This window comes from Pecten maximus, chromosome 17, assembly GCF_902652985.1.
Source record: "Pecten maximus chromosome 17, xPecMax1.1, whole genome shotgun sequence".
NCBI classification, from domain to species: Eukaryota; Metazoa; Mollusca; class Bivalvia; order Pectinida; family Pectinidae; genus Pecten; species Pecten maximus.
Window position 1 is genome coordinate 4,380,104 of NC_047031.1, and position 60,948 is coordinate 4,441,051.

The 60,948-nt window shown below is 38.0% G+C and overlaps 1 protein-coding gene across 2 annotated transcripts; it reads left to right on the forward strand.

Annotated features, from left to right (window-relative positions):
* Nucleotides 1-22,169: 22,169 nt before the first annotated feature.
* LOC117315367 (LHFPL tetraspan subfamily member 2 protein-like) lies at nucleotides 22,170-60,205 on the forward strand. 2 transcript variants are annotated; one of them, XM_033869522.1, is made up of 4 exons: nucleotides 22,170-22,302; nucleotides 43,466-44,353; nucleotides 55,189-55,302; nucleotides 59,009-60,205. In XM_033869522.1, the coding sequence occupies exons 2-4, from the start codon at nucleotides 43,915-43,917 to the stop codon at nucleotides 59,149-59,151; spliced, it is 696 nt and encodes a 231-aa protein (XP_033725413.1). In that variant the 5' UTR covers nucleotides 22,170-22,302; nucleotides 43,466-43,914; the 3' UTR covers nucleotides 59,152-60,205. The 2 variants fall into 2 exon arrangements, with proteins under 2 accessions (XP_033725413.1, XP_033725415.1); XM_033869524.1 differs by lacking the exon at nucleotides 22,170-22,302 and adding an exon at nucleotides 39,428-39,498.
* Nucleotides 60,206-60,948: the final 743 nt, after the last annotated feature.

Below are 60,948 nucleotides of genomic sequence, written 5' to 3' on the forward strand. Positions count from 1 at the left end.
ACCTTAACTCTAACACAAACCACAGGTATAATGTATAAGGTAGCATATAACCTTAACTCTAACACAAACCACAGGTATAATGTATAAGGTAGCATATAACCTTAACTCTAACACAAACCACAGGTATAATGTGTAAGGTAGCATATAACCTTAACTCTAACACAAATCACAGGTATAATGTATAAGGTAGCATATAACCTTAACTCTAACACAAACCACAGGTATAATGTATAAGGTAGCATGTAACCTTAACTCTAACACAAACCACAGGTAAAATGTGTAAGGTAACATGTAACCTTAACTCTAACACAAACCACAGGTATAATGCGTAAGGTAGCATATAACCTTAACTCCAACACAAATCACAGGTACAATGTGTAAGGTAGCATATAGCCTTAACTCTAACACAAACCATAGGTATAATGTGTAAGGTAGCATATAACCTTAACTCTAACACAAACCACAGGTATAATGTGTAAGGTAGCATGTAACCTTAACTCTAACACAAACCACAGGTATAATGTGTAAGGTAACATGTAACCTTAACTCTAACACAAACCACAGGTATAATGTGTAAGGTAGCATATAACCTTAACTCTAACACAAACCACAGGTATAATGTGTAAGGTAGCATATAACCTTAACTCTAACACAAACCACAGGTATAATGTGTAAGGTAGCATGTAACCTTAACTCTAACACAAACCACAGGTATAATGTGTAAGGTAACATGTAACCTTAACTCTAACACAAACCACAGGTATAATGTGTAAGGTAGCATATAACCTTAACTCTAACACAAACCACAGGTATAATGTGTAAGGTAGCATATAACCTTAACTCTAACACAAACCACAGGTACAATGTGTAAGGTAGCATGTAACCTTAACTCTTACACAAATCACAGGTACAATGTGTAAGGTAGCATATAACCTTAACTCCAACACAAATCACAGGTATAATGTGTAAGGTAGCATATAACCTTAACTCTAACACATATCACAGGTATAATGTGTAAGGTAGCATATACCCTTAACTCTAACACATATCACAGGTATAATGTGTAAGGTAGCATATAAACTCAAATCTAACACAAATCACAGGTATAATGTGTAAGGTAGCATGTAACCTTAACTCTAACACAAATTACAGGTATAATGTGTAAGGTAGCATATAAACTCAAATCTAACACAAATCACAGGTATAATGTGTAAGGTAGCATATAAACTCAAATCTAACACAAATCACAGGTATAATGTGTAAGGTAACATACAGCCTTAACTCTAACACAAACCACAGGTATAATGTGTAAGGTAGCATACAGTCTTAACTCTTACACAAACCACAGGTATAATGTGTAAGGTAGCATATAACCTTAACTTTAACACAAACCATAGGTATAATGTATAAGGTAGCATATAACCTTAACTCTAACACAAACCACAGGTATAATGTGTAAGGTAGCATATAACCTTAACTCTAACACAAACCACAGGTACAATGTGTAAGGTAGCATGTAACCTTAACTCTTACACAAATCACAGGTACAATGTGTAAGGTAGCATATAACCTTAACTCCAACACAAATCACAGGTATAATGTGTAAGGTAGCATATAACCTTAACTCTTAACATAAATTATGTGTATAATGATATGGTGGCATATATAGTCTTGAACCATGTATGGAAATACAGTCCCTTAAATATTTCTCCGTGAGAATAGAATTGTCTACATGATTTATAGTTAGTTAGATGTGAGTATGATAGGGAAAAGTGACTTGCTGCAGCTATCAAATCACTCGGTGCAAATCCGAGATTAAATGGATTTGGAAAGATTCAGATTTTAGCGATATTGGTGTCAACAAGAATGATACAGAATCCCGATGTCGTGAATTGCTGGTTATTTCCCCTGCCATAGGGACCCCTAACTTTAATCGCCTAACGGATCAGTAATTACTGGTAGTAGTTTACTATCGAGATTATACAGTGATGGGCTATATATTGATGTGACACCACGTAGAGGATTTTACGGACAATAAATGACACCGCCAATAATTATCTTATTTGTGGTCTCGTAATTGAATCATGAAAAAGCAGTCCATCAGATGATTAGATCGGCAAAACTGATTTCAATTTTATAGTGTAGTGTCGGCGATGACTTCATCGAGTCTATTACATTTTGCCGTAATTTACATTGGACTCTGTCCAAACCGGACACCTTTGGGACCACATAATAAAGCCAGTTTGTAGAGAGTTCCGGATTGTAGAGGTTCTGTTTTTATATCGTTATTGAATCCCACAAATGATTAAAATATAATATATATATTTTAAAGAAGATGTCATTGTGAATTATTTATGTAATTGTGATCCCTGCAGAATATACAACTATGCACTGAAACTAGAAAAGATATTAAGATTATTTGTATGACATCTTGACAAAGTGTTGAGTCAGACTTGATCATGCATATAGACGAACTATATTGTATGTGGACTATACTGCCTGAAATTCGGTAGCTAAATTGGTCAGGGGGTTCTCCTTAGGGGGTTCTCCTTAGGGGGTTCTCCTTGAATAGAAATCGTTATTTATTTCTTCTCTCGTTCACATTATTCAACATGTTGAACATTCGGCTGATGATGACAATCACAGGGACTTGGCACCAATCGCCAACCCACGGTTCATATATAATATATAACATATAACAATATTGAACGTGGACTGGAAATGTGTATCAAGTCCCTGAGACGTTAATTTATCTTTCGACATTTTACTCAAGACATTAAACGTTTTGATACAGATTTTTACGTTACAACAAAAAAAATCAAGGAAATATTCACTAGGTCTCCGTTTAGGTCTATGCCGATAGTGAAAGCTCTATTTCTTATTTCACACGGACTAAAATTTAATACATAATTGAAATTGTGATTGTCAAATTTATATAGCCGCTTGATACGACTCATTCCGTATTTTTGTCATTTCGGAATATTGATCTTCCGATCTTACGAAACAACACAGTTGTGCAATACAATCGCACAAATGTGCGCACGATACAAGCACAAATGAACGCAAGATACACGGACGATGTCCAGACGATGTTTACACGGTGTCCACACGATGTCCACACGATGTCCGCACGATATCCACACGATGTCCACACGATGTCCACACGATGTCCGCACGATGTCCACACGATATCCACACGATGTCCACACGATGTCCACCACACGATGTCCACACGATGTCCACCACACGATGTCCACACGATGCCCACGGTATTATGTATGCACGATATCGATGTCCGCACGCTGCTTTTGATCCGTTGTGGGATCCTACAAATGTAAAAAGTCCTCCCGATAAATATTGTCGATTTGGACGTTACAAAAATAAACATCATCATCACATCAGCTTTTTGTTCCATTCTTTATTTTTGATAATTTCAACAAAAAATTTTGGAGTTACAAAATAGATAAGTTTTATATTGAATATAGTGGCTAGCAAAGGGGCTTGATATTTCCTTGTGACCCGGAGTGAATATTTAACCTTTGACTATCGACCTTCATATTTAACAGAACCAAATATTCAACCAAAGAGTACGTACAATACCAAAGGGGCTTGATACGTCCTTATGACTTAGAAAAAAAAACTTCCCGCAAATTACAGAACCACGTGTACTTGACACGTTATTGTGACTCAGAATGAAATATTAAAACACAAAGAGCCTTCAGTACCACAGGGGCTTGACACGTTCTTGTGACTCAAAACAAAATATTTCCCCGCAAATTGCGTACAGTATCACAGGGACTTGACACTATTTATGACTTGAAATAAACTATTTATCCCCAGAGTGTCCATATTACCACGTGGGCATGACACGTGGATATTTCTCAGAATGAAATATCTAAAACCAAGGTCCGAACCCTATCTAAGAAACGTGTACTTGAGAAGTATAAGTAAGGGGTGTGAGTTGAATATTTCATTATCTTGAAGGAAATGTCATACCCCTGTGGCGTCCATTGGAGTTTGGAAATGTTCGTATATTAGAAACAAAAACACACATTGAGTAGACAATACGTGGTAGGTATATACAATATATAATAAGCAGATGACTTGTATACTGCCAGATCACAAGTGGGTTTGTTTTAACTAAAATTTCTGATGCGAATGTTATGTTCCGCTATGCCCATGAGCATTGCTAATACTTGAAATATAATCATTATTTTGAGTGCTTTCTGGAACAGAAATGCAAAGCGATTTTAAGCGTCTCTGTTTTACAACCTAGAAAATATTCCTGAAATGAAATACTTATGTACTTTCGAAACCAAAAAGAAATCAACATGCTTTCATATTTTGAATTGAGACGCTTTGGAATTTAGTGAACATGATTAAAAGAAATAATTTTAGCGGATTTGAACCGACGAATAGATTTATAAAGTTTATCTTTCCACAAACTATTTATATGTAACAGAGCGAACCAGTGTCATTGCAAAGTTTCAAATCCGACTGGTATATTTACCAAGCTCGGGCTGACTGTGGGAGCGAAAATCCTGTTTTCCTGTACGTCTTTGTAAACTTTATTTATTTTACAACAATTGCGAAACAAGTTAAATATTAACTTATATTAATCACGCTTGGTGGCCCGGATGGATGCGTGCGAGGGGTCTTACTGTGGGAGGAAACCGGAGTACCCGGGGAAAACCCACGTGGTCGGGCAGGTGACCCCATACCTTTTCACGTCCGATTGGGGAATCGAACCCCGGCCGCCTAGGTGAAAGGCAAGTGTGTTACCACTGTGCCACCCGATCACCCATGTGAAGAAATTGTAACTATATATCAGTTTAAACAATAATTTATTAATATTAAAGTACTTGTACACACCATCATAATACACATATGGTATTGGAAAACTAGCTAAAAGCTTCTACTATACACTAACTAATACCTTTCCTAGAATCATGCATACAAATAGGATTGGAGAGCCAAAAATATATATTATCGCTCGAAGTTGGGACATTTCGTCATTAAGAATTTATCGGATATGCCCTAAAGAACATACATTTACTTTTACTTAGCCTTAGCAATTACTAGGTAATGTATATTTCTATTGTTTTCCTCGGAGATGAATCAAAATACTCATCGAATCAATCGACGAAAGGGGAGGGGGGATCCAGTTATCTATATTACTAAACGTTTATAATTTGCCGATACATTTATTTCATTTGCTATGAAACCTGGTATAAAAGCTTTTTGCTGGATGTATTAAGATACATGTCTCCCGTGTCTCTAGGTTAATAAAATATAGAACTATACACATTGATTGGATTTGACATACATACAACTGCAGGAGTTATAAGCTAGGCCAAATGGATTAATATAAGCTTTAAGCTTGTTTCTAAATCCCTCACCAATGTATAATTTGTAATGTATATGTACACTTGTCTTGAATATAAATAAATATTGTTTAAACTAAGCTAGGCCAGATTCTCCATCATTTAGGTGAACTCGCCAGAGGAAAAAAGTTCCATTACCGAGTGGACGAAGGCCGATAAAAGTTGGACATTTAACTTTTTTTCATTACTTAGGGGATAGGATATACAGAACTGATTGTAATGAAAATTGACATTGACATAGTTTTCTTTGCTCCGCCTTTTGATTTGTAGCAAAGATAAAAAATAAAGGATGAATAAATAAAACTAATGCTGATTTTCATTTTAAAACTTTACCTTCAAGTGAAATTTTGTGTTTAGGTCATTTGAGGAAGTAATATCCACATCTATATCTTATCACTTCAACGGCAGTTATCTCCCCTTTATATCTTATCACTTTAAAGGAAGTTATCTCCCCTTTATATCTTATCACTTTAAAGGAAGTTATCTCCCCTTTATATCTGATCACTTTAAAGGAAGTTATCTCCCCTCTATATCTTATCACTTCAGAGGAAGTTATCTCCCCTTTAAATCTTATCACTTCAGAGGAAGTTATCTCCCCTCTTTATCTTATCACTTCAGAGGAAGTTATCTCCCCTCTTTATCTTATCACTTCAGAGGAAGTTATCTCCCCTCTTTATCTTACCGCTTCAAAGGAAGTTATCTCCCCTTTATATCTTATCACTTCAGAGGAAGTTATCTCCCCTTTATATCTGATCACTTTAAAGGAAGTTATCTCCCCTTTATATCTGATCACTTCAGAGGAAGTTATCTCCCCTCTTTATCTTACCGCTTCAAAGGAAGTTATCTCCCCTTTAAATCTTATCACTTTAAAGGAAGTTATCTCCCCTTTATATCTGATCACTTTAAAGGAAGTTATCTCCCCTTTATATCTTATCACTTTAAAGGAAGTTATCTCCCCTTTATATCTGATCACTTTAAAGGAAGTTATCTCCCCTTTATATCTGATCACTTTAAAGGAAGTTATCTCCCCTTTATATCTGATCACTTTAAAGGAAGTTATCTCCCCTTTATATCTGATCACTTTAAAGGAAGTTATCTCCCCTTTATATCTGATCACTTTAAAGGAAGTTATCTCCCCTTTATATCTGATCACTTTAAAGGAAGTTATCTCCCCTTTATATCTGATCACTTTAAAGGAAGTTATCTCCCCTTTATATCTGATCACTTTAAAGGAAGTTATCTCCCCTTTATATCTGATCACTTTAAAGGAAGTTATCTCCCCTTTATATCTTATCACTTTAAAGGAAGTTATCTCCCCTTTATATCTGATCACTTTAAAGGAAGTTATCTCCCCTTTATATCTGATCACTTTAAAGGAAGTTATCTCCCCTATACGTTTGATCACTTCCTCTGTCGGTTTCCTGGTGCCTCAGCCCAACATGCCACAACACCTCCTGGCTACATCTTCCAATATGTATCAGCGCTGACAAGTGAATGACTTCTGCAAGACTACGGTTTGTTTGTCACAATGGGGATAGTTCGTTATTGCTAAATCAAAAGTGGTTACTTCATATCAATCCAGACACATCAGTATTGTTTAACATCTCAGACCCTACAAAGTTCTTCGGCTGTCAGTCAGGCAGTCACAATGACGCTATGCAGCCGTGGTTCATATCACTGAAATCCAAAAATGATGCTGCACGATGCATTACACTAGGGGCTAGCTCTGCCACATTTCAATACAATAAATGGTTTATGAATTCAGTCCTCCAGGACCTTGGTGACTGCGATTTGATTGGCTGATCAGATTTCACAGATCAATTTCCGTGGCAATGATGAATATCTCGATGCCATCCAATCAAATGGTAAGCCTCTGACAATACACGATTCAAATTTCCATTCTGGTAACATATCCATGCATAATGGTTCTGGTTCTATAGCAAAACTGGACAGGTACATATTTATATAACAATGATTGTCCAATACATCCATAACCAATAATCTGTGACAACACACTGGCCACCTTACTTAGCTGGTACTGGAGGGAATTCCCCATTTGGCTCGCGATAGGACGTCCTGGCGATACTGGAGGGAATTCCCCTTTTTGCTCGCGGTAGAAAGTCCTAGCGATATTAGTGAGAATTCCCCTTTATGCTAGTGGTAGGTCGTCCTAGTTATACTGTAGGGAATTCCTCTTTAGGCTTATGTTAGGACGTCCTAGCGCTTCTGGTGGGAACTCCCCTTGAGTCTTGTGGTATGACATCCTAACGATACTGGTGAGAATTCCACTTTAGATTTGTGGAAGGACATCCTAGCAAGGCAGGGTATTTTTCTGTATGACGTAAATAATACTGTATGTTACTAAGTGGTGCATGACGTGTAGAATTTATTACTGTTATCATTATATACTTATCCTGTATGATGGGGTCAACAGTGTCTATATCAACATAGTGAATCTTATTGTTTGATAAATGTAATAACAGATATTATACCATTACGGTGTAATGTGTGTTATTACAATGGCTTGTATTGGCCATTTCAAGTGAAAACAAAAACAAAAACAAACAAACAAAAACAAAATCAAGATAAATAGATAAATAATCCAAACAAAACACAAAGAAACAAACAAAAGATAAAACTTCTCGTTCTGATATTTCGGATGATGTTCATTTCTTGCTGCGATAAATAAAATAACTCTTCCAAAAAAGAAAAAAATGAGAAAAAAAAACAAAAAAAAAAAAAAAAAAAACAAAAACAAAAAAAACAAAAACAAACAAACAAACAAAAAAACAAACATTCCCATGGTAACGACTGACTACAACGTTTTGGTTAATCAATACGGTAACCGTACCGACACAGAACTTCATGGCAGATAGGCCCGACAGTCAAATAATTAAAACCCGATATTAACAAATCTATTCGTCTTTCTCCATTTCGGTTTATAACAATTTACCAGTATAACTTGTGTTGCCATAGTGACCAGTAAACCGCCACGCGAGGCTTCGGTGTCATCGTGTTTTCTGGTAAATATGCTGGTTGGCGAGTTTGTGAATAAAATACTGTAATTCAAGCTGATGGTGTCATAATTTGAATTCAATTAAGATCTTTTATCGGACAGTTATTTCATTTGATTAAATATTGTGTATGCTTATTTGAATACGGGCACTGACCTACATCTCTGCAAATGAAGCAAATGAAGGATAAACCTTCTTTTTAAGGAAAATGAATATAAAATATGGGTGGTGTAATAATTGCTCCTTGATTTTCCATCCTTGGTGTACACCCTGACTTATTTTTTTATTTAAATATGTATAGAGGTCAAATTCCCTGCAGAGGTGAACGCATGAAATGATTAATTATGCTACATTTATTTTACATATAGTCACAACCACTTTATTAAGTAGAACTCACTAGAAAGGAGATAAAAATCATGCACACCATAAACCCTTAAATTAACCTACAATTATGAAAACTTGAAGTGCCACTAACTTTCTGGTTGTTTTGTACAAGAAGTCTTTATAACATAAATTATTATTTATGAAATATATCTTCAACATCTGGGGCGGAGATGTTTGATAAACAGACGTAGCTTATAAGTTGAAAATGAGGCGGGTTCCTCCGGTCACAGAGTGCTCCAAATATTTAATGGGTTCACCTGTTTTCTCCGTAATTATATTTTATTAAAAGGCCGTTAGTGTACATCTGGGTGAGGCTGTAGATGGGAGATATAATAAAAATATGATATGATTTCATTCCTGTGTACTCTACGATAAATTTTGAACCCAAATCTTAATAAATAGATGTAGACTCAAACAATGTGATTACATGCTGAATACATCTAGTATAGATAGGTGAACATATTTCATATATAAATAAATATATATATACACATGTACTGCTGATTAATTAATTTATTGTAAACCAGAAACAAATGTACGGCATCAGTAGTAAAGTGATCAGAAAGCTGGATGGACCAGACAACAGGGACCAGAGAATTAGTTAGTCTACATGCTACCACAGGGACCTGAGAATTAGTTACAGTCTACATGTTACCACAGGGACCTGAGAATTAGTTACAGTCTACATGTTACCACAGGGACCTGAGAATTAGTTACAGTCTACATGTTACCACAGGGACCAGATAATTAGTTACAGTCTACATGTTACCACAGGGACCGGAGAATTAGTTACGGTCTACATGTTAATGTTACCACAGGGACTTGATAATTAGTTACAGTCTGCATGTATTTAGACAATTTTAATCTAGCCCCCCCCCCAAAAAAAAAAACGTCCGAAAATGTTCTATACACACAATCGGAGGCGCATATAACTGTAGACTGTAACTAATTATTTAGTCCCTGTGGTAACATTAACTGTAGACTGTAACTAATTATTTAGTCCCTGTGGTAACATTAACTGTAGACTGTAACTAATTATTTAGTCCCTGTGGTAACATTAACTGTAGACTGTAACTAATTATTTAGTCCCTGTGGTAACATTAACTGTAGACTGTAACTAATTATTTCGTCCCTGTGGTAACATGTAGACTGTAACTAATTATTTAGTCCCTGTGGTAACATGTAGACTGTAACTAATTATTTCGTCCCTGTGGTAACTGTAGACTGTAACTAATTATTTCGTCCCTGTGGTAACATGTAGACTGTAACTAATTATTTAGTCCCTGTGGTAACATGTAGACTGTAACTAATTATTTCGTCCCTGTGGTAACTGTAGACTGTAACTAATTATTTCGTCCCTGTGGTAACATGTAGACTGTAACTAATTATTTAGTCCCTGTGGTAACATGTAGACTGTAACTAATTATTTAGTCCCTGTGGTAACATGTAGACTGTAACTAATTATTTAGTCCCTGTGGTAACTGTAGACTGTAACTAATTATTTAGTCCCTGTGGTAACATGTAGACTGTAACTAATTATTTAGTCCCTGTGGTAACATGTAGACTGTAACTAATTATTTCGTCCCTGTGGTAACTGTAGACTGTAACTAATTATTTCGTCCCTGTGGTAACATGTAGACTGTAACTAATTATTTAGTCCCTGTGGTAACATGTAGACTGTAACTAATTATTTAGTCCCTGTGGTAACATGTAGACTGTAACTAATTATTTAGTCCCTGTGGTAACATGTAGACTGTAACTAATTATTTCGTCCCTGTGGTAACATTAACTGTAGACTGTAACTAATTATTTAGTCCCTGTGGTAACATGTAGACTGTAACTAATTATTTAGTCCCTGTGGTAACTGTAGACTGTAACTAATTATTTCGTCCCTGTGGTAACATGTAGACTGTAACTAATTATTTCGTCCCTGTGGTAACATGTAGACTGTAACTAATTATTTAGTCCCTGTGGTAACTGTAGACTGTAACTAATTATTTCGTCCCTGTGGTAACATTAACTGTAGACTGTAACTAATTATTTCGTCCCTGTGGTAACATGTAGACTGTAACTAATTATTTAGTCCCTGTGGACCGGACAGGATGGTCAGATACATCTCCGATGTCCGTATATAGAATTCGAAGATCGAGGTTTGGTCGTTGCAAGTTTTTCCTCTCCTGTTACAAGAGCCTCACGAGAAAAATAGCATTTCCCCTGAATACCATTGCTCTTGAAATTTAATGACGGAAAGTTGGATTTCTCATAATCTTGTGTGTGACATATGAAATTTCTTTTTATCAATATTTCTTAGACAACATAGAATAAGAGGTTTATAAACTGCGTATGATTCCCTGCTAATCTACGTCACAATTGTAAGATTCAAAGAGTGGAGTGACTCATAGGCTTATGAATGACACAGGATTCCCTGCTATGTCAAAATCCTACAATAGCATGGATCGGGGTAACACATAGGCTTATGAATGACATAGAATTCCCTGCTTATCTATGTCAAAATTCTACGATAGCATGGAGTGGAGTGACTCATAGGCTTATGAATGACACAGGATTCCCTGCTATGTCAAAATCTTACAATAGCATGGATCGGGGTAACTCATAGGCTTATGAATGACATAGAATTCCCTGTTAATCTATGTCAAAATTCTACGATAGCAGGGAGTGGAGTGACTCATAGGCTTATGAATGACATCGAATTCCCTGCTAACCTATGTCAGAAATGTAATTATTGCGATTACTTGTACGAGAATTAGATGACGGCCAAACTTTCTGTTTCTGATATAGCAGTTCTGCAGAGACCTCATCACTAGCGAATTTAAAGTCTTTCTTTCAGTGGTCGCGAAAATATGTATTCGCGAGGATTTCTGAAAAGGTAAGTTCGCGAAATCTAAGTGATTTACAGCTTTCCAACGATAAACATCGCTCCCTTTAAGAAGGATGCATTGGTTAGACGGTTCCACGCTCAATTTGTTTATAAAGTATCATATTTCCAGTTTCTGTTTCTCTATCACCTTTTGACAATTTTATCTGTCAAGTTGATAAAAATTATCCACATTTTGACTTCGGAGTTTGCCTTTTATCACCATGTGCGTTCCGTCTGTGCTACGATAAATGTTTGTTGTATTTGTTCATCCAGAAGAATGTGTCCTCTACGGTAGATGTTCCTTATATATGATGGTATTAACTCATTACACGATTCTGTAATATGTATATCAATTAGTTTGGTTTTATTTGTTTAACGTCCTATCAACAGCTAAGGTTTTTTTAAGGACGGCCTCCCGTGCATGGGATATGCATACGTGTGGCGAGTGCGTATGTATGCTTTGGGAGGCTGCCCTGTGTTTGTCTCAAGTCTCTTTGTGATAGGCCGAAACTTTTGCCGATTTATAGTGCTACCGCACTGAAGCATATACTTCCGAAGACACCTAGCAGGACACCCCACCCGGTCACATTATACTGACAACGGGCGAACCAGTCGTCCCACTCCGTATGTGCTGGGCGCTAAGCAGGAGTAGCAACTACAAATTTTAAAGACTCGGCCAGGGGACGGAACCCAAAGCCTAACTCAGTGTATGTTAAGTAAAAAATATAAACATTAATTATTTTACAACAATTATGATTTTTTTTATCAACCTATATACATGTACTTACCAAACTTGTTTGACCCAAGACGGAAGCACGTGATGCACGTGTATTTTACTGCGGGGGGAATCGGAGCGCCCGTAATTACATGATAGGTGAACCCCCTTGGTGCCTGGTACATATTGGTGTACCATCCTATTTGACACATGTTGCCACGGTGACCACCAATTTACATGTTCATAAAAAAATGTTGACACTTGACAGCAAATGATTGACACTTCTCGCATCAATGACACGTGGTTAAACAGAAAAGTGTTTATAAGCATGCAACATTTTTTTTTATCCAAGAAGTAAAAATATATGTACCCCACATGTGTTTTCATGTCACTGATTTTTTATTCACTGCTCGAAAAGTGTTAAATTTCCAGTAAACATAAAATTAACCAGTGTTTTGGTCCAAAATGTGTTTTGTAATGAAACTAATACCACCCAAAAGTTTTATTTTTCCCGAGACGGTTATAAGAACAGGTTTTTCTAAAAATGTTTAAAACTAATAAAATTGCTTCTGGTCTTCAAAGATAACTCCCTCTGTCAAGTCAAGTATATAAAAACACAAAAAAAAACGAAAAAACTTAAAGCAAGACAAAATATGTCTGGAGTGACTTCTTCTGTCAACTTGTATTAGCTGTTAAATGTCAATAGATAGCCTGGTCATAGCGACCTCAACTCCTCACAGAAGAGTAGAGCCTCTCTAGAGTGACCTCCCCTTCTGTCAGCAGAACCTTTCTACTAGTCAATAACTTCACTTGTGACAGTACCATAGACTCTGTGGTAACATCCTTGTTCTTTTATTTCAGAAAAAAAAATAAAACTGTTTAGCTTGAACTCCTCCCACGGTAATATCTGTCTGGACTGACCACTCTCCTGTCGGCCAATACAGGTAGAACTTATCTTGGGTAATCTCCCCGTTCTGTCAATACAGAACGTGTCTAGATTAAACCTGTGTAGAGTGACCTCCCCTTCTGTCCATCCAGACCTTGTAAAGAAAACAAACGACCCATGCTATATCGCATCCCTATTATACTGTAAAACCTGTGTATAGTGACCTCGCCTTCTCTCCCAACAAACCTTGTCTAGAAAACAAAAGACCCATAGTATATAATCTGTAGCATCCCATTATACTGCAGAACCTGTGTATAATGAACTTCTCTTCTGTTCATACAGAATTCGTCTAGAAAGACGTATGGGTTAATGCACACCAATGAATACTGCATATTACTTAACATGTGTCATAGCGTGTGGCTGTATGAGAGAGAGTTGAACACTGACATCTCTATCTCCAGGAAGTCGTTATCCACGCCTCAAGTAGCAGAGGTCAAAGGTCAGGGAACATAACAAGTAGCTTCACTGACTTAGCTCATTCATAAAAATATATTAAGGATCCTTACACCGTATTATTTTGTAGTTGATAAACATCAACGGATCTCATTCATTTAAATTGAATTAGAACCATCTCGCCAATTTATTGAAATTAACGATACGTACATCTTCATGTTTATAGAAAAGGAATGTTATAACACAATGTTAGAATAGAGAATGTAAATTGTTCAAATTAAAAAGGTTTTCAGTATTTACTTATTAATTTTCTACCTCAAAAATACCTTTCCCGGTAGACCTTAAAAACGACACAATGTCATTTCGGTACTTTATTTTACAACTTTATTCGAACAATAAATATCTTTAAAAAAGATAAACGGCATAGTTTTAATGCTGGTGGCTATAATGTAAACCTGCTGGTGAAATAAATTAACGATATAATGCGTTTCAGCACGGATAACAAAATTATATCAGTTTGACTGCATTTGAATCGGGAATATAATTTTATTAGTGTGTCATTTTAAGATACATCCATGTATTCAGATTTAATTGCATTCAATCTTAGCTTTGTTTCGTTTTTAACTGTATATCTGCATTTTACATTTACCGCTACATTGACCAATCACATACTTCATCTTGACCAGTAACGCCACCTGTCGCGTCATATCCGGGACCAAAAGAATATTAGACGGCTATGCCGAAAAAAGTAAGCATTACACTTTATTTGGCCATTTTAGACAGGTGTTTCTTATATAGGGACAGTCTAACGGCCAATTTATGGCCAATAGATGTGGTCGGTTTTATACAGGTGTATGTTATACAGAGGCGACCTTTATAGATAGGTATTTGTTATATAGAGGTGACCGTTATATACAGGTATTTGTTATATATAGGTGACCGTTATAGACATGTATTTGTTATACATAGGTACCGTTATAGACAGGTATTTGTTATATAGAGGTGACCGTTATATACAGGTATTTGTTATACAGAGGTTACCGTTATAGACAGGTATTTGTTATACAGAGGTGACCGTTATATACAGGTATTTGTTATACAGATATATAGAGGTGACCGTTATAGACAGGATTAACTTATTATATTGTTAACAGATGAGAAATAACAATTCATTTTAATCCTGAGTTATATATACATTAATATGACGGCTTCTTTACAATTTATAATTATTAGAGACAAATCAGAACACGAAATAACGACATCAAAAATAAAATAGTCATATTCCAATATTTTTATATGATATATACGTGTAGATTTTCCTTGTAACTAACACTTAAAACAGACATCAATCCAAGTGATTTTATTATATAAAATAGCCATAGACCGATATTTATATAATAAATGTATATTTTCCTTTAATACAGACATCAATTCAAGTAATCTGATTACATGAAATAGCCATATTCCAACATTTGTATAATATGATTAATTTTTCTTTGTTTTCATGGTAAATACTCAAATGTAATTGGTCGAAAAATTCTTTTCAATTCTTCTATATTTACCATTGTGTGACACTGCCACTATATAACCCTACCAATTCAGTTGCGAGTTTACCAGCTTATGAACTGCCAACTGAAATTTTAATTTGAAAATTAAAAAAAAAAATTAAAAAAAAAATCGCACGACAAATAAGAAATCGCAGATGGTAAATATAAGCATTGAACGTCTTTCAGTTGGCATTCATATTGACTATGAATGCCAACTGAAAGCCGTTCAATGCTTAAATGAAAGAAATCCCGAGAATGGCGCAAAAAATGTGACGTCACAAACGACAATATTGACGTTGCGTATTGACTTCAGAAAAATAATCCCAAAAAATAAAATTTTGTTTGCAAACTTCTGTAAGAATCCGCTACGCGCATTTATACAGTTTGCAAACAAAATTTGTTTCATACCCCGATGAAACTTTAAAAAATGACATCAATGCTTTAAATAATGTACAGTATGTATATTTCCTTGTAGTAAGTACTTAATACCGACATAAATTTAAGTAAATGTTATTATGGAGTTATAAATACAATACAGATCTATATCTCGCACAAGTAAATGTTCCGTGTGCACCTCCACTGTTATAAAGACAAAATCACCAGATCTGGTACTTGATGTTCCTGTCGGATAACTTTGTGGTTAATGTGTTGGTTGATGCTTTGCTCCCAGCAAATTGTTTCAAGTTAACGGAAGGTCAGAGGTCATGATTAGATATTGTGGTTTTCACTGTAACATATGGCTATTTGGCTGAAGTGTGTTGAAGATGTTAGAGGAACGGTGTAGTGATTATTCTTGGCAGCCTTCCGAAGAATGTCAGTTATTTCCCAAGAATTGAAGACAAAACTGACAGCGGTATGTGTATACTATAATTGTTATTTTTATTGACAAATGAGGTATGATTGTCAGGTGTCATATTTGTATCCGCAGATAACGGCGCACAGGGGCCTGACTCGTCCCTAAACCTCCTGTTATTGTCGTGTTTCTTTATATCACATTATGACATGACGTAGTTATAATAAAAGAAACATTTAGAAATATATATTTTCAGATATTTAAACATAATAAAGGACATGAATATAGTGTTTTATTTAAAAGTAGGGATGACTCTTTAATTAAGAATTGAAAAATTCAAATAGAATTATTATGTGTTACTAGTAATTTGATTTGGTGATTTTTTAAAGCGATATTATTGCCTTTGCCAGATAAAAAGAAAAAAAACATATTGTTTTCATTAGATTAATTATAGCTGATTATTAAAATAACAGACAAGCACACAAGCATGGCTTCGTTCTCAGTTACTTTTAGATATTTTATTACTGATAAAATAAAACAACTGCCCCAGTGTTAAGTGGTTACAATCAGGCGTCTACTGTTTGTTTTCATCACATTATGTAATACTTGTGAAGATGTTACTTTGAAACAGACGAGTCTTCATCATCTGGGATGTTGTAAGCTTCACTTTCTACAGCCGCTGATGTGGATTATCAAGGTTTAAATGTTAGAATTATGAACGGTGCTCATAGCTGCCTAATCACGCCATAGTTGGTTTGGTTTTGGTTTCTTTTGTTTAACGTCCTATTAACAGCCAGGGTCATTTAAGGACGTGCCGGGTTTTGGAGGTGGAGGAAAGCCGGAGTATCCGGAGAAAAACCACCGGCCTACGGTCAGTACGGTCAGTACCTGACAACTTCCCACGTAGGTTTCGAACTCGCAACCCAGAGGTGGAGGGCTAATGATAACGTGTCGAGACACCTTAACTACTCGGCCTACTTCATAGTGTAGATTAAAAATGAAATAAATGAAAAAAAAAAGGAATTTAGATTGGCAATTTAAAAAAAAAAAACAAGCGAATTAAGATTAAAGGGAGGGTTTTAAATGTATTGTTTTCAATGAGAACCGGAAATCACGTATACATTTGTAGTTTCCACTGAAAACTAGTTAGTGTACAGGGAGGGTCGTGGAGGGGTTGTGGTTTCCAGTGAGGCCGCATGAGTTTATTACTACATATTGTAGGCAATGACCTTTTACCAGGTATGGGGTTATTTCTCGGCATGGGCTTATTACCATGGGATTATTGCTAAATAAGTATATACATGTATATGCTATTTCTTTACTGTGCACGGTGCTTTTTTCACAACGACTATGACCATGAATTCTACAGCAGACAACACTAAAAGATCACGCAAACAAACTAACAAACAAAATTGAGAAGAAAAAAAAAGAAAAAAAAGAAAACAGAACGGACTTGTGGTGTTGTGCATTTCTACTAAGATCCCCTAATGGTGATAGTAAAACGTATCTCGGGTGAAACAGAGGTTAGAGGTCCCCGGGAAATACGGCAGCAGATGGTTACTTCACGGCCATTTAAGTTTCTGATTAAGATAAGGCAGGTCCTGGTTTATCTGGCCCTACCATCAGTAGTTATAGTCATTTGTAGGCCCAGCCTCTGTAGCAATTACCATCATGTTTGCTTTATGTTAACTGACAGCTGATTGGCTAAACAGGTGTTATCTGACAGCTGATTGGTTGGTTTGTCATTTTGATTATATCTAACAGTAGATTGATCATTTCATTTCCTAATTGGCAATGGCTTATGATCCTTGATTTAAAAGAGTTATTAAAATCAGTGTGTTGTTTACGATACAAACAATTAACCGTCGAGCTTAATAGAAGCGACGTTTTTTTAAAGAGTTGGTCTTTATATACAGGTGAATGTTATATAGGGCTGGTCTTTATAGACCGGTGACTGTTATATAGGGTTGGTCTTTATAGACCGGTGACTGTTATATAGGGCTGGTCTTTATAGACCGGTGACTGTTATATAGGGCTGGTCTTGATAGACCGGTGACTGTTATATAGGGCTGGTCTTTATAGACCGGTGACTGTTATATAGGGCTGGTCTTGATAGACCGGTGACTGTTATATAGAGCTGATCTTTATAGACAGGCGATTGTTATATAGGGCTGGTCTTTATAGACCGGTGACTGTTATATAGGGCTGGTCTTTATAGACCGGTGACTGTTATATAGGGCTGGTCTTGATAGACCGGTGACTGTTATATAGGGCTGGTCTTGATAGACCGGTGACTGTTATATAGGGCTGGTCTTTATAGACCGGTGACTGTTATATAGGGCTGGTCTTTATAGACCGGTGACTGTTATATAGGGCTGGTCTTTATAGACCGGTGACTGTTATATAGGGCTGGTCTTTATAGACCGGTGACTGTTATATAGGGCTGGTCTTGATAGACCGGTGACTGTTATATAGGGCTGGTCTTTATAGACAGGTGAATGTTATATAGGGCTGGTCTTTATAGACAGGTGAATGTTATATAGAGTTGGTCTTTATAGCCAGGCGATTGTTATATAGAGCTGATCTTTATAGACAGGCGATTGTTATATAGAGCTGATCTTTATAGACAGGTGATTGTTATATAGAGCTGATCTTTATAGACAGGTGATTGTTATATAGAGGTGGTCTTTATAGAAAGGCGATTGTTATATAGACCTGATCTTTATAGACAGGCGAATGTTAAATAGAGTTGATCTTTATAGACAGGTTACTGTTATACAGAGTTTGGTCTTGATAGACAGGTTACTGTTATATAGAGTTGGTCTTTATAGACAAGTGACTCTTATATAGAGCTGGTCTTTATAGACAGGTGATTGTTATATAGAGCTGGTCTTTATAGACAGGTTTTGTTATAGAGTTTGCCTTAAAGACAGGTAATTGTTTTCAGATGGATGACGTTTTAGACAGGTGTTTGTTATATACAGGTGGCCTTCATAGACACGTATTCATTATAGAGGTGATTGTTAGACATACTTTTCAGGATAGGATTGCACTGTTACGTAGCATCTTGAAAACTGGTTTTTGGTAAGAGCTGACAATATTTACTGAATAGCACCAGGTCTCTGATAATTATATGGGAGGACTGATTTGGTTCACGTTGGTGATAGACTGTCTGCAGTCTACCCAGCTCACCACAGATGATGTGTCCATATCCGGTCCAGGGAGCTGTCCAGCCTGGTGGACACATCGGATGAAAAATACCACCGGCCCCCTGGTATCTGTATCGCAAGGACTGGGTCGGGACAGGGCAGGGTGTAGGTCAATACGTGGACGGTACAGTTTTCTCTGCGATATAAAAATAATGTCGGCTGGAAAGTTTAATGCGTCAATAAATAGAGAATCCAGCGAAAGGAAATCTAGTTTGAATGTGTCTGGAGAAAAACAATTGGTATTTTGGGAAGACGGGTGTGTGTCCAGTCTTTTGGTGGAAGCTACGTGATGATAATAATTTCAGGTTCTCCATTACACATAAATGTTGGTAGCCCGAGTTTTCTCTGGCCACATGGTGTCAGGGCCAGAGGAAACTCGGACTATTTGGAGAGGAGCGTTCAAATAAACATAAAATAAACATCTTTTGAGTGTTAAATGCAGGGTCATACTGCAACTATTTGGTACGAGAGATTGATTTTTCAGAATGGGTGATAGTTTAGTTTTACTGGGATATTTTAACACAGATTTTTTTGTAGAAGAATACTCGTCTATGATGGTTAATTAAAAAATGTACAAGTGTTTAAGGTTAGAATCCAGATCATAGGTCTGCGCGGTAGCAATGAAGAAAATGAGTGAACGAGTTATCATACTATTTAGATGTGTATAATTGGTGTAGGCAAAATATTTGTGCGTGTGTGAGTGTAAATGGAGGGAAGGAGGGTGGTTTGTGTTTGTCAATATTATTCATAGTGATTATAAGGTGTCACTGAGATGGACTGGTGCAAATGAAACTCCTTTTCTGAGAGTAATTTGGCAAAAAAAAAAAAAAAAAATCTTTAAAAAAAAATGGTATACTTTTAATGCTGGTGATTATAATGTAAAACTGCCGGTGAAATAAATAAACGAACTAATCTAAATCGTTTCAGCACGGATTATACAATTATATCAGTTTGAATAATTTTCGCCATTTGAATCAGGAATATACTTTTACTAATGTGTCATTTTTAAACTAAAGATACATCCACTTATTCAGCTTGCATTCAAGCTTAACTTAGTTTCGTTTTTAACTGCATATCTGCATTTCGCATTAACCGCTACATTGACCAATCACATACTTCATCTTGACCAGTTACGCCACCTGTCGCGTCATATGCGAGACCAAACTAATTTATTATCAAACACAGATGAAATATCTAAATACATAAACATACACAGTTTATGCGTCCTGAATCTAAGTCTTTGTTTTGGCAAGTTTTCTGTAGTTTTTGTAGCAGGTCGGTGTGTATTTTGTAGAGTGTTAAATATGGTCTCTAACACTCATCGGATGGAGTCTGGTTCTTTGACTCAGTAGAGACATATTTTTTCATCATGCTGGATTCCGACTGGCTTCGCTTCATATCGGGTCACTTGGTAGGATGGTACACCATCGTTTACGTTATCAGTGATAATTAGGAGATTTTTGTAACTCGCAACTCGAAGAAAAGAAACCCCCAATAATTGGTTGGTAACAGGGTCCACTTGTTCAAAAGGTTATAATCCCGAGTAATCACAGTTTAACTACAGCTTTAAACTAACGAATTAATTTCAACCACTTATTTTTTATTCTTACATTTTGATTTCAACCATATTTCAAATCTTACAAGTAAAGCCAGCCACAGTATATATACTTTCATGTTCCTCGTGGCATGCGATACTTTACACCTACGAGTAGCCCTCGTTATATGACCCAGGTTGGTGAGAGGACGTTTAACCCCTGAAAACAAAATCAACCTTTCTGGGATCATCGACATATCAGCTCCCCTTGTGTGACACTTGACAGATATCGACGTAAAATCTCCCCCACTGTGACTGATATAGACATCCCAATCGTAAGCTCCCATTGTGTGACTGCAGCCCCATCTGGGCCCAGTTGTTCAAGGGGTTATTAGCCTAATCAGAGTTTAACAACAATTTAAATATCCCGATAAAATAATTTTTGGTAAAAGTAACTTGACACAATTTTATGAAACTACAACACTGACAGTCTGTGTTTTCCTACCTGTCTATTTTAAGGAATATACATACACAGATTTTGAAGTAAAGGACAAATGATAATTTCACAAATCAAGTGATTAAGCTAATCACCTTTTGAACAACTGGGTCCTAATTGCAAAACATGTTACCAACATTGATGACTCAAAAACTTAGAACGTATATCAGTAAGGTTGATTTATGTTTCCTAAATTATATATATATATGCTTTAAACATTTTTTTCCAATATTCATAGTTTTAACACAGGGGGTGGGGGTAGGCGCGGACCTACATGTACGTCAAAAAAAATAATAAAAAGAAGAAAAAAAAAGTCAGATGAAAAAAATGCCTCTCCCAGGCCTGACCCATTAAACTAAGGATATGTAGTCGTGGGACGGGTCATACTCGAGAGAGGCTAACTTATAAATAGATACATATTTATGCTTGTAATAATTTGGAAAGGACTGACATAGCCTCTGCCATAATGTCCCTCCATTTGACGTGTAAAAGGTCGATATGATTGTGTTGTAACTGAAATGAGTCACCAGGTCCCAATTATATACAGTGAAACCTGTCTTATCCGACACCAGGTGGGAGTGATACTTTTGGTCGGATTAGACAGGGTGTCGCAAAAGTCAGGTATTCGTTGTTGACTATACTTGACATCACGGAAATACAGTACAATGTCGGATTTGATAGGATGTCGGAAAAAGTCAGGTGTCGGATTAGACAGGTTTCACCGTAGCAGAGCAAGTTGCTTTTGAATGTAAAATAGCAGCCTACCAGCTCCCACTGTGTGGCTTTGATGTATACAGACTCCATCATAGTACAAGCTCCACCACAGTGGCCCATCCCCAGTTAGTCACCAGCATCAATAGGCCTCTATGTATTTACTAACAGACCACAGTCAGTGAATGGCCTTTGATTTGAATCTGGTTTATTACTCTGTTGTTAGAAGCAGGACAAAATTATTGGAAAATTTGGATTTTCATCCAGACTGGGACAAGTTTTAACTGACATTGAAGAGGTAGGTGATGTCACAGATATTTTAATTACTCTTCATGTTGAAATCATTCTCCTGTAAATTAATATACATGTATATATATATGTGTGTGTGTTATGATACTGCAGTTTGCTATACAGGGCCTGGGTGGTTCAGTCAAATATATCTCTACACATGTGAAATATGTACTTTTACATGTAGCAGAGACTTAAAATTAGAACACCCATTATACATGCACTGTATGCGTACATGTATATATAATATGTATACTCTGTACAAGTAATGAAATACTCGATAATTCGTAGATATGAATCCAAGCACCTGTGGCCCTATCAAATATACACCTCCCAATATAGATTTTGACATTTCTTTTGACCTCTTTTAGTTTCCTCAGTTGCCTCCTTAGGTATTAACACAGGGGCATTGGTTTGGGGATTTTGAGTCCTAGATATTAACACAGGGGCATGGTTTTGGGATTTTGAGTAACATGTGACATCAGTTATCAACCACAACACTAAAAATTCAGTCTTCATATATACATTCGTAAACCTTATAAAGATCAGGGTTATGGATGCATAAAACCACAACTTTAATAACTTGTTTCAGAACGTATGTACATGAATACTGAATTGATAGTATTGTGGTTGTTTACTTTTGTTTTATATATATTATATATACAGTATGTTACTCAAAATTTCAAAACCCAAGTTTGGTTTGTTTTACGTCCTATTAACAGCCAGGGTCATTTAAGGACGTGCCAGGTTTCGGAAGTGGAGGAAAGCCGGAGTGCCCGGAGAAAAAACACCGGCCTACGGTCAGTACCTGGCAACTGCCCCACGTAGGTTTCGAACTCACAACCCAGAGGTGGAAGGCTAGCGTTAAAGTGTCGGGACACCTTAAAGACTCGGCCACTGCGGGCCCTGTGTTACTTAACACTGCACTTATAAACACTGTTACACTAATAGACCTTTACTTACTCACTTCAGTACCTAGTATATAGGTCTCTGTCGGTACCAAGGACTCACTCCAGTACCTAATCGTCCTGAAAAGGAGAACATGGTATTGAATGCCCTTCAGCTAATGAATTAGGTTGTCTTGAATTACATATATAGCATCACGGATGGGTCCGACACAGATTTTCTTGTCTGTGGTCCTATGGACATCTACATGTATTTTAATGATAGAGTTTATTTCATTTTGGGTATTCAACACCTTATTTGTATTTAATTTGAATGGTGCCTATATATCTAGTGTCTCTTTAGCCCGAGTTTCCTCTGACTCTGACACCATGTCTGGGCCGGAGTAAACATGGGCTAGTAAGTGTGTCTTATATAAATACATAAATAAATAAGTAATTTGTATGACTTCCTGGTGAATATTTGGACCAAGTAAATTTGTAACACTATCGGGGATCATAATTTGATTACTGAAATGAGTAAGGGAGTTTTGGTTCAGTTTATTTTGTTTAACGTCCTATAATTAACTGCCAGGGTCATAAATTAAGGACGTGCCAGGTTTGGAGGTGGAGAAAAGCTGAAGTACCGGGAGAAAAAACACCGGCCTACGGTCAGTACCTGGCAACTACCCCACGTAGGTTTCGAACTTGCAACCCAATGTGGAGGGCGAGTGTTAAAGTGTTGGGACACCTTAACCACTCGGCCACCGGGGCCCCTAAGTAAGAGAGACAAATCCTTCAAAATAAAACATTTTAAGTGACCCCTATCTGAGATAGGGGATGAGCAGATATGGCCAGACTATCTTATTTTCTCACAGGTGCAAGAAAGTTGGCATTAAAACAAACTCTGATTTAAACATTAAACAGATGTAGTTGTATTGCCCATTATTGCACCACTTTGGAATCCTGGGATAGATTTTCGTTGAACAACACATGTTCTGCACAATGTATATATGATATATCAATCGTCTGTGCTCAAACATATATATACCTTCCATCGTGATGATTTAAAGTTTAAAAGGCCCAAAAAATTATTTACTACCATGACACTTTCTTGCAGACTTTGAAGTCAAGAGTTCCACATGCTGGAAAACTTGTTGCCTTTTTACTCTTCTATAACATTTGGTACCCAACAGTATGTATACCCATAAGGTATTAAGGGTCCGTTGTCTCAGAGGTAGAACACTTCCTTGATGAGTCTATTAGAGCTAAGCTCCAATGTTTATATAGTTATCCAGTTCCCAGCATATTTTAGATAGTTGCCCTATCTACAGTTTAGAGGTTCTGGGTTCGAGTCTCTATCTGGTTGTTGTATTTTCCCTCTCCTATTTCACAAATGGAGTTATCATAATTAATCTAGGATTTGGGGAATAGTATACCCATATGAAATTTAGAGGATATTTAAATGAAGGGCAGCAGTGTCTTGAATTATTCTGTAAACTTTAACATTTTACAGCTATTCTCTGCTATAATTCTGACATATTTCATCAAAATTTGAGAGATTTCTTCTCTTTTGTGAGAATTTTCCCGTTTTATGGAATTTTTTCTTGATGGGGAATTTGTTTTTATTCAAAGAGGAAAACACCATCAATGGGAAATGCTATACCTAATTTCGGAAATAAAATCAGTCTAGATGACCCTCTGGTTATTATATATACGTTATAATTGTGCATATAAAAGTCTACCTTTAGTTTTAGTGGAAGTCGATGTGTTGGTCTCCGCCTTGGCTTATATTTCAGTCTATTAATGTTTACTCACCAAACCTAATTGAGAATCAGAAACAACAAAGCTTAATTGTTTTTTTTGTATTTTTTTGGAAAATTTCTCATTTTATTCTGGCACGCCTGTAATTTCTCCTTCTTTGAAACTGTTAGCTATGTAACAGGTCGTTAGAGATAAGGAAATTAAATCTGGAACCAAATAATTGTTATTGCTCTTGTTTATGTGGTTCACATGTGGTTATATGAAATCTAGACGATAAGAGACGTTGGGATATTAACTACAATTAGAAGATAGCTGTTGTGTACTGATTGTTGGTGTCAATTTCATCATTTACAGTACATTAAGCCCTTGTTGCTATAAAAACTATAAATCATTTTAATTTCCAGGAAATATTTGATATTTTTTTCCAGAAAACAAACATTATGAAAAAGTTTTATCATTTCATGAATATTTGTTAGAATAAACAATTGATGCATATTGATAAACACTTATTGTCTTATGAATATTCATAGCTTCATGGTAGTGAGATAAATCCTTGAATGATCACATCACATACAATTGTAGCTTTTTCTCACTGGTTTGGGAATGGGTCTTTTTGTCTCTTTTTGGGAAGAAAATTGGTGAATTGGGAAAGATTTTTTCAGGAGTAAACTGTAAATTTTGGGAATTTGGCTTTAATATGAAATAATTTCAATTGGGAATGGGACCATGCAATTAATGGCCCCAAATTAAAGAGCCATCAGAAAAAGCCCTGTATCAGAAAAACCATTACTGCTGACTCAGAGGGTGGGGCGATTACAGGACAGGGTGTATCGCTGTAGATAATGATGAGCTTATTACAGAAATATTCTGCTGTACTGCTGTCGATAATGAGTGGTCTTATTACAGGAATTCTACTGTACTGCTGTAGATAATAGGCAGGCTTATTACAGGAATATTCTGCTGTACTGCTGTCGATAATGAGTGGTCTTATTACAGGAATTCTACTGTACTGCTGTAGATAATAGGCAGGCTTATTACAGGAATTCTGCTGTACTGGTGTAGGTATTGAGTGGGCTTATTACTAAACATGGTAACATGTATATGGTGTTACAATTCTTAGGTCGGGGAAATGTTTGACCCTTGGAGATAACTTTACTCTTCTTGTTGCCAATATTTATTGAATAACAGACACGCAGGAATTTTATTTATATTTTTGTACCAACTGGAGATCACCTGTCCATATATATATATATATATAGTGACATGGACACCTGTCCATGTTGACATGGACAACTAGGTATATAATATCCCCAGGTCTTCACCAGGTGTTGATTATAACAAACAGCTGGTAAGATTGAGAAACTGTTTACATAATCAAAGATAGGTATCCAATAATTGTTTATTACATAGAATAACACTGGTATCAGAATATTTATGTGATGAGCATATTGTTTATTTTGTACAAAACACTGAGTTTTGCAGGAATTTTTTTTCCAAATCTGTATCAAGGGCACTCAGACATTTTTGACGGTTATTGAATTTTGAATCTTTAAATTTCTAAAATTGTAAATTGATATTCTGTTATAGAGACAGGGGTGGGGCTATATAGTCCATACCAAACTGTAATGTACCAATCTTGATACAACTTTTAACATACAAGTTCCCAGTCTGTGGTAGAAGTATCTACTGATATGGCTGGGACCATCTGTTGCTGAGAATCACTGTAGGGGGTCAAAAGTGTTTGGCCTTCTGAAAGAGTTTAGTGTGTTGATTTGGCTCCCTCCCCCACCCCTTCCCAGCCCCCACCTAACCTCCTTTCAAATATCAGCCAGATGGGCTCATCAGCTCCCTCAGATGCCCTGCTGGGCTTTGGAGCCAGAGAGATTAGCATGCTGGAAATATTAGTAAAGGGTCCAATAAAATGGCAGAAATTATAATCATGTGTATGTAGGAAGATGGATAGATTTTGCCATCATGATCAGCCCTTAAGTTTTTTTATTGCTCAGCTAAATTATAATCCTGGATGATCTCCCTTTAATTTGAAACTCTGCATATATCCTAAAGAGTTGACCATAATCAAAAAGCTTGATTTATTTATGATTTTATTATTCAAGAGACATGGGGAAGCTACTTAGAAGATAGGCTTGATAAAAACTTCATATGAGATATAAATAAAATTTGATATACATTTTAACAAACAATCACGAAAACTTACATTTTGACACAGTCTAATGTCCAAATGTGGAGGACGGAAGCCATTTTGTTACGTCATTTTCATGTTCATGACGTCACATCATTATGACATCACAATTGAAATATGACTGAAAAACACCAAAACAAAAAAGCTCTGCAGTATCAGTATTGGTTCCAACTCCAATATTTAATTCAGAACTACTCCAGATACTACCTACATATGATAAATAGTATACAAATATTTCTGATAAAGTATGCAAATATTTCTAATAAAGTATACAAATATTTATGATATAAAGTTAACAAATATTTCTGATTATAGTATACAAATACATTTGTACATTGTATATCTGATACAAATATTTCTGATATCCCTGATATAGTATACATATATTTCTGATATAGTATACAAATATTTCTGATAAACTATACAAATATTTCTGATAAAGTATACAAATATTTCTGATAAAGTATACAAATATCTTTGATGTACGTAGTATGCACTAGACCTTTGAAATCTTAATCCAACATGGATACCAATGTGGGAGAGTGTCAAATTTCCTAGTTCAGCCTTTCAGCATATGATGCTCTGATAAAATTTCCTGTCCATCATGTTCAGTGGCCATCACCAATTACCCAGCATGCATCAGCAGAGTGGATGCAGAATTAATAGTTATAGCTAGGGAAGAATTTTAATGAGAATACCATAAATATTCTGTGATGGAGCAATCACCAGGAGATTGATAAATCTCTGTATCTGTTAGTTAGAAATAATTTAATTATAATGAGCTTAAGGCTTCAACATATATACCGTATTTATTCTAATAAACGCCCCGGGGGCGTGAAATTTTTCCAAGGGGGGGATCAAAATTTCAGAGTCGGTAAGTTGTGAGATCTGTTGTATGTACCCATTTCACACCATGGAACATATAGTGGTACTGTGTATATAGTTACTGAAACTTTGTTTTGTGGTTTGTGTTAGTGTTATGTTGGATATATCATTTAAATAATTACCTCTGGACACACGTGGATGGATATTTAACTGTGCCACGGTAAGTTCTTTTTCTGGAATTGAGGAAATTTTCTTTCCAAAAAAAAGGGGGGGGGGTTATTAGGGTGGGGGCGTTTATTAGAATAAATACGGTATCAATGGTAATTGGGCTCTGAGGGTAACCCAAATTTTGAATAAAATGACTTGCCATTCCCCACACTCTCCCCCTTCCCCTCTACACACACACAAACAATACAAACAGGCTTGGGTAGGTAAAACATACAAAAAAAAGCAAAATTCAATTAGGAAATGTTCTTAGAAAATTTTAATCATTTTCAATAGTTTAATTTCATTTATCATCAATATAAGAATTGAATAGATGATTGGATCTGATTTATTCAGGAATACATATAATAGGTAATACCATGCAGTGCAGTCCTCCAAGGAGTGATCCTGGAGTACAAACTCTCAGTTGGGGAGGGCCTCTTGACAATTTTATACCACGTGTATGCACTTTAGTGAACACTGGTGGGCATGCTTATATATTTTGACAGATACATTTATGTAAATGCAATACATATATAAGATATCTATTACCTAATGTTTGTAATTAACTTTAAAAGTTAAAAGTTACACATGAAAAAAAATCAACATTTAGCCAACGTACAATCCAACCCCATTATCACTAACTTATGTTGACCCAGGCCTGTTTTACTTGTTAACATTCAATTCCGCAGAAACAGAAATACTCCTGATCAGGATACTTTTAGTTCATCATATAGTCCCATTGACTTCAGTTTGATTGTATAGTCTTTCAGAACATTTCATTTTACCCGTATTTCATTTGAATTTAACAGTTTATACTTTATTCATTGAAAGAAATATATTTTCACACAGTGTCAAGGGTTAAACGAATATTTAATGAGTTTAATTTTTTTTCTTCATCAGATATATTTCAAACATGCTTATGATATTTGTATATCTAGATTCTACATCAGATATGTATATAACCTACATTTAAAACTTCCAAGCATCTGTCCCTTGGTAAAATAATTCTTCAAAGTGTGCTGTAGACCCAGATTATTATCTGTGTACCTTGGACTCTTGTAATAAATGAGCCATATCTATGGAAACAGAATCCTATAGTAAAGCTGGAAGGCTGTTTAACAGTACGTGCCAGCTTTTAGAGGTCAAAAGTCAGTATGATACTTTGCCAAAACACATTCCAATTTCCATGGATATTGGCTCATATAGAAGTTCTACATGTATCAGATTCTTTTTCTGTGTATTTTATGAAGTTATTTTTATTTTTTTTTTATTTTTTTTTTAATTTGTGAACGGTCATAAAAACTATAATAAAAAAGTTTGTTGGAATTACAACTTTCAGCTATATAGCTGGTAATTAAATGCCCTGGCCCATCTGGATGAGTTTATATTGCAGTTCAGAAATCCTGAAAATTCTTGAAGTAAAACTTTCTTAAGACCAACAGACTTATAAAATGATAACATTTCTTCTTATATAAATTAAAATCCCAAATCTCACACAAAATAACGGACATCTTAAAAGTTTTGACTATAGCAAAGTTTTCTGGCTGTTCCTTAAACATTTGTTTATAAGTTTGTTTTAAAATACAATATAGGCCCAATATGCTCTCGTCTTTGGTCCAACTCTGATATGTAAATTTTGTATTATACAATATATTTATAAAGTTAATGATAGATTGAAAGGAAAGTCTGTGTATCTCACCAGATTGCATTGATAGTGATGATTAAATACAATCTAACAAGCATTAAATTGATGTATTTGTATTTACATACCCTGGTGTGTAAAATCTGTCTCTTCAATAAATATGTACATTTGAAAGAATAATCTTGTTAAATCAAATTCCTATCTGTGATTGATTTGCAATAAATTTTTACACACAGCTAGCTGAAAGCCTTACAGTGACATTGATCAACAGTGACAATATGACATCATAGCGTACTGTGTTTGATTCATATGTAGCATATAGCCAAGCATATACATGAATTTGATCAAAAGGACAAGTCATGTAATCTTGAATGCATCTACCTGCTCATATATATAGGTGTAGCCAGATTTACATTGAGGTGATGGGCGACTTATGGTGCCAAATGTAAATATTTTAACCAATAAACAAATCAAATGATATGAAAACAACATGCATCTTAAAGGAACACAAATCTGTAAGATGGCTTCTCCCTCCCTATAATCATATCTGCAATGGAAAGTAATTTGTAGTGGTGTACCTGATGGAGAAATCAAAGGCCAAAAATATGCCAGTAAAATATGTCTGTATGTAATGGGAGATAATAACCTTGTATAAGGGGGATAACTCTACCTTGTATAAGGCCTCAGACCACAATTAATTTCCCTCTTTGTTCTACCAAAGAAAAATCGAAATTAAAATATTTCAGAAGTTTGCAAAAAATCTGGCTTTCACATCGCGTGTAGAACTATTCAAGCTGAACATACAGTGAGCTGGAAAGTACCTCATGACCGGCATTTAACAAAGTTATTTTTATTTAAGTGTAACCACCCTACTATATTGTAGGAAAATCCGGAAAATCACAAAATATTACTACTCAAGCCTTATAACTCCCCGTGTCCTGCCTCACAAACAAACATGGAAATGGTGTCAAAATAAAATTCTGCCACTAGATTACATATTGCACTAGAAATCTATGCTAAAATTATGTCCATATCTGTAGCAGCTAAGTCAGGAAAAAATATTTAGCAACAGTCCTGAAATTTCAATATGTACTACATTCGTGTACAACGACCCGGAAGTATTATTGTGGTCTGAGGCCTGTATATATGTCAAATGTTGAAAAATAAAATTTTCATTACGTACACAGTATTGTATGTTATTGATTAAGTTTAAAATCAAATTTGAAGTTATTCTGTTCAAAAATAAAAATTCTATGGTCATTTTACTACCCCTACCCCTGGCCAGGGGCCAATTTTCACTAACTGAGCAGGGTCACCATGCAAACATTCCTGTTTTGCACACAATGTTGATGGAATAGTTGCAATGAATTTATGACAATAACACACATTCAGCAGACTAACTTGTGTCATATTTTTATTATGCTCTTGAAAAAAATAAAGATGTTATAACATGTTAATTAAGAAAAACTTGAAAATTCAAGATTTAAAAAAGATTTTTGTATATATTAGTGAATAACTTTTTTATTAGATGTCTCAGCCTGTCTAACTTTTTGCATTCTGAAAGACCAGTTTTTAAAGATAATATTTACATAGACACACTTGGGGGTCACTTAGTAGTAATCAGGTAATTAGTGGTCAAGTGGTCAAGGGTCCCATGGGGGTACACTGTTCTGGAAGTTTACCTCAGAGTATTAAAGAGAGCATAACTTGTACTGGCACCAAGTAACGTGACTGAATTTTCATGTTAAGTAATTCTGGGAAGTTACACAACATCTCACCGTTTAAATTTTTGGCATAAATTCAAGTTTTCAATGATTTTTTTGAAAATTAAAATGGGATTTTACAATTTTTTAAGGAAAAATTTCATTTAAATGCTTAAAAAGTGAAGTTAAATTCATTTTTCTAAAATTATTACTTCAATTATATAAAGTGATACTAAAGCTGTACTCAAATATGCAAAGACAATTAATATATTTGCACAAGTATGGAAATTACAGTGAGTTTAATGTGCATAGGTATGCCTCATACTTGACTAATTTTCAGACCCAAATCTGGAGTGGCGTGACGGACAAGCTTTGAACCTATTTAAACTCATAAATACTTTTAAACAAAGGTCACAATTGAACAAATTCCCTTTGTGACAGAGAAAATGTTTAATTATCAATTAAAGTTTCACAAGTCTGATGTAAAATTTCACTGTATATCTACATTATGTGTCCTTCTGAGAGACCATGTCCTTGGACAGGGCAAAATCCTATCATCTGTTTTTGCATGAATACCAAATTTTCAATGATCTGTGTTTAAAATGCCAAAAAACATATTTAAACCATTCGCTTACATAGAACGAAGGAAATAATAAAGGAAAAACCTGTTCTGAGAAAAATGTGTTGAAATATTGTGAATTAGAATGTATACACTATATCACATTGAGTGAAATTCAAATATTTGGGAGGGGGGAACAATATTGTGTTGTTTTCTTTCAAATTTTGAATTAAAATTAATTTAAACCACTACAGTACATCACAAGATACATACATTACACTTTATGCCCAGCTTATAACAGCAGCACCTGCTTTGTTGCATGTAGAAAAGATTTTTGGCAGAAAATGTGAAATTTTAAAAGATTTTGTGATTAATTCAAATAATAATCATGATTTTTTAATCACAATTTTACAAAATAATCTACATTTGCTATGTGGCCAGTCATTTAACATGTCAGCACACTATGTACTATTGGAAAATATAGCCCCTGACTTTGTACAGTACATGTAAATAGTGAAATGAGCAAAACTGCGGTTAACAGTATTACGGTTTTTACCCTAAAAGTTATACCAAAATATAGCGCAAAACCGTTTATCTTCATAAACAGTGCTAGTACACATCTGAAACTTTAAAGTCACCTCAAAGCGTATACTAGAAATGTGTAGCAAACACAAATACCAACATGTTTTCTCGACAAACATGTCCAGTGTGATCAGAGACAAGGATCCGCAATAGAAACGATCATCGAAACAAGGTGTATTGGGGGTATAGTTACTAAAATGAAGCTGTCATTAATTAAAAACTCACAGAAAGTACGTGAAATGTCATCTGCATATAGGTAAAATACACACAACTGCACAGGAAATGTTAAAAGTTCGCGATGTTTCTAATTTAAGGTCCACGCGCGAATGTTTACATCGGAAAGGTGCGTTCTATGCAGGCCTCAGACCACAATTAATTTCCCTCTTTGTTCTACCAAAGAAAAATCGAAATTAAAATATTTCAGAAGTTTGCAAAAAATCTGGCTTTCACATCGCGTGTAGAACTATTCAAGCTGAACATACAGTTAGCTGGAAAGTACCTCATGACCGGCATTTAACAAAGTTATTTTTATTTAAGTGTAACCACCCTACTATATTGTAGGAAAATCCGGAAAATCACAAAATATTACTACTCAAGCCTTATAACTCCCCGTGTCCTGCCTCACAAACAAACATGGAAATGGTGTCAAAATAAAATTCTGCCACTAGATTACATATTGCACTAGAAATCTATGCTAAAATTATGTCCATATCTGTAGCAGCTAAGTCAGGAAAAAATATTTAGCAACAGTCCTGAAATTTCAATATGTACTACATTCGTGTACAACGACCCGGAAGTATTATTGTGGTCTGAGGCCATAAGGGGGATAACTCTACCTTGTATAAGGGGGGATAACTCTACCTTGTATAAGGGGGATAACTCTACCTTGTATAAGGGGGATAACTCTACCTTGTATAAGGGGGGATAACTCTACCTTGTATAAGGGGGAATAACTCTATCTTGTATAAGGGGGGATAACTATATATTTAGTGATAGGGGAAAGGATTCTATTAAATACAGCTTTGTAAGGCTCAGTGGTTTTAGCTGTGATTGACAGGAACCTCTGGGCAGGAATTAGGGGAGATTTGTGGTGAAATTATGTCCAGATGTCGAATAATTTCAGCAGATGTCGATTATAAAATGATGTGCAACACAACAGACATATCCCATTAAATTTCCTACGAGTTTAATTGATTTACAGCAGATGTTGTTTAGTCTACACTGTTCTAATTGGTTGAAAAAAAAATTCATTCAAATTGATGATAGTTTGTTATTCATGCCACTGAGGCGGTAGACTGGCCACAGAGTTTGTTATTCATGCCACTGAGGTTGTAGACTGGCCCCATAGTTTGTTATTCATGCCACTGAGGCAGTAGACTGGCCCCATAGTTGGTTATTCATGCCACTGAGGCGGTAGACTGGCCCCATAGTTGGTTATTCATGCCACTGAGGCGGTAGACTGGCCCCAGAGTTGGTTATTCATGCCACTGAGGTGGTAGACTGGCCCCATAGTTGGTTATTCATGCCACTGAGGCAGTAGACTGGCCCCATAGTTTGTTATTCATGCCACTGAGGTGGTAGACTGGCCCCATAGTTTGTTATTCATGCCACTGAGGTGGTAGACTGGCCCCATAGTTGGTTATTCATGCCACTGAGGCAGTAGACTGGCCCCATAGTTGGTTATTCATGCCACTGAGGTGGTAGACTGGCCCCATAGTTGGTTATTCATGCCACTGAGGTGGTAGACTGGCCCCATAGTTTGTTATTCATGCCACTGAGGTGGTAGACTGGCCCCATAGTTGGTTATTCATGCCACTGAGGTGGTAGACTGGCCCCATAGTTGGTTATTCATGCCACTGAGGCGGTAGACTGGCCCCATAGTTGGTTATTCATGCCACTGAGGTGGTAGACTGGCCATATAGTTTGTTATTCATGCCACTGAGGTGGTAGACTGGCCCCATAGTTGGTTATTCATGCCACTGAGGCGGTAGACTGGCCATATAGTTTGTTATTCATGCCACTGAGGTGGTAGACTGGCCCCATAGTTGGTTATTCATGCCACTGAGGTGGTAGACTGGCCCCATAGTTGGTTATTCATGCCACTGAGGTGGTAGACTGGCCCCATAGTTGGTTATTCATGCCACTGAGGCGGTAGACTGGCCCCATAGTTTGTTATTCATGCCACTGAGGCAGTAGACTGGCCCCAGAGTTTGTTATTCATGCCACTGAGGTGGTAGACTGGCCATATAGTTTGTTATTCATGCCACTGAGGTGGTAGACTGGCCCCATAGTTTGTTATTCATGCCACTGAGGTGGTAGACTGGCCATATAGTTTGTTATTCATGCCACTGAGGCAGTAGACTGGCCCCATAGTTTGTTATTCATGCCACTGAGGCGGTAGACTGGCCATATAGTTTGTTATTCATGCCACTGAGGTGGTAGACTGGCCCCATAGTTTGTTATTCATGCCACTGAGGTGGTAGACTGGCCCCATAGTTTGTTATTCATGCCACTGAGGCGGTAGACTGGCCCCATAGTTTGTTATTCATGCCACTGAGGTTGTAGACTGGCCCCATAGTTTGTTATTCATGCCACTGAGGTGGTAGACTGGCCCCAGAGTTTGTTATTCATGCCACTGAGGCAGTAGACTGGCCCCAGAGTTTGTTATTCATGCCACTGAGGCGGTAGACTGGCCACAGATTTTGTTATTCATGCCACTGAGGCGGTAGACTGGCCCCAGAGTTTGTTATTCATGCCACTGAGGCGGTAGACTGGCCCCAGAGTTTGTTATTCATGCCACTGAGGCGGTAGACTGGCCCCAGAGTTTGTTATTCATGCCACTGAGGCGGTAGACTGGCCCCAGATTTTGTTATTCATGCCACTGAGGCGGTAGACTGGCCCCAGAGTTGGTTATTCATGCCACTGAGGCGGTAGACTGGTCCCAGAGTTTGTTATTCATGCCACTGAGGTGGTAGACTGGCCACAGAGTTTGTTATTCATGCCACTGAGGCGGTAGACTGGCCCCAGAGTTTGTTATTCATGCCACTGAGGCGGTAGACTGGCCCCAGAGTTGGTTATTCATGCCACTGAGGCGGTAGACTGGCCCCAGAGTTTGTTATTCATGCCACTGAGGCGGTAGACTGGCCCCAGAGTTGGTTATTCATGCCACTGAGGCGGTAGACTGGTCCCAGAGTTTGTTATTCATGCCACTGAGGCGGTAGACTGGCCCCAGAGTTTGTTATTCATGCCACTGAGGCGGTAGACTGGCCCCAGAGTTTCTATATAGAATCCTGATCTATCTGAATACGATTCTAGAAGTTCTGAATCTTAAAGGGATACATGATCTAGCATTAAAATTGGTCTGGGCAATTCTGGGAAATGACCTCAGACCTTTGATAATTAAATGACGTTTGAACTCATGGTATTGAAGAATGTTTGCCCTATATGGTTATATATGACTTTTTTGAAGTAAATGATCTCTGTCTTCCAGGTGTAAGATAACTTTTGACCCATGGTTGTATGACCCCTGATCATGACCTTGGAGAAAGACATGACCACTGACCTCAAGTTGCAAAGATACTTTTGACCCCATGTTTAGATGACATTTGACCCTTCAATGTGCATGCAGAATATAACATAAACATATAAGAGACTAAGAGTTAACCGTCTGACATGTATGGTGTAACTATGTAAGAGACTAAGAGTTAACCGTCTGACATGTATGGTGTAACTATGTAAGAGACTAAGAGTTAACCGTCTGACATGTATGGTGTAACTATGTAAGAGACTAAGAGTTAACCGTCTGACATGTATGGTGTAACTATGTAAGAGACTAAGAGTTAACTGTCTGACATGTAGGTGTAAACCGGCCTTTTGTTCACAGGCATGTTGGTGATCATTAGAGCGTAAGTGATTTGAAAAGGTGTGTGCAGAAGGAAAAATTAAATTTTCTTGTGAAAACAGGATTTTCATGCATCAGTGATATATACAGTTTGCATATATATATATATACATTATATTTTCATACATATAGATATGTATATCTATATTCTACTACAGTAGATACATATACATATTACATATATACTCATTTGCAGACTGCAGACAAACATGAAGATATCACAAACCTGACGGCTATAACACAAATTGTTTACATTTACATGCTGGTATGGCTATAACCCCACAGGTGTTTTTCTAACACAAAGGTGTGTGTTGTGTCCATTTACAGTTCTGAGGCTCTAGATCAGGGGTTTGTAACTCAACGTGGTCCATTGAGGCTCTAGATCTATGGTTTGTCACTCTAGGTGTCCCATTGAGGCTCTAGATCTATGGTTTGTCACTCTAGGTGTTCCATTGAGGCTCTAGATCTGGGGTTTGTAGCTCAAGGTGGTCCATTGAGGCTCTAGATCTATGGTTTGTCACTCTAGGTGATCCATTGAGGCTCTAGATCTATGGTTTGTCACTCTAGGTGTTCCATTGAGGCTCTAGATCTATGGTTTGTCACTCTAGGTGTTCCATTGAGGCTCTAGATCTATGGTTTGTCACTCTAGGTGTTCCATTGAGGATCTAGATCTATGGTTTCTGTCACTCTAGGTGTTCCATTGAGGCTCTAGATCTATGGTTTGTCACTCTAGGTGTTCCATTGAGGCTCTAGATCTATGGTTTGTCACTCTAGGTGTTCCATTGAGGCTCTAGATCTATGGTTTGTAACTCAAGGTGATCCATTGAGGCTCTAGATCTATGGTTTGTCAGTCTAGGTGTTCCATTGAGGCTCTAGATCTATGGTTTGTCAGTCTAGGTGATCCATTGAGGCTCTAGATCTATGGTTTGTCACTCTAGGTGTTCCATTGAGGCTCTAGATCTATGGTTTGTCACTCTAGGTGATCCATTGAGGCTCTAGATCTATGGTTTGTCACTCTAGGTGTTCCATTGAGGCTCTAGATCTATGGTTTGTCACTCTAGGTGTTCCATTGAGGCTCTAGATCTATGGTTTCTGTCACTCTAGGTGTTCCATTGAGGCTCTAGATCTATGGTTTCTGTCACTCTAGGTGTTCCATTGAGGCTCTAGATCTATGGTTTGTCACTCTAGGTGATCCATTGAGGCTCTAGATCTATGGTTTGTCACTCTAGGTGTTCCATTAAGGATCTAGATCTATGGTTTCTGTCACTCTAGGTGTTCCATTGAGGCTCTAGATCTATGGTTTGTCACTCTAGGTGTTCCATTGAGGCTCTAGATCTATGGTTTGTCACTCTAGGTGTTCCATTGAGGCTCTAGATTTATGGTTTGTCACTCTAGGTGTTCCATTGAGGCTCTAGATCTACTATGGTTTGTCACTCAGGGTGGTCCATTGAGGTTCTGGATTATCACCCACATGTACTATTGAGTCTGATTTGTGACACTAGGTGAGTGACAGGGGGTAGGGGAGGTGTTCACCCACATGTACTATTGAGTCTGATTTGTGACACTAGGTGAGTGACAGGGGGTAGGGGAGGTGTTCATTGAGACTCGGTTTGTCAATCAGGCTGGGGGGGGGGGATGGGGGGGGGGGGGATGGCACTCTGTCTCTGATGCTTTAAAGCTGAAAAATAATTCAATAATAATTCTTATTTTTATTTTTTTAAAAACTCTATGGATTCAATTAACACCACAGTTGTACTAATGTCAAAGTTTATAACTTTAGCAGTTAGGAAAATTACCAAATTTTAGAATTTTTCATTTTTTTCATAATTTTATTGTTTCCAAAACCAGGTTGGCCTGGCTTTTAGGTTCTGTTTAAGGGAGTGTGTGAATGATTAATTGACCTGTGAGACAGGTAAAAGTGTCAATGTTACCTGTGTGTAGGTTTTTCCCATCTGTTGACATATATATAAGCTCATGCTCAGGTGAGAGTAAATGTAGAGAATATTAACTTAACTAGTTCTGCCAAGAAAGATGTAATGAACAATTTCAGATAGCATACAAGTTACACTTTATATATTGTACAGATTTATATGAGACCGGTTTTGATAGACTATTTTACTTTGATATCAGTCATAAGTTTCAACCTAGATCAAAACAATTATTAATAGGCAGGGGTTGTATTGTTTGAGGAAATGTTTGAACTAGCTAGTAATAAGGAGATTTCGATCACTCTCTACTTTCACACTGGTGCACAAAATCTAGCTTACAATTAAGTTGATGAACTAGTAATGATGTAAATGCTTATTTCATCGATATATTAGCGTCCCTTAAAAATTCTCAAATGACCAAGATTAGTATTTATTTCTGTGACTTGAATCAAGAGTTTCTTCCCCCTCTTGAGCCTCTCCAAAGTATACAGACACCAGCTAACAAGAGGATATATACATCTCAATGTTCTGATCAAGATTTATTAAGATTTTTGTCCATCACAGCATCATCAGCTTCTGTCTCCTCTTGAGCCTCAGTCCTAGACACTAGCTGACAAGGTGAAGGATTGACATCTCTACTTTCTGCCCCTACAAAACTCCCAAATGATCAAGATGAATAGTTTCTATCCCTCCAAAACTCCTAAATGACCAAGAAGATGTATTTATTTCTGAAGGTCTTATTCAAGAGTTTCTGCCTCCTCTTGAGCCTCTCCCTGCCACCAGCTGACAAGGTGAGGGTTAATTGACATCTCAGTGTTTTGTCTATCCCTACAAAACTCCCAAATGATCCAGATTAAGTGTTTTACCTGCGAGCTATATATGAGCTATTTGAACAAAGTGGGTTGTGTCTGAATCCTGCTACACACACGACTGCTAGTTTTCATCAACAATAGAGCAAGCAGACTGAGCTGGTGTGTATATGCTCCGTGAAATCAACAGGTGTGAAATTTACAGGTAATCAACAGGTGTGAAATTTACAGGTAATATCAAGGTATATACAGTGTTGGAAACATTATACATATTACTCTGTGAATACAGATTTCGATAAAATTACAGATTATGTAGATTTAATGGTGAAAATGTGAGAAATCTCACTGATTAACATTGATTAAATATAATTAATTGAACGACCTATGACTTGACCTTCAGGACGATGTACCTGTATACATGTATATATTGTATACATATATAATTTTGACAAAAATAATTGTTTACACTCAATGATATATGGGGACTTCACTGGTCAACCTGAGCCTCTATAATGCACTGCTGTAATAGGAAATTTAAAGGGGCAATACAAATTACTCTTCATGGGTTGCGCCCAAAACTAAATTATCTCTCCATCTTAAGGCAAACTTATACTTTTACACTGCTGTAGTCTGTAGTCTAGAGCAAAAATTAAGTTCACTAGTGTGTAGAGTTAAGTTTCTATAGCAAAATATCTAGATATACAGTGTAAATCGGGGATATATAGCCAAATGGAGATTGTGTTACGTAATTCTGATTTCAAACCGAACAGTGTACATTTGTATTTGTGCGATCATTTGTCAAGTCCTGAAAGTTTTTCTGTTGAAGATTACAAACCAAACGTCTGGTGTATGTATTACATTAATATGATGATCATGAGCAGTTACATATGACATATATCATTTAATTACTTTACATACAGATAAAAATATACGTCTGTTGGCGAGAGGTCATTTGAAGGGTAGATATGTAAATAAAAATTATGTGGCTAAGACTAGATTTGTTCACTAATGAGCCTATATCTGAATATCATTATGTAATTCAAGATTGTAATTAGTAATGTTTATATATAGGTTATTTATCCATTTATAAACCCTATCTGCTCTTTATGTAGGGTAATTATAATAAAAAGGTTGGGGAACGCTTATTGGAGAATCATTTATTTATTACATTTTTACCAGTGAAATATCAAAAATTATTCATTCTATAAAAGTGATACTTTTCACTAGTGAAAAATATCACTTTTGCTGATTTGACCAATCAAATTAATGATTAGAAAATACGAAAATAATTGACCAATCAGAAAGCCCGACATATATGTCAGCACCTAGACAAGGGGAACTACTTTGTTGTTTACAAATTATCGCTGTAGGCCTAGTTGGCATACGGGGTAGGTTTTTCGCTGATAAAAAATGTAATAAACAGAATATCTAACAGTGTCTTCAGTAATACCAAATATATTTCACTCGTGTGGCTAATATTTTGATATTTTTCACTCGTGCTACGCACTCGTGAAAAATATCATAATATTAGCCCCACTCGTGAAATATATTTGGTATTACTGAAGACACTGTTAGATATCCTCTATATATTCTAAAATGATGTTTGTGTAAAAATGAAGAATGGGGCTTATTTGTAGCAGCAGGAATGGAATAAAGTGATGCTTGTGCAAAAATGTTAGACCGGACGGAAGCACCATGCCAGCTGGCAGGTGACCCCATACCTTTTCACGTTTAATCCGGGAATCAAACCCCGGCCGTCCTTGGTGAAAGGCCAGTGTGTTACCACTGTGCCACCTGACCACTCGGGCCATCATTGGCTTATTTGTAGCAGGGATGGAGTAAAATTAAATTATGTTTGTGTGAAAATGAAGAATGGGGCTTATTTGAAGCGGGGATGGAGTAAAATGATTTTTGTGCAAAAATGAAGAATGGGGCTTATTTGTAGCAGGGATGGAGTAAAATTAAATGATGTTTGTGTGAAAATTAAGAATGAGACTTAATGTACTACATCCCTGTTTGTACAGACACTGGGCCGTTATTGTATATATGTACTTGTATCTTGATTTATAATTGCACTTTGCTAAGATTTTTGCCATTATCAACTCAAATAGTTTGAACTCGCACTTATTTTCTGAAGCATTAATTAATTATTTCATATAATTCGAACAGGTTGATCAATACCTATCTTCTTTTGTTTGAACTGACCGCAGGTTTACATCTTATGCATACAAATATTTTAAGAACATATTTTTCTCTTAAATGAGACTGCATGGAGAAATTTGCCTGGTACTGACTATATATAGCTCTTAAGGCTGGTGGTTTTTCTCCGGGTACTCCGGCTTTCTTCCACCTCCAAAACCAGACGGGAGTGGCATGTCCTTAAATGACCCTGGCTGTTAATACCAAACAGTACGTTAAAAAAAAATTAAACCAAAATCCAAAATAAATGAAATAATTTTGCTGGCTGATATATTAATTGTTATACATTGAACAATGTCCGAGTTATCATGCGATTCACCTCGAGCGTGTTTATTCAACAAATATACAAATGAACCAAATTCACAATAAATCAATGATTTATTTATTCACAATAAATCAATGATTTATTTATTCACAATAAATCAATGATTTATGTTTTAATCAAATCACTATAATTCATTGAATAAAACAATTGATAATTAGATGCAATTTAAAATCTGGAGGAGTTGAAATTGAAACAGGGATGTTCAGTCTTGTGATATATCATTGGAAGTTTACAAATCATGATTGGAGCTGTGTTTGTCGCCGAATAGACTTGATTCCCTTCTGTACTATGCCTCATTCAACTCCACATCAATAGACCATCATTATCAATTACAGAACAAATTACTCGGCCAATTTATTGTAGAGCTCCAGCCCTCTGAATGGAGGTGGTTACACCTCTGTATGTAACAGCCCAATTCCTCCTTTATCGGGATAATTGAGCTGAAATACGGTAAAGTACCATGATCATTGATTCCCTAAAAAGATTGATAATACAATTGATGTAAAAACAAATTTCTTCAGTTTTAAAGTTTTACAAGTACCACAATATTTTAACAGTCTTAGATAGCATTAAGGTTATTTGTAATTGCTACTTTTCACAAAATGCAATTTATTTGGGATAGAGTTATCTCCCCTAAAATACATTTCCCTCTTTGTTTAGTTATTCTGCGTGATAAGGGAGGGGGGGGGGGGGGGGGGGGGGGAGGGGGTATTTTAATATCAATGCATGATCAGATGACCCTTTAAAGCAAGCAATTTCAGAAGTCAAATAAGTATTTCTCAGAAATATGTGAAGAGTCACAGCGTGTCAAAAAGACACGTCCCTTTAACCCAAGTGACGGATGAAATTTTAGAGTCAAAAACAATACTGTACTCTCATTAGGGTCTTGTAGACGCCCTGTAATGTGTTTACAGGTATGATTTTAAGTTGAAATGTAGTTACTGATACTTTTTTTTCAGACACCTTTCTGTTCTAATTGTTCTACTGTACTTAATTGAATTTGTAATTTGAGGTATTACTTAAAAAAAATAATAATTAAATTATTTTGTTTTACTATGATATGCATGAATGTATATATATTTCAAGCAATTTTTCTTATTATTTTTCTTCTTTTTTTCTCTCGTCTTTACTTTAGGTGGGAGGGCTCTGTTTTTTTTTTTGTTTTTTTCACTTCTCCTTTCAGTTCTTTTAAAAACAGACACTATAGATATATATATATATAATTACAACGTGCATGAAACTTCTATTAGGCTTTAATAAATGTATGAATAATTATCATTCCTTATATATGCGAGAATATGTATGTAAGTACATATATGTTGTGAAGATGTTACAAAGTGCACTGTTTATCATGTACATGTATCATATATTGTATTGAATTAAAAAGATAAGTTACAACAAAAAATTAAAAAATTTCAAACAGTTCCATGATTTTAATAAATAAAAAAATTGATATAGTATTAAAATAATCCTGTCTTTATTGATATTCAATCTTTGATTGGTGTTGAAGTTGAAAACAATCTTTTATCAAAAATATCAAATTTCATGGCATATTTACCGTAAACTTTGCTAGCATTTTCCTTCATGCACTCAAATGTCTTTTCCAAACTTTCTTTTGTTTAGATATCTTTTGTTTTATGTTTTTCAGAGTTCGCTATTGAACATGTTTTGGATTGGATAGCAGAATGACTCATCAGGGCTGATGGCTTTCATGTACCAGGTTGGCAGAATAGAAAGTCTGGATAATGGAACACATCCTAAAATGAATGGACTGAATTGATCTTCATGGTTGTTGAAAGCATTTAAATGTCACAAGCTATTCAAATCATTATGTTTGGAGTGTGTTCAGAGTTTAGATTAGAAATCTAGTATCTACCAAGGAATAAGACGCCTCGTTGCTTTATATACAGAAGATGCTGTTAGAAGATTTTTGCGTCACGATTTTCTGGGATTAAATTCTACGAAGTGATTTCACGTTTGAATCTGGACATCTAAATCATATACAGCACATGTGGACACAATTATAGATTTTTTTTTTGTCGTAGTAATTTTTTTTTTTATATTTATATAAATTATTGTGATTACGAAAACATAAAGATGTGTTACGTGATCATCACATGCCGTTCGATGGGATGGACTTTACTGTCCATCGCCGTTGCGTTAATCATCGTCACATCAGTTGTCTCCCCTTACTGGCTGATCGGAATACCAACAAGTTACGGACTTGAATCACAAAATGAGAGCGCTCAACGGACTAGAGAAGAATTCATTCCAACGGTTGGAATATTTAATCGGTGTCGAAAGTTACAGAGAGGATTAAGTCTAATGAAGCGTGAAAATTGTGCGACATTCGTGACAGGATACACGGATCCGGATGACGATTTCCCACATGCTTGGAAGGCAGCTCTAGTGTTCTTCGCCTTGGCAGGATTACTGCTAAGTTTTTCCATGATCCTGGCTGTGTTGAGTTTGTTTGTGAGATCATTCTTCGGAAAAAGTATATTCACCATAGCCGGCCTTGTACAGAGTATAGCAGGTATGAAAAAAAAAATTGATTGTCTTAACTCCGTAATGGATAAATTCTTTATTCATTTTGTTTAAATTTCAATGAAATGATTAAATTCCACTTAACTTTAAAGTATTAATGCATTAATTATTCTTTGTATTGATTTAGATAGATATATCAGTTTTTGGTCTGATTTATATATCTAGCAATAATTTGAAGGCTCTGTTCGATGTTAAACTCATCAATGCACTGCTGGCAGCTATATATGTTTTGTTTTCTTTGAAAAACTTATTCTTTGGAGACAAAGAACTCACATTCAAGGGACAGATGAGTCTGTCACCATTGTTGTGTTGATTATACTAAGACAGATAGTAGGTACATGTAGATGTACATTTAGAAACTAGTAAGGATCCTGTCCATACGTACCCGGGCTATAACTCCTTCTCTCTTCCTCTCTCTCCCCCAGCTCTCTCTCTCTCTCTGTCTCGCTCTTTAACCTTCAAATTCTCTCTCCCTCTTCCTCTCTCTTTCTCCTTCCCTCTCATTCCCCTCTCGCTTTCTCCTCTCTCCCTCTATCTTCCCTGTCTCTTTCTCTTTCCCCTTTCCTCTCTTTCTCTATCTTTTTCTTTCTCCCTCACTCTCCGCTCTCTCTCTCTCCCTCTTCTCTTTTTTTGTTCTTTCTCCTCTTTTCCTCTCTCTTTCTCCTTCCCTCTCTCTCCCCTGTTCTCTTTCTTACTCTTTCTTTCTCCTTCTCTCTTTCTCCCTTGTTGTCCTCTCTCCGTCCCTCTCTCTTTTCCATCTCTCTCTTTCTCTTAATTTGTCCTAGTTCTCTGTCTCCATGCCTCTCTCTCTCTCTCCCCCTCCCTCCCTCTCTCCCTCTCTTCCTCCCTCCCTCTTTCTCTCCCTCATTATCTCTCGAGATCTCTCTCTAAGTGGACATCCTATCACTATAGACTTAATCACTGAGTCTGAGTCAGTTTTGGGAAATTTCTAGATCTTTTAATTTGCTCTTAATCATTATGAAATTATGGTGAACTCCACTGAAATATAAGAAGCAACTAGCAAAAAATGCTAGATGGAAAAATAAAATCTATGGCAAATAATCAGTTCCATTTAACCTGTTTATACTTGTCTGAAGAGAAGATCATTTCCTTTTGTATCTCAGATTTCTGGACACAATTCAAAATACGTCATACTTATAGCTTTGAGACCACTGTAACATGTACTGAAGATGAATTGGCACATGGTTCCCAGGATCTTAACCACTGGTCCTGATATAATGAATGATAGGATTGTTGTTACAGTGCAGACAAGTAGACAGACAGTTTCATTGATCTCAGGGGTTACTAGGTGTTGTGTTCCAGTGTGATGCCCAGATATAGATACGGTTTATATAGATGATGGCTGTCTATTTAGCTCTTGTACAAATTATAACAAATTACAGCTTTCTTGCTTAATATTGTTCATACATGATTTTAATTAAGATTAAAGATGTATATTGAGCTATCTATGAGCATATATAGGTATCTTGACTGTCAAACAGGTGTATATAGGGGTCTGGACTGTAACAGACATGTATAGGGGTCTGGACTCTCTAACAGGTGTATATAGGGGTCTGGACTCTCTAACAGACATGTATAGGGGTCTGGACTGTCTAACAGACATGTATAGGGGTCTGGACTGTCTAACAGACATGTATAGGGGTCTGGACTGTCTAACAGACATGTATAGGGGTATGGACTCTCTAACAGACATGTATAGGCGTCTGGACTCTCTAACAGACATGTATAGGCGTCTGGACTCTCTAACAGACATGTATAGGGGTCTGGACTCTCTAACAGACATGTATAGGGGTCTGGACTGTCTAACAGACATGTATAGGGGTCTGGACTGTCTAACAGGTGTATATAGGGGTCTGGACTGTCTAACAGACATGTATAGGGGTTTGGACTGTCTAACAGACATGTATAGGGGTCTGGACTCTCTAACAGACATGTATAGGGGTCTGGACTGTCTAACAGACATGTATAGGGGTCTGGACTGTCTAACAGACATGTATAGGGGTCTGGACTGTCTGACAGACATGTATAGGGGTCTCGACTGTCAAACAGCCATGTATAGGGGTCTGGACTGTCTAACAGACATGTATAGGGGTATAGACTGTCTAACAGACATGTATAGGGGTCTGGACTGTCTGACAGACATGTATAGCGGTCTGGACTGTCTAACAGGTGTATATAGGGGTCTGGACTGTCTAACAGACATGTATAGGGGTCTGGACTGTCTAACAGACATGTATAGGGGTCTGGACTGTCTAACAGACATGTATAGGGGTATGGACTGTCTAACAGACATGTATAGGGGTCTGGACTGTCTAACAGACATGTATAGGGGTCTGGACTGTCTAACAGTCGTATATAGGGGTCTGGACTGTCTGACAGACATGTATAGGGGTCTGGACTGTCTAACAGACATGTATAGGGATCTGGACTCTCTAACAGACATGTATAGGGGTCTGGACTGTCTAACAGTCGTATATAGTGGTCTGGACTGTCTAACAGGTGTATATAGGGGTCTGGACTGTCTAACAGACATGTATAGGGGTCTGGACTGTCTAACAGACATGTATAGGGGTCTGGACTGTCTAACAGGTGTATATAGGGGTCTGGACTGTCTAACAGGCATGTATAGAGGTCTGGACTCTCTAACAGACATGTATAGGGGTCTGGACTGTCTAACAGACATGTATAGGGGTCTGGACTCTCTAACAGACATGTATAGGGGTCTGGACTGTCTAACAGACATGTATAGGGGTCTGGACTGTCTAACAGACACGTATAGGGGTCTGGACTCTCTAACAGACATGTATAGGGGTCTCGACTGTCTAACAGACATGTATAGGGGTCTCGACTGTCTAACAGACATGTATAGGGGTCTGGACTCTCTAACAGGCATGTATAGGGGTCTGGACTGTCTAACAGGTGTATATAGGGGTCTGGACTGTAACAGGTGTATATAGAGGTCTGGACTGTCTAACAGACATGTATAGGGGTCTGGACTGTCTAACAGACATGTATAGGGGTCTGGACTGTCTAACAGACATGTATAGGGGTCTGGACTCTCTAACAGGTGTATATAGGGGTCTGGACTGTCTAACAGGCATGTATAGGGGTCTGGACTCTCTAACAGACATCTATAGGGGTCTCGACTGTCTAACAGACATGTATAGGGGTCTGGACTCTCTAACAGACATGTATAGGGGTCTGGACTCTCTAACAGACATGTATAGGGGTCTGGACTGTCTAACAGACATGTATAGGGGTCTGGACTGTATAACAGGCGTATATAGGGATCTGGACTGTAACAGGCTTATATAGGGGTCTGGACTGTCTAACAGGTGTATATAGGGGTCTGGACTGTCTGACAGGCATGTATAGGGGTATGGACTGTCTAACAGACATGTATAGAGGTCTGGACTCTCTAACAGGCGTATATAGGGGTCTGGACTCTCTAACAGACATGTATAGGGGTCTGGACTCTCTAACAGACATGTATAGGGGTCTGGACTGTCTAACAGACATGTATAGGGGTCTGGACTGTATAACAGGCGTATATAGGGATCTGGACTGTAACAGGCTTATATAGGGGTCTGGACTGTCTAACAGGTGTATATAGGGGTCTGGACTGTCTGACAGGCATGTATAGGGGTATGGACTGTCTAACAGACATGTATAGAGGTCTGGACTCTCTAACAGGCGTATATAGGGGTCTGGACTCTCTAACAGACATGTATAGGGGTCTGGACTGTCTAACAGACATGTATAGGGGTCTGGACTCTCTAACAGACATGTATAGGGGTCTGGACTGTCTAACAGACATGTATAGGGGTCTGGACTCTCTAACAGACATGTATAGGGGTCTGACTCTCTAACAGACATGTATAGGGGTCTGGACTGTCTAACAGACATGTATAGGGGTATGGACTGTCTAACAGACATGTATAGGGGTCTGGACTGTCTAACAGGCGTATATAGGGGTCTGGACTGTCTAACAGACATGTATAGGGGTCTGGACTGTCTAACAGACATGTATAGGGGTCTGGACTGTCTAACAGACATGTATAGGGGTCTGGACTGTCTAACAGACATGTATAGGGGTCTGGACTGTCTAACAGACATGTATAGGGGTCTGGACTGTAACAGGCTTATATATGGGTCTGGACTGTCTAACAGGCGTATATAGGGGTCTGGACTGTCTAACAGACATGTATAGGGGTCTGGACTGTCTAACAGACATGTATAGGGGTCAGGACTGTCTGACAGACATGTATAGGGGTCTGGACTGTCTAACAGACATGTATAGGGGTCTGGACTGTCTAACAGACATGTATAGGGGTCTGGACTGTCTAACAGACATGTATAGGGGTCTGGACTGTCTAACAGACATGTATAGGGGTCTGGACTGTCTAACAGACATGTATAGGGGTCTGGACTCTCTAAAAGACATGTATAGGGGTCTGACTCTCTAACAGACATGTATAGGGGTCTGGACTGTCTAACAGACATGTATAGGGGTATGGACTGTCTAACAGACATGTATAGGGGTCTGGACTCTCTAACAGGCGTATATAGGGGTCTGGACTGTCTAAAAGACAAGTATAGGGGTCTGGACTCTCTAACAGACATGTATAGGGGTCTGGACTGTCTAACAGACATGTATAGGGGTCTGGACTGTAACAGGCTTATATATGGGTCTGGACTGTCTAACAGGTGTATATAGGGGTCTGGACTGTCTGACAGGCATGTATAGGGGTCTGGACTGTCTAACAGGCATGTATAGGGGTCTGGACTGTCTAACAGGTGTATATAGGGGTCTGGACTCTCTAACAGGCGTATATAGGGGTCTGGACTGTCTAACAGACATGTAAAGGGGTCTGGACTGTCTAACAGGTGTATATAGGGGTCTGGACTCTCTAACAGACATGTATAGGGGTCTGGACTGTCTAACAGGCATGTATAGGGGTATGGACTGTCAAACAGACATGTATAGGGGTCTGGACTGTCTAACAGCCATGTATAGGGGTCTGGACTGTCTGACAGACATGTATAGGGGTCTGGACTGTCTAACAGGCGTATATAGAGGTCTGGACTGTCTAACAGACATGTATAGGGGTCTGGACTGTCTAACAGACATGTATAGGGGTCTGGACTGTCTAACAGACATGTATAGGGGTCTGGACTGTCTAACAGACATGTATAGGGGTCTGGACTGTAACAGGCTTATATAGGGGTCTGGACTGTCTAACAGGTGTATATAGGGGTCTGGACTCTCTAACAGACATGTATAGGGGTCTGGACTGTCTAACAGACATGTATAGGGGTCTGGACTGTCTAACAGACATGTATAGGGGTCTGGACTGTCTAACAGACATGTATAGGGGTATGGACTCTCTAACAGACATGTATAGGGGTCTGGACTCTCTAACAGACATGTATAGGCGTCTGGACTCTCTAACAGACATGTATAGGGGTCTGGACTGTCTAACAGACATGTATAGGGGTCTGGACTGTCTAACAGGTGTATATAGGGGTCTGGACTGTCTAACAGACATGTATAGGGGTCTGGACTGTCTAACAGACATGTATAGGGGTCTGGACTCTCTAACAGACATGTATAGGGGTCTGGACTGTCTAACTGACATGTATAGGGGTCTGGACTGTCTAACAGACATGTATAGGGGTCTGGACTGTCAAACAGCCATGTATAGGGGTCTGGACTGTCTAACAGACATGTATAGGGGTATGGACTGTCTAACAGACATGTATAGGGGTCTGGACTGTCTGACAGACATGTATAGCGGTCTGGACTGTCTAACAGGTGTATATAGGGGTCTGGACTGTCTAACAGACATGTATAGGGGTCTGGACTCTCTAACAGACATGTATAGGGGTCTGGACTGTCTAACAGACATGTATAGGGGTCTGGACTGTCTAACAGAGATGTATATGGGTATGGACTGTCTAACAGACATGTATAGGGGTCTGGACTGTCTAACAGACATGTATAGGGGTCTGGACTGTCTGACAGACATGTATAGCGGTCTGGACTGTCTAACAGGTGTATATAGGGGTCTGGACTGTCTAACAGACATGTATAGGGGTCTGGACTCTCTAACAGACATGTATAGGGGTCTGGACTGTCTAACAGACATGCATAGGGGTCTGGACTGTCTAACAGAGATGTATAGGGGTATGGACTGTCTAACAGACATGTATAGGGGTCTGGACTGTCTAACAGACATGTATAGGGGTCTGGACTGTCTAACAGTCGTATATAGGGGTCTGGACTGTCTGACAGACATGTATAGGGGTCTGGACTGTCTAACAGACATGTATAGGGATCTGGACTCTCTAACAGACATGTATAGGGGTCTGGACAGTCTAACAGTCGTATATAGGGGTCTGGACTGTCTAACAGGTGTATATAGGGGTCTGGACTGTCTAACAGACATGTATAAGGGTCTGGACTGTCTAACAGACATGTATAGGGGTCTGGACTGTCTAACAGGTGTATATAGGGGTCTGGACTGTCTAACAGGCATGTATAGAGGTCTGGACTCTCTAACAGACATGTATAGGGGTCTGGACTCTCTAACAGACATGTATAGGGGTCTGGACTGTCTAACAGACATGTATAGGGGTCTGGACTGTCTAACAGACATGTATAGGGGTCTGGACTCTCTAACAGACATGTATATGGGTCTCGACTCTCTAACAGACATGTATAGGGGTCTGGACTGTCTAACAGACATGTATAGGGGTCTGGACTCTCTAACAGGCATGTATAGGGGTCTGGACTCTCTAACAGGTGTATATAGGGGTCTGGACTGTAACAGGTGTATATAGGGGTCTGGACTGTCTAACAGACATGTATAGGGGTCTGGACTGTCTAACAGACATGTATAGGGGTCTCGACTGTCTAACAGACATGTATAGGGGTCTGGACTCTCTAACAGGTGTATATAGGGGTCTGGACTGTCTAACAGGCATGTATAGGGGTCTGGACTCTCTAACAGACATGTATAGGGGTCTCGACTGTCTAACAGACATGTATAGGGGTCTGGACTCTCTAACAGACATGTATAGGGGTCTGGACTCTCTAACAGACATGTATAGGGGTCTGGACTGTCTAACAGACATGTATAGGGGTCTAGACTGTCTAACAGACATGTATAGGGGTCTGGACTGTAACAGGCTTATATAGGGGTCTGGACTGTCTAACAGGTGTATATAGGGGTCTGGACTGTCTGACAGGCATGTATAGGGGTATGGACTGTCTAACAGACATGTATAGGGGTCTGGACTCTCTAACAGGCGTATATAGGGGTCTGGACTTTCTAACAGACATGTATAGGGGTCTGGACTCTCTAACAGACATGTATAGGGGTCTGGACTCTCTAACAGACATGTATAGGGGTCTGGACTGTCTAACAGACACGTATAGGGGTCTGGACTCTCTAACAGACATGTATAGGGGTCTGACTCTCTAACAGACATGTATAGGGGTCTGGACTGTCTAACAGACATGTATAGGTGTATGGACTGTCTAACAGACATGTATAGGGGTCTGGACTCTCTAACAGGCGTATATAGGGGTCTGGACTGTCTAACAGACAAGTATAGGGGTCTGGACTCTCTAACAGACATGTATAGGGGTCTGGACTCTCTAACATACATGTATAGGGGTCTGGACTGTCTAACAGGCATGTATAGGGGTCTGGACTGTCTAACAGGTGTATATAGGGGTCTGGACTCTCTAACAGGCGTATATAGGGGTCTGGACTGTCTAACAGACATGTAAAGGGGTCTGGACTGTCTAACAGGTGTATATAGGGGTCTGGACTGTCTAACAGACATGTATAGAGGTCTGGACTGTCTAACAGGCATGTATAGGGGTATGGACTGTCAAACAGACATGTATAGGGGTCTGGACTGTCTAACAGCCATGTATAGGGGTCTGGACTGTCTGACAGACATGTATAGGGGTCTGGACTGTCTAACAGGCGTATATAGAGGTCTGGACTGTCTAACAGACATGTATAGGGGTCTGGACTGTCTAACAGACATGTATAGGGGTCTGGACTGTCTAACAGACATGTATAGGGGTCTGGACTGTCTAACAGACATGTATAGGGGTCTGGACTGTAACAGGCTTATATAGGGGTCTGGACTCTCTAACAGGCGTATATAGGGGTCTGGACTGTCTAACAGACATGTAAAGGGGTCTGGACTGTCTAACAGGTGTATATAGGGGTCTGGACTCTCTAACAGACATGTATAGGGGTCTGGACTGTCTAACAGACATGTATAGGGGTATGGACTGTCAAACAGACATGTATAGGGGTATGGACTGTCTAACAGCCATGTATAGGGTTCTGGACTCTCTAACAGACATGTATAGGGGTCTGGACTGTCTAACAGGCATGTATAGGGGTCTGGACTGTCTAACAGGTGTATATAGGGGTCTGGACTCTCTAACAGGCGTATATAGGGGTCTGGACTGTCTAACAGACATGTAAAGGGGTCTGGACTGTCTAACAGGTGTATATAGGGGTCTGGACTGTCTAACAGACATGTATAGAGGTCTGGACTGTCTAACAGGCATGTATAGGGGTATGGACTGTCAAACAGACATGTATAGGGGTCTGGACTGTCTAACAGCCATGTATAGGGGTCTGGACTGTCTGACAGACATGTATAGGGGTCTGGACTGTCTAACAGGCGTATATAGAGGTCTGGACTGTCTAACAGACATGTATAGGGGTCTGGACTGTCTAACAGACATGTATAGGGGTCTGGACTGTCTAACAGACATGTATAGGGGTCTGGACTGTCTAACAGACATGTATAGGGGTCTGGACTGTAACAGGCTTATATAGGGGTCTGGACTCTCTAACAGGCGTATATAGGGGTCTGGACTGTCTAACAGACATGTAAAGGGGTCTGGACTGTCTAACAGGTGTATATAGGGGTCTGGACTCTCTAACAGACATGTATAGGGGTCTGGACTGTCTAACAGACATGTATAGGGGTATGGACTGTCAAACAGACATGTATAGGGGTATGGACTGTCTAACAGCCATGTATAGGGTTCTGGACTCTCTAACAGACATGTATAGGGGTCTGGACTGTCTAACAGGCATGTATAGGAGTATGGATTGTATCAGTATCCTATACTGAAACGAAAAAGAAACGCAACATGGAAAATTGTGATTAATTTTGTATTAAATATACATATCTGTATAAAAATCGCGGAAATAAACATGCACCCTGCCTAACACCCATACCAATCTTCAAAATCACCCAAGTGTGACTAGAGACCTATGCACTTCCGGCGCGGTAAAAACATCAAAAACCGTGCCTGTACAAACATATGCGTTCTTTTTTCATTCAAACCAGTATCAATTCATCACTAACATTGAGCCACATCATCGCCAATACTTTTGCAAACAATAATTCCTTTTACAATTATGCCACGGTTATCAAAGGTTGATAGAGGACGTGCTATAGCGATGCTTCTGGCAGGGAACACGCAACTTCACGTCGCTCGACAATTCAGAGTTCACAAATCGACTTTTAGTCGATTAGTTTCACGTCTTAACGCAACAGGAAGAGTCGATGACCAGCCGAGATCAGGACGTCCACGCGTAACGTTGCGACGTCAAGATCGGGTTCTTAGGTTGGCACACCTGCGTAACAGGAGATTAACGGCCGCTGAAACGGCAAGGAATACGATTGGTAATCATAACCGTCGAATTCATCCCCAAACAGTGATCAACAGACTGCGTGAGGCTAATTTGCGTGCAAGGCGACAGTACATTGGTTTACCAATAACACCGCAACGTCGAGCACGTCGTATGCAATGGGCAACGGCACATATGCCCAGACGTTTTCCTATGAGACGTTGGAGGTCTATGCTCTTCACCGATGAATCTCGATTCACGTTATTTCGAGCAGATGGCCGTCAACGTGTGTACCGGCGTCGAGGCGAACGTTTTGCTGACGCCTGTGTTTTGGAACACGACCGATTTGGGGGTGGATCAGTTATGGTTTGGGCGGGAATCTCCCATGGTTTGAAGACGCCTTTGGTGATAGTCAATGGGAATTTAACGGCCGTACGCTATCGGGATGAGATCCTTAGGCCCCATGTTGTGCCGTTTGTTAGGCAGCATCATCTAACCTTTCAGCAAGATAACGCGAGACCACACGTTGCAAGAGTCTGTAGAGACTTTCTTGCGACACAGAACATTGTTCCTATAGATTGGCCTCCATATAGCCCCGACCTGTCCCCAATCGAGCATTTGTGGGATGAATTAGATAGAAGAATTCGAAATCGCCGTAACCCCCCAAATACCCTCCCTCAGTTAGCAAATGCACTCGTCCAAGAATGGAATAACATTCCAATACGGAAAGTCAATGCCCTGATGAACTCAATGCAACAAAGAATTAGAGATGTGATAACTGTTCGAGGAGGACACACACGATATTAGGGCACGGTTTCAAAACTGCTGCCATTTCAACTTGGATTCACGTAGGGTACTACCAATCATGACCTTCTAGCAAAGTGACCTGTTCTTAAAAATCTCTAAACATTTAAAGGATGTTACATCAATATTCAATATTAACTATTACATATGAAATTTAAACATAATGCTCACAAGTATTATTTTATTAAACCTACAATTTGAAGTTGCGTTTCTTTTTCGTTTCAGTATACTTTCATTTTCCACCTATTTCATATAAGGTCTTAATTAGTATCCTGCTTTCATTTTACAGCTATTTTATTTGTGTTGATATTTATTTCAGGTTTACTAAGTGTCCTTGGACTGGTGGTTTATCCAGCAGGTTGGGGATCAGACAGGATAAACAGACTCTGTGGAGAATATGCCAATCCATACATCATTGACCGATGTGAGCTAGGTAAGGATCTTAAACTGGTTAAAATCTGTGGACAGTTGACAAACATTGACACTAGCTTCATTGCCTTGACAGACATTGACACTAGCTTTATTGCCTTGACAGATATTGACACTAGCTTTATTGCCTTGACAAACATTGACACTAGCTTTATTGACTTGACAGACATTGACACTAGCTTTATTGACCTGACAGACATTGACACTAGCTTCATTGCCTTGACAGACATTGACACTAGCTTTATTGCCTTGACAGACATTGACACTAGCTTTATTGCCTTGACACACATTGACACTAGCTTTATTGCCTTGACACACATTGACACTAGCTTTATTGCCTTGACAGACATTGACACTAGCTTCATTGCCTTGACAGACATTGACACTAGCTTTATTGCCTTGACACACATTGACACTAGCTTTATTGCCTTGACACACATTGACACTAGCTTTATTGCCTTGACAGACATTGACATTAGCTTTATTGCCTTGACAGACATTGACACTAGCTTTATTGCCTTGACATACATTGACACTAGCTTTATTGCCTTGACAGACATTGACACTAGCTTTATTGACTTGACAGACATTGACACTAGCTTTATTGCCTTGACACTAGCTTTATTGCCTTGACAGGCATTGACACTAGCATTATTGCCTTGACAGACATTGACACTAGCTTTATTGCCTTGACAGACATTGACACTAGCTTTATTGCCTTGACACACATTGACACTAGCTTTATTGACCTGACAGACATTGACACTAGTTTCATTGCCTTGACAGACATTGACATTAGCTTCATTGCCTTGAGAGACATTGACACTAGCTTTGTTGCCTTGACAGACATTGACACTAGCTTCATTGCCTTGACAGACATTGACACTAGCTTTATTACCTTGACAGACATTGACACTAGCTTTATCGACTTGACAGACATTGACACTAGCTTTATTACCTTGACAGAAATTGACACTAGCTTTATTGCCTTGACAGACATTGACACTAGCTTCATTGCCTTGACAGACATTAACACTAGCTTTATTAACTTGACACACATTGACACTAGCTTTATTGCCTTGACAGACATTGACACTAGCTTTATTACCTTGACAGACATTGACACTAGCTTTATTGCCTTGACAGACATTGACACTAGCTTTATTGCCTTGACAGACATTGACACTAGCTATTGCCTTGACACACATTGACACTAGCTTTATTGCCTTGACACACATTGACACTAGCTTTATTGCCTTGACACACATTGACACTAGCTTTATTGCCTTGACACACATTGACACTAGCTATTGCCTTGACACACATTGACACTAGCTTTATTGCCTTGACAGACATTAACACTAGCTCCATTTCCTTGACAGACATTGACACTAGCTTTATTACCTTGACAGACATTGACACTAGCTTTATTGCCTTGACAGACATTGACACTAGCTTTATTGCCTTGACAGACATTGACACTAGCTTTATTGCCTTGACAGACATTGACACTAGCTTTATTGCCTTGACAGACATTGACACTAGCTTCATTGCCTTGACAGACATTAACACTAGCTTTATTGCCTTGACAGACATTGACACTAGCTTTATTGCCTTGACAGACATTGACACTAGCTATTGCCTTGACACACATTGACACTAGCTTTATTGCCTTGACACACATTGACACTAGCTTTATTGCCTTGACACACATTGACACTAGCTTTATTGCCTTGACACACATTGACACTAGCTATTGCCTTGACACACATTGACACTAGCTTTATTGCCTTGACAGACATTGCCACTAGCTCCATTTCCTTGACAGACATTGACACTAGCTTTATTACCTTGACAGACATTGACACTAGCTTTATTGCCTTGACACTAGCTTTATTGCCTTGACAGGCATTGACACTAGCATTATTGCCTTGACAGACATTGACACTAGCTTTATTGCCTTGACAGACATTGACACTAGCTTCATTGCCTTGACAGACATTAACACTAGCTTTATTGCCTTGACAGACATTGACACTAGCTTTATTGCCTTGACAGACATTGACACTAGCTATTGCCTTGACACACATTGACACTAGCTTTATTGCCTTGACACACATTGACATTAGCTTTATTGCCTTGACACACATTGACACTAGCTTTATTGCCTTGACACACATTGACACTAGCTATTGCCTTGACACACATTGACACTAGCTTTATTGCCTTGACAGACATTGCCACTAGCTCCATTTCCTTGACAGACATTGACACTAGCTTTATTACCTTGACAGACATTGACACTAGCTATTGCCTTGACAGACATTGACACTAGCTTTATTGCCTTGACAGACATTAACACTAGCTTTATTGCCTTGACAGACATTAACACTAGCTATTGCCTTGACAGACATTGACACTAGCTTTATTGCCTTGACAGACATTAACACTAGCTTTATTGCCTTGACAGACATTGACACTAGCTTTATTGCCTTGACAGACATTGACACTAGCTTTATTGCCTTGACAGACATTGACACTAGCTTTATTGCCTTGACAGACATTGACACTAGCTTTATTGCCTTGACACACATTGACACTAGCTTTATTGCCTTGACAGACATTGACACTAGCTATTGCCTTGACAGACATTGACACTAGCTTTATTGCCTTGACAGACATTGACACTAGCTATTGCCTTGACAGACATTGACACTAGCTTTATTGCCTTGACAGACATTGACACTAGCTATTGCCTTGACACACCACTGGATGACCAGGTTTTGAAATGAGACAGTCTGGCCTGTTTTATGTATTCAGCAAAAGCTGAAGCACTATAGGGGATGCCCTAGGGGCATTTCTCTCCATCTCCAAACATCAACTCTGGGGGAAAATGAAGTTTAGCTGTCTTTAATTAGTAAAAGGACAACTCCCATGAAATTGGGGGCCGTGGTGGCTGAGTGGTTAAGGTGTCCCAACACTTTAGCACTAGCCCTCCACCTCAAGGTTGCTAGTTTGAAACCTACTTTAGGCAGTTGCCAGGTTCTGGCCTTAGGTATGTGGTTGTTCTCCGAGTACACCGGCTTTCCTCCGAGTACACCGGCTTTCCTCCACCTCCAAAACCTGGCACGTCCTTAAATGACCCTGGCTGTTAATTGGATGTTTAAACAAAACAAATCCAATGAAATTATAAGATGTCCGAGCTCCTCCATGAGTTAACAGTAATGAGTAAGGATTCACAGAAGAGCAGTTAACAGTGGAAGGTAGTGGATTGGGGACGGGAATTAAATTGCACTTGATCTTACTTTGAGAAGGGAGACAACTCTCTTAAAATGATCACTACATGCACAATCCATCCCAGGTCCATCACCAATTACATTTCAGTGTTAATTCTGACAGTGAGGACAGAGGTACAAATTCAGCATCACTGGTCCATCCTGCAAGTTTGGGTTCATAAGAAAGATAGCTGTCAAATGAAACTGAATTATTAGTATCTTAAACACTAAGGAATAGGTACAATGTAAAAATTCAAGAAATTTAGATCAGCCATTCTGGCAAGAATATGTAGTCACCTGAATATCTATTTTCCCAAAGATGACATCTATTGACCCTGGGCCATCAGACCTTGGTTTTTCTTCCCCCCGCCGTGATAGCATTACTTACTTTGTAACATTTTTCTTTTAAATGATTTTTTTTTTCTTTATTAACAGGATGGTCGTTTTATTTGTGTGTCGTCGGAACAGTCCTTGTGTTTCTCTGCTCCATTCTTTCCATCCAAGCGGATCATTCCACTACAAGCAGAAAAGTTGAAGAAGAAGTGCTGGAAGGAAAAAATCTCATATGTGTCATATAAAATCCTTAAAAAACCCCGAAAAACTGTATGTGTCATAGCTTGTAAAGATTTAACGTAAATATAGCTATATAGATAAAATTAGTACGTATTCGTGTGTGTGTTTTTTTAATGTTATACATTTTTCATCAATTTCATACATTTTTGTGTTGTATATTTTTCAATTATTTAGAGCAAGTTAAGAATGATTGTTGGGACACCTGTACTGTCCATACCATTGTTTTTGTTGGTATCTCTTGTAATGTATCTTTATATGGCAATAAAATAGTGTGGTCTTCTTAACGAGATAATGATTTTAACTTAGGGTTGTGCTCAGACTGGAAAGACTTCAAAAATGTTGGTGTCTTAAGCAGATAGTATTTACTCTAAACCTGGGTGAAATCTCGAGCTGGATAGACTTTACACTATAAAATGTTAGTGTCTTAAGCAGATAGTATATACTCTAAAACTGGGTGATGTCTCCAGCTGGATAGACTTTACACTATAAAATGTTAGTGTCTTGAACAGATAGTATATACTCTAAAACTGGGTGATGTCTCCAGCTGGATAGACTTTACACTATAAAATGTTGGTGTCTTGAACAGATAGTGTTTACTCTAAATTTTGATAGCCTGTACTATATATATATAAGGTTGGTGTTTCTAGCTAAATAGTAGTTACTATAGATTTGAGTTGTGTCATGAGCTATATTAAGGTTGGTGACTTGAGCTTGATAGATTTTGCTAATTGTATATCATGCTAAAGAGAATTCATTATAAATGAAGGTTGTGTCACCTGCTATATAGTGGATAAAATTTACTATAAATCTATAAATGTGGTGTATCGAGCTGTACTGATTTCTATCCCAAAATTTAGTACATAGCTTTCTATTTTAGGCAAAGGGAGATAACTCTCATAGCTTCTTGTCACAGATTATCTGCTCCATTATAATTTTTCCAATATTTTTCTTGGTTTATTTTTGTTTTTAGTGGGTGTTTACCACTAATTCTATATTTTGTCATAACAAATAAACTCCTAAACTGACCAATCACTGACATGTTTTTGTGCTATATATTTTGTTTAACATATTATCATATGTAATGTCCAATATTTGATGTTGAATACATTCTGTTTTATTCAAATGTTTAAAGCTAGAGTGAAGTCAAGATGTGATATACAGACAAAGTCATACCTGTTTTTGTAGCTTTTATTTACCTTCAAGGTCAAAATCAGCGTAATATTCAAAGTCAATGTCAAACAATCAGGGTCACCAACATTTAAAGTGATTTGTTTTTCATCAGCTCTAAAATGTATATGCTATATATAGCTTATGATAACCATTACCTGTGGACAGAGATGTGCTAATAACTAATATGGTAGCTAATCTGAGGTTAAACCATTATAGAACAATCAGCTGATTCATTTCAAGGGTGTTTACATTGTAATATAAGGAGCGGCTGATGTTATTCTACTCATTGTATGTATACCTCCTGATAAAGTGGGACAAAGGGAAGTAACTCTGGAATACCAAAGGGAAGTAACTCTGGTATATCAAAGGGAAGTAACTCTGCTATACCAGAATACCAAGCCACTGATGGTAACAGGACTATATCCAAACTTTTAGTTCATGCTGAGTTGTACTAAAGACAAAATGTATTACTTCTTTACAAACAAACATACATACATTTCCTACTTAGCCTGTGTAATCATTTACCTCTGAACGGACAAAATCTGATGTAAAATTACCTATCGAAGTTTACAGCACAAGCTGATTCTTCCACAGTAGTAAACTTACCCATCAAAGCTTACAGCACAATCTTG

Bases quoted from the DNA above. Each gene is read 5' to 3' on its own strand.
- LOC117315367 (XM_033869522.1), top strand. From the start codon at position 43,915: ATGTGTTACGTGATCATCACATGCCGTTCGATGGGATGGACTTTACTG. The intron at 44,354-55,188 runs GTATGAAAAAAA...TATTTATTTCAG, and splicing joins CCTTGTACAGAGTATAGCAG to GTTTACTAAGTGTCCTTGGA. The intron at 55,303-59,008 runs GTAAGGATCTTA...CTTTATTAACAG, and splicing joins CATTGACCGATGTGAGCTAG to GATGGTCGTTTTATTTGTGT.